At 35.8% G+C, this 72,089-nt stretch overlaps 6 protein-coding genes and 1 long non-coding RNA gene across 9 annotated transcripts; 3 read left to right on the top strand and 4 right to left on the bottom strand.

The window, feature by feature from the left end:
* Positions 1–13,720: 13,720 nt before the first annotated feature.
* LOC109182746 (disease resistance protein RPP13-like) lies at positions 13,721–16,841 on the bottom strand. 2 transcript variants are annotated; one of them, XM_019332922.1, is made up of 2 exons: positions 13,888–16,841; positions 13,721–13,809 (listed from the first exon to the last, which is right to left on the bottom strand). In XM_019332922.1, the coding sequence occupies exons 1-2, from the start codon at positions 16,736–16,738 to the stop codon at positions 13,796–13,798; spliced, it is 2,865 nt and encodes a 954-aa protein (XP_019188467.1). In that variant the 5' UTR covers positions 16,739–16,841; the 3' UTR covers positions 13,721–13,795. The 2 variants fall into 2 exon arrangements, with proteins under 2 accessions (XP_019188467.1, XP_019188466.1); XM_019332921.1 differs by having other exon boundaries at positions 13,892–16,841.
* Positions 16,842–31,544: 14,703 nt separating this feature from the next.
* Positions 31,545–35,196, top strand: LOC109182748 (oleoyl-acyl carrier protein thioesterase, chloroplastic-like). The gene is made up of 7 exons (XM_019332926.1): positions 31,545–32,026; positions 32,661–32,794; positions 32,867–32,980; positions 33,305–33,400; positions 33,656–33,743; positions 33,821–33,889; positions 34,670–35,196. The coding sequence occupies exons 1-7, from the start codon at positions 31,694–31,696 to the stop codon at positions 34,898–34,900; spliced, it is 1,065 nt and encodes a 354-aa protein (XP_019188471.1). The 5' UTR covers positions 31,545–31,693; the 3' UTR covers positions 34,901–35,196.
* A 391-nt stretch (positions 35,197–35,587) lies between these two features.
* On the bottom strand, positions 35,588–37,882 carry LOC109182749. Its single transcript, XM_019332927.1, has 2 exons — positions 37,289–37,882; positions 35,588–36,165 (listed from the first exon to the last, which is right to left on the bottom strand). Exons 1-2 carry the CDS (start codon positions 37,566–37,568, stop codon positions 35,792–35,794), a joined length of 654 nt encoding a protein of 217 aa, XP_019188472.1. The 5' UTR covers positions 37,569–37,882; the 3' UTR covers positions 35,588–35,791.
* A 5,707-nt stretch (positions 37,883–43,589) lies between these two features.
* LOC109182747 (GPI transamidase component PIG-S-like) lies at positions 43,590–49,415 on the top strand. 2 transcript variants are annotated; one of them, XM_019332923.1, is made up of 14 exons: positions 43,590–43,873; positions 44,504–44,707; positions 44,836–45,505; positions 45,887–45,971; positions 46,084–46,173; positions 46,245–46,318; positions 46,824–46,908; positions 46,994–47,080; positions 47,201–47,331; positions 47,955–48,036; positions 48,107–48,154; positions 48,819–48,891; positions 48,981–49,084; positions 49,179–49,415. In XM_019332923.1, the coding sequence occupies exons 2-14, from the start codon at positions 44,551–44,553 to the stop codon at positions 49,287–49,289; spliced, it is 1,797 nt and encodes a 598-aa protein (XP_019188468.1). In that variant the 5' UTR covers positions 43,590–43,873; positions 44,504–44,550; the 3' UTR covers positions 49,290–49,415. The 2 variants fall into 2 exon arrangements, with proteins under 2 accessions (XP_019188468.1, XP_019188470.1); XM_019332925.1 differs by having other exon boundaries at positions 43,590–43,917; positions 44,506–44,707.
* A 3,367-nt stretch (positions 49,416–52,782) lies between these two features.
* On the bottom strand, positions 52,783–57,768 carry LOC109182750 (ankyrin repeat and SAM domain-containing protein 6-like). Its single transcript, XM_019332928.1, has 6 exons — positions 57,380–57,768; positions 56,832–56,896; positions 56,424–56,710; positions 54,136–54,207; positions 53,989–54,051; positions 52,783–53,072 (listed from the first exon to the last, which is right to left on the bottom strand). The coding sequence occupies exons 1-6, from the start codon at positions 57,484–57,486 to the stop codon at positions 53,028–53,030; spliced, it is 639 nt and encodes a 212-aa protein (XP_019188473.1). The 5' UTR covers positions 57,487–57,768; the 3' UTR covers positions 52,783–53,027.
* On the top strand, positions 53,079–53,622 carry LOC109182751. Its single transcript, XR_002054404.1, has 2 exons — positions 53,079–53,225; positions 53,539–53,622. It is a non-coding gene; the product is annotated as an uncharacterized LOC109182751 (long non-coding RNA).
* Positions 57,769–65,274: 7,506 nt separating the features above from the next.
* LOC109182682 (xyloglucan endotransglucosylase/hydrolase protein 2-like) lies at positions 65,275–67,582 on the bottom strand. Its single transcript, XM_019332833.1, has 4 exons — positions 67,353–67,582; positions 66,347–66,447; positions 65,886–66,082; positions 65,275–65,801 (listed from the first exon to the last, which is right to left on the bottom strand). Exons 1-4 carry the CDS (start codon positions 67,522–67,524, stop codon positions 65,402–65,404), a joined length of 870 nt encoding a protein of 289 aa, XP_019188378.1. The 5' UTR covers positions 67,525–67,582; the 3' UTR covers positions 65,275–65,401.
* Between the last annotated feature and the right edge of the window lie 4,507 nt (positions 67,583–72,089).

Below are 72,089 nucleotides of genomic sequence, written 5' to 3'. Positions count from 1 at the left end.
GAGGAAAATCCATGAGGTAGCCGTAGTTGAGCCGATTCAGTTCTGAGCGCGCTGTTTGTTGTATTTCATGCATAAATTCCCCGGTCTCTCCCCGCTCCTCCGCCATTTCACCACAAATGTGGATGTGCCACAAAGCTTCAACCTACAAATATTATCAATAACTTGGTAATAAAGTGAAAAACATGAACTTCGAAAATTATAAAATATTATGGGAGGATAATTCGGGTGTCACCGTCGCCGCGTATGACGGTGATGTGTGTATGTATCCTTCCGTATGGTGATGTTCAGGATTTCCAATCAAACGCCTCCCGACCCGGTAGAACCATTGCTCGTAGGCCAAACTACAGTATGGACCTAACGGGGCATGTGGGGCAATTGCAGTCACGTGGTTGTAACGATCCTCCCAAACTGCAACATGTAGTTGGTGGTGAGTTTGCCAATCACTAATCTTGGACCGCCCATCCAATTTGTGCAAATTGGGATCGTACACAACATGGTCCGGGATGTCTTGGTACCCGCCAAACTGCCTGATAACTCTATCTAGATAGTGCCACTCGACGGCAAAAAAAAATATTAACGGCACACGCGCTGTCCAAATGTGCTGTCCGGCGCGAGAACAGAGTGACAACGTGTCTACATTGTACGGCATCCAAACAAACTACAAAATTCGAAAAAATTTAAATAAATAATACGTAGGGTGAATTGTATATATATATATATATATATATATATATATATATATATATATATATATATATATATATATATATATATATATAGACGTATATATTCCATTGCCATACGTTATCAGTTTGACATCTGTCAAATAAATCTCGGTATATCCTGAAAGTGTATGTTGATGTAAAGGTCCACGTGTGTCGACAATGCCACCTACAGTCCAAAATTGTAGTTAGTATATCTTTTTGTTTTTTTTTTTAAATCGATAAAATGCATACCGTGCACCATAAGGTCCGTCGTTTAGGTTGATGGCTGGAATAACGTTACATGGCCGTGTACATGGCAAACGCTCCCATGCCCACAACTGCAACAACGTAAGGCAACCCCCAGCAATAGAATTCCCAAAATTAGCCGCCCGGCACAGTGATCTGTATAGGAATGCAAGCACTGCGGATCCCCAACTATATTGCCCGGCAGTAGAAATGTCTTCTAACATATCTAGTAGATATAATTTAATTTTATTTCTAGTAGTTTCCGGAAATAACACTCCACCCATAAATAACAAAATAACGCCGCGCACATATTGGTGTAACTCTTCATCAGTTGCCTGATCTATGTTTATGGCAGCGACGTGTTCTTCTAAAATGACCTTATTTATAAGGGTACCAGAGAAAGCATCCTCGTTCAGTGGAGTGAAGCCTAAAAACTGTTGAATTTGGAAAAAACGCTCAGGTATAGTTCGTTCAGTATTACCAACTACTGCCCTACCATCAACTTTTAGTCCCAATAGGACCTCCACATCCTGTAGGGTAATTGATACCTCCCCAAATGGCATATGGAAAGCATGTACCTAGGGCCGCCACCTCTCGATTAATGCACTTATGAGGTGGTGGTCGAGTTTCAAGTTACCAAAACGTGTCATTATTGGGAAAAAACCAGCTTCCCGTAGCAAATTCTCAACGCGATTATTGAGCCGAATGTTCCTAAAAACAGCACCCGCATTGCGCACACATGACAATAGCGCTGGGTACGCCGGATTTTGCCATACCGACTCTGACCGATGCAATTCTTGGTAGGTTAACAACGCGGGATCAATTGGACCCGGATGTAGATAATTTCGCCTCATTGTTTTACTAAGGTGTTTAAATTTCAGGCTTTAGGGTTTACAGTGCGTAGAAGAAGAGACTTCTGGTTAAAGTTTGCTACATGTAAAATGGAACTATATTTATATATGCACCAAAAATTCATATTTTAATTGCTAACTGACGTGACCATTAAAAATGTCACGTCAGTAAGCAACTTCATATTGGGCTCGGCAAAGCTGGGCATGCCGCCCAATGGACACGGCAGAGAGTGCCGTGTTGACTGACACGCTGCGTCAGTCAACACGGCAGTCTATGCCGTTGACTGACGCAGCGAATGACGTGCTGCGTCAGTCGATGTGACCAGACGCTGACAACAGCGCTGGTCACAGTCACGTCGAATAGCGTGACTTAGGTCACGCTATTCCACTAATTTTTTTTTCCAACTCAACAACAATTAATTTTTTTTTTTCACGCATTTAGTTACGAATAAAAAATTGTACAATCAAGTCATACAATACATTAACGCATTAAACATCATAAAAGTTGATTTATTAATCGATTATAAATTTACATAGCATGACGTAGGTACAGTATATGATACAACTCGACAGACATATGTTTTTTTCCCAATTACATTTTTCCACTAATCTAATTTACCGATTACGAACTCGTACTCCATATGCTTCGTTGACAGCTGTCATATGATATATGTTATTAGCAAACAACAAGCAAGCAATTGACCCCCTGCTTATTTGCTAATAACTTTAATTTCTCGCGACTTATTGACTACACAGTAAAATATGTCGCGAGAATTAAATGGGACCCATTCTTCATTCGCGAGAGTTAAATGAGACTCAAATCACGTATTGTGTACCTACAAAGAATACCAAACACATGACCACTAAGAAATGCTAACAAACTTTTATGCACACAAAAGACTTTGAATTTGTCTACTAACCATGTAAAAGTTTTGTTTTGCGTTGAGGGGGTTGGAGTATGAAGAAGCTGAAGTGCTTGCTACCAATGTGATTTGAATTTCGAAAAAGTGCCATCAACAACTGGAAACCCTACGGCAATGCTATTCAACTTATGTTGGATGATGGAGTGTTTGCTCTCACTAACTTATAGGGGTGTCATGCAAAACGCAAGTGGGGGCTGCGTTTTGTATTCTTCCTCGGGCAACTCAAATAAAACTAAAATCACATTCGCGTTTTGGTAGTAATCTTTTAGCTGGTTTATATCTTTTCCTTTAATTTTTAACTGTCACACCGGGAACATTTTAAAATGTGGAAAATTGGATGTATAATAACAAATATTACATAATTTATATATATACTGACGTAGAAGTGGGATCCTTTTATACAAGTCAATCAGTGTTTGGGTTTAGTTGCGACTATCAAGAAATTAAAGAAAAAATATTACATAAAACATGACATCTCATCAACACACCCGTACTTTGTCGGACTTATACAACTACTGACATTACACAGTACGGCGAACAATATAATATAATGGAAAAAATGTCTACATAAATATGTAATGGGTTCAGTTGTGACTACAATTGACACCCATTTCCAAATTTTATAAATATGAATACTGGCTAGGATAATTGGTGCAAAAGAAGACCGAACAATCTAACCAGCATCATTTACAATTAAATTTATTTAATATTAATTTCGCGACAATTTTCCAATTTAACAATTGAATTATGTCGCGAAATTTAGTTGAAATTCGTCAACACATCGCGAGAATTAATTGAGGCCCATTGAAACGCAGCTCCGGCATGGAATTATCGCTACAAAATATAACAAAAACATTTTGGACATTAACTAAAAATAATAGAGAATATACGTTTATATATATATATATATATATATATATATATATATATATATATATATATATATATATATATATATATACATAAACAACATTCTTACCGTAAATTTGTTTCTTTTTTCCTTGTACATAGTAGATACAACCCATAACACTAACTTTAACATCTTTTCGTCTTCTTTTTTGTGGGTGTTTGGCATATTGTACGTACATTTCAACCTCAGTGTTAAAAAAATATAGTCAACCACGCATTAGGAAACCATATTTATAGGAAAAAGGGTAAAATGCATGGCTGAGTTGCGTTTTCATGTAAAACGCAAGTCAAAATTGCGTTTTACTCTGACCAAAAACCTATTGCGCACATCGAAGATACCCAGCGTGATTTGGCAAACAATGTATAGCTCTATGGGTTAGCATTATATATTTGGTCTGACGCGGGGGGCACCATTTTACTGCTTACAGTTCCGTCGTCTACTACACATTTGAACTCGCCTACATTATTCTGTTTCGATCAGTAATGGATCTTTTTGATGATTTTGAAATACTACAGGACATCACTTCCAACTTTGGTCATCGCCTTCTCTACCATGCAATTAGCATACACGGAAGGAAGCTACGGTATGCGCATGTTGATCGCAGGACATGCAATACTTTTGTATGTTATCCAACACGTGGATGGGCAACATATCTATTGATGTTGGGTATATCAGTGCCCGAAACACGGATCTTCGCAAATCAAAATCAAGCCCAAGGATATGCGATCTAAATTTTTGAAAGTCTACGTCAACTCTACTTCCCTCCGCGTAAGATTTACATTGCGTTGGTAATTAATAAACACCGATTTTGCCTTGCTTTATGTAAATATGAATGTAATTTATTTTTCATAGCTTGCAACGATATAATGCATATGCCAGATGTCAGTGAGTGCGCAACTGCTTGGTTTACAATCCAAGTCTCATTTGAACTGCCCATGGTAATACGTTAACAAAAGACTATTAAAGTTTATTATCTACGTAGTATAACTACTGTATTTCTAACAAGGTGCGTTTGATTTTATTTTAGAGAATTTCAAATTGTATGCATCGCCATCTAATGCAACATCTGACCACAAAAGCAATACTATGGCATCATAGCGCATGGATAGAAGTTTGGGTAGACGATATGCAATTTACAACGGGAATTAGCGATTTTAAGGTAGAAAATGATTTATACCCGGGAGACATTGTCTTATTTCGACATACAGGTTACTTCATTTTCGAATGCTACTTGTTTAGCGTCGACTCTTACAGTCCAAAGAGAGAGTTCAATCAATTTGGCCCCAGAAGAAATACTAGACGGTTCGATACCGGTAAGATTACAATTGCATCCCTAAAAGTCAAAGTCATATTTGAGTTTTACTACCTAAAACTTAGGTCCAAATTACAGTGTCCATCAACGTGCCAGCGCGGTCTGCAATACCGCCAACATTTGACTTTGAACAATTGGAGCGTTGTAGATCCTTGTATCACAATTTCGGCACGCTATTCGCGGTAAGAATCGCTATCGCAGTATAAACCGTAACTAAGATCAGTACTAACAATTATATTCTTTCAAAAATGTAGCGTGAGCAGTTGAGTGAATTTCTCCGAGATTCCATCGAAGTCGATGGGCCCCTAATATTCGTCCTAGGAGATAGAAAACTAGAACTCTACTACGACTACAGTTTAGTATTCCATGACGAACAATGGGAGCAAATATATGATCATTTTCAGTTAGATGGCTGTGACCGTGTTGTGTTCTTCAATGTCAACCAACATGTCATACTCATGCTACCAATTGATATCGCCTGTAACGTAGAGAAGATTTATCCATGATCAATCAACTACCAAATTATCGATAATGAATTTGGTGAAATCCATCAATTATCGATGTCAATGTAATGATTTTTAGTAATAAAACAATCCGGTTACATCAACAACGTTATGATACATGTTCTATACTTCTTTTACTCACAACCTTTATTCTCATCTAACATTAACCCACCATATGACTAACCCCCTTATATAACATTATTCATTTACAGTATTTATATTGTAGTGTAAAAAATAATTAATCGGACGCCCATTTTTTCCGAACAATTCACTAAACAAAAAAAGAAACAAAAAAAGCAAATGGTGCATAAGGCCTGGGGGTATAAAACGCAACACGTAGTTGCGTTTTTAACCCAGGGCCTATCCTCTGGTCGGCCAGGGCTAAGGCTTGATAGGATGGCCTGTCAGGTATAAAACGCAACAAGTTGTTGCGTTTTCAACCATGGGCCTGTCAGCAGTATAAAACGCAACAACGCATTGCGTTTTCAAGCTGTCAGCCCATCTTCTCATCTTATCATCTGTCAGCCCATCTTCTCATCCATCTTCTCATCCGTCAGCCCATAGCTTACATGATGGCTATAAAACGCAACACGTTCTTGCGTTTTCAACCATCACATGGTACTATCATCACATGGGCCTATACTATCATATCAGCACATGGTGGCCCATACTATCATATCATCGTACAACATACGAAAAACGCAACTTGGACTTGCATATTAAGGCAAAAGGACTAAACGCATGTCGCACTTGCGTTTTCACACTATTTGGTCCCGAAATATCTTCCCTATATATATTCACCTCCTAGATTTCGCGGATTCACAATGAAAACCCCATATTTTTTTCCAACTAAACTTTACTTCTATTATCTATTGCATACGAGATGGGAAGTTTGTTTTCTTCATACCAACTATCTCATGCCCAATACTACATACCAACATTTTATTCCAGGGTGTCTCCATTGCCAAAAGAATTTCAACTAAATTTGGCGATTTCGATTTCCGTTTAAGGGGCCTGCCCATAATTGCCGCCGTAGAGCTCTACTCCAAGGATGATTAATGTCATCCACACACTCCGTATTTCCTAGACGAGCCATCTACACTCCGGCTTGCCCAGTCAGCAAGGAAGGTTGATCGTGTACTACCTAAAGAGGAAGTACACCAGAGCAACTTAGACTTGCAACTGGCCAATTGGACCTATTGGGGACCTCCCCCCAAAACTCCAAAGAGGCAGCCCCCCCCCCCCCCCCCCCCCAACCGTTTTGACGACAATATTTGTTTGCAGTAGAGAAATTAGAATTCACTAGATGCAAATGTAAATGTATGAATTTATGATATCAATTATATTTCTTTCCAGTTCAAACGCAATGCTTTTGACAGATTTCCGTTCAAAAAACAATTTTCGTTACACACATTCAATATCCTTACCCTCGTGTTTAGGGCTACGAAATTATGTCAACAATCCAATTCTAATAAAACTACATTCCACTAATAATCAACATGTTAAACTATTTGGGTAAAAAAATGTACAAAAAATATAAATTGTCGCATAGCCGGATATAGTCAAATTACTTTTGGAAATTAGATTTCACAATACACAACATGCCTTCACCGAAATTTCAGATGAAATACTATACTAAATCGTTTCACTTTTCTCAACATCAACATCATTACATTTCATCAACCACATTAAAAATTTTAAACTTTTTACATATTGCCATATTTCTCCGCATGTGCGAGGAATCAATCTTTCGCCAAACACTATTTCAAACCAATGCTAACCCAACTCACCTAATACTTCTTCTATTACTATTTGCGCATTGTTATATATTTACACTACACCAACATAAATGAGGAATCGATCTTTCGCCAAACACTATTTCAGACCAATGCTAACCCAACTCACCTAATACTTCTTCTATTACTATTTGCGCATTGTTATATATTTACACTACACCAACATAAATCCAAAAATCAAACACTAACATATACATGGGATTGTTATATATTTACACTACACCAACATAAATCCAAAAATCAAACACTAACATATACATGGGATTCGAACCCTGGACAACAACATATTCAAACACATACTCACCCAACTAAGCTATACATCTTTCATTGTTATCACCGCATTTATTAATACTTATAGTCAAACTCGAATAACGTCAAATAAAAAATGTACACACAATTAAGAGGATTTAAACCCTAACAAACCACATAATGAACCAAAGGTTCTACCAACTACACTAACCCATCTATTGTTAACACATGCTCCATTTTAAATACTACTTACTTCAACAATACACAACGCAACTGACAGTTGCGTTTGACGTTACTTTCTCCTCCCCGGAAAGTGGCCGGAAAATTTATAACAATTACAAACGCAATTACAGTTTGCATTTTATCCAAATTATAAAAATGCATGTGGTAATTGCGTTTTGTGCTTCGCCGGAAATTTGCCGGTAAAAAAACACAACAAAACGCAACTGGCTCTTGCGTTTTGCGTATTATACACAAAACGCAAGACTAACTTGCGTTTTCTGCCAATACCGCATCATCCTGAAAACGCAATTGCTAAATGCGTTTTACGTATACAAATACGTAAACGCAACCATGTCTTGCGTTTTACGTAAATAACGAAAAAAAAATACGGCGGGCCACAACAAAAAACGCAAGTGGTAAGTGAGTTTTGCATATTTTTGTCAAAAAAAAAAAGGCAACACACTTTGGGAAATTTCCTAGTTTGACTACACATTCTTGTCATTTATCCGATTGTTGTTGTTTGGTTGATAGGTTTTTAGAACACTACTATGGGTTTCGAATACCCCATCAATTGAAAAACTCATACCCAAATACAATAAGGGTTTCATTCCCTTATTCATTTTCAAGCACTCCTATTAGTAACCATTCTCATTCCACCCTACTACCAAACATGTTAAATACTTTCACCAAAACTCATTACCATTACCAAGTATTTGATACCCATTCCGATTCCGATTCCTATGTGCGAACCAAACACACCCTTAATTTGGTAGAAAGTTATGGAAAATAAGTTTGCTGGAAGGCTTTGTCTATATATTTCCAACAATATATATATATATATATATATATATATATATATATATATATATATATATATATATATATCATGGAGGTAGTATATATAAATTGTAAAATGTGTCAAAAAAGTGAAATATTTGAGGTGCACTGAGTAATTGACACAATGTTAATAATTGCACGAAGATGTAAATTAAATTCGAGATAAGGATTAATGTTCACATTATGTAGAAAGAGTAAACAGTAGATTTTATTATTGATCATTCTTCCAAAAGATTGAACCTCAACCCTAAGAGCCCCCACACTCCGACGCGATAGAGCATTTGGGGGGATGTAAATCATGGTAACTCAACTGAACATGAACAACAGAGGCTAGACCTTTGCTTACTGCACACAAAGAGATTTTATTATTGATCATGGCACATAAGCACGCTGAGACTTGAATACTTATAAATAAGATCAAAATATCGAGCCTAGGAGGTTGGGTGGCTCTATTAGGTAGATAGGTGTGGATTGGCTTTGATTAATTATTATTATTATTTTTTTTTTGAATGCTACTAGCTCTATTACAATGTAGTATCTGTTCATATACTTTCTCAACCTACTGAAACACAAAAAGTCAATAACGCCTCCACTGAGGCTCGAAATCACAATCTTCCAAATGGAAGTCCAACCCGGATACCATTAGACCACATAGTCCTGGTGGCTTTGATTAATTAAGTTGTGCGGGAGTTTAATTCTTACTAAAACATAAATCGAAAAATGATTCAGGATAACGAAAGGTGTGAATTATTCCTCGTTAGAAATTTTGATTAATTCAATTCGATTAATTGACTGATTAATTGAATGCACACGTACCCCTACTTAAAATTTATTTAAATATATATTTATTGATAGATAAAAATTATAATTAATTAAATATATACATTTATATAATACATTATTACATATTGTTAGATATATTAGGTATGCATGTAACTGGTTTTAATACTTTCCTAGTCAATAGCCTACCGTATATGATATCTATTTATTTCTATTATTGTAATCTCTCAATTATTGTTATCAATTCAAAACAGACTCCTTCATTTGGTATCAGATTAGCGTCAGGTTTCTTTTTTTTTTTTTTTTTTTTTTTTTTTTTTGTCCCAAATCACCGATGGCAACGAACTCATCAGAATGCACCGACGCCGGCAACCACCCAGAACCACTTCTCTTCCGCGCACCATTTCGTGTCGATCAAATTGACGACACGAAACTATCTCTTCTGGCGTACCTAGCTCATCCCGCTCCTCCGAGGCCAAGGACTTCTGGGCGCCGTGTTCGCCGGCAGTGATCGAGTCCACCGCCACCGCCGCCGGCAGCACGTCCGATGAGGCCACCTCCACCACTCCGAACCCCTTATTCACCGTCTAGATTCAACATGATCAGTCGATCCTGTCCTTAGTGATGACATATATTGTACACCTGCAAATATAATTTTGGAGTATTTTATTGTTTCTCAATTGTTCCTTTAGTCAATGCTCAACCATTACAAATAAATTAATCTAAGCTAAGCTAAGCTAGGTTTAGTTTCAAGAATGCCCACAACGTGGGACGTGGCCTGGGCAACTATATCTTCACATTATACGAAACCATATTTAAGATTAACTTGATTTGTTTATGATTTTGAACTAATACCTGGCTGAATATATAAATGTTTCATGATTAATCATGCTAACATCTAACTACCTGTGATAATGCATACATTTGACTCCACTTAAATCTTTACACGTTTACCTCTAGCAACTTTTTTTTTTTTTTTTAAATAATGCTTAGGTCATACCCGCTTTGTTGGGCTAATTCTAAATTCATAGGACCTGCTTCTAGAGCCACTACAAAGATAAATCGCGAGTCGCACAATAAGCTTACCGGTCGAATCCTAGTCTTCATGCACAAACAAGGGATCCAATCTACACCTTCCATCATCTTGGACCTTTCCATTCATGTTTTTGATCGAATTCGAATCCCCACATTACTGTCTTCAGTCGTGACTACGCTAAGTGATATGAACCTAGTTCTAGGTTCAAATAAAATAGGGTATTGTCTCAAGATAGCTCTCACTGCAAGGATAGAAATGGATCAAAGTACCTTAGATCTCACGTGAAACCCTTAGTGTCAAATCCTCAAAGACTTAGAAGAATCCCGTTGTAACTTCAAGTATCTCGATGATGTAATCTTCAATCAATTAGAGTCGAATCTAGTTTCTTTCGATTCAAGAACGAGTCCACGAACCTAAATCTAAGGTTGAAGAGAGGAAGAATGATTCAAGTCCACGAATCAATTTGCTAGTCGAGTCGACGAACTAGTCCATAATTGAGTCCACAATTTGCAATAAGGTTTTGTACACAAGTGTAAAGAAAAACTTAGGGGTTTTAATTTATTGAATGAAAGCGTAATTAAAGCTACTATGGTTGTGACCTATTTATAGGTATGAGTGCATCATTGTAGTCCTAAATACAATGGGGAAAAAATATCATAAACCTAATCTAAAAAGTAAGTAAAGATAGTTTTATTTGGAAAGGAATTTAAGGAATCTTTCTAAATACAAACTAGTGTTTTTTCTTTCATGCCAAACATTTTAAATTAATGATGTGCAAAAATAATAGGGCTAATTTGAGCCTAATTTAATCCCCAAAATAAACACGTAAACAATTATAAAAATAAATAAATAAATAAATAAAAGCATTGAGTTCTTCTACAATGAAGAGTTTGTCTTAATTGTTTAGACTTGAACCTTATGATTGGCCCCAATTAGTACTCTTAATGGATCTTCAATAGGCTGGGTCACATCATCTTCCCATTCTTGAAAATGATTTAACCTCGAATCTGTACAATCATACGGGGACAAGTCTGAAACATTGAAAGTAGAAGAGACATTGTATTAAGCATTGTCTTTGATTCGTGATATCACTTGAAACGGACCACTATAATACTTTTCTCAATCAAATGGAGTTCTTATTGGACTTTCTTGTTTCTTCCACCAATATGCTTTAAGGATGTAGTGATGGGCCTTGTGATGAGCCCACTATGGACTCTTACAAACATTATTACATGGACCATGATCCATACAACTGTGTGGACTACAAATAAAAAGTACGTTTTTAATATATTAAAAGTATATTATTTGTGTACATAACGTACAATATTTGAAAGTACATTATTTGTATACTGAAAGTATATTATTTTATATATTATTAAATAATGTACATTCAGTATAAAATAATATACTTTTAGTATATTAAAAATGTACTTGGTCCACACAATAATTTGTCGGACTCAATCATTATTCTGTGGACCATGGTCCACACAAGTTGTATGGACCATATTTTGTATCTTGTAAAATAATGTACATTCAGTACAAAAGTAATGTACACTGTATTTAGGGGATGTACATTATTTTTGTACTGAGTGTACATTATATTGTATAATGTACATTCAGTACATAAATAATGTACATTTAGTATATTAAAAATGTACTTTTTGTTATGATCCACATAACACTGTGTGGACCATGGTCCACACAATAATTTGCCTAATTTGTAAGGATCGGTTGCAGAGTTTTTCAATTTGTTGCTAAACTTTTGGATTAATATGAATGGATTACAATTGACATGAGGATGCAATGAATTATAGAGTTTGTTAGTCCAAGTAGTATAGATAGATGATGGCAGTAGCATTAAGGGGGAACCATTCTTCCTCTTGAATATCTAAATTTTTTGAAGCTGTTATGCATGACTAATTTTCTTTAGCTTGGTTTAGTAAATTGAAGTCCTGGAATTGATTCTACTATGAGATTATTAAATTCATTTATTTTTGTTATATAATTTTTATGCATTTGCGTACTGAATATTTTTCTGAATTATTTTAATAGTTGTATCATTTAATTGCTAGGGAGACTTACTAATTATTTATTTGATATAATTATTTGCTATATTAGATAATGATTTTCGCTACAAGTTATTCTAATTTCAGTTGTAGCGACTGAAATTAATTATTAACGGCGTTAGTGATAATTGGTCTCATGTAGAATATTTTCTTAAATTAAATGCAACCGCTTGTGCTTGTGTTATTTAGTTTGTCGGTTTTCCTAATTTCTATTATTGCTACTATATCAAATCTATAGCACTTGTCTTAGATTATTTAGTAGTTAAGAGTAATTAAACCACATGTGCTAATTTCGATAGTGAATATTGACTAACCAAGGTTTTCTATTCTAAATGCTTTCAATATTTTGTTCTTCATGATTTTTCTTTTATTTAATTCTTATTTTCGTTATATTCCAAATCTCCACCATTTCCTTAAGCACAAAAATTAAACTAGTTACTACTTGTGGGAACAATCCTTACTCTGGTTATTACGTTTGTAAGGGTTTAATTTGGGGGCCTACGACAGCTAGCCAGTTAGCAGACAAGATGCATACAACCTCGGGGCCTATCTTAGCTTTTTGAGTTTTTGCAAAAATAACTTGACATTATCTTTAATTTGTTGTGATGTCTGTCCTGCACTAGATCGCAATATAATGATGCACAATTTCATATGTCTCTATAGATGGATAACATACAGATATCAACACTGATAATGCACAAACAGCTTGTGTTTAACCATAAGATCATAAGAGAGACAGAAGATATAGGCAAATTAAATACACATACATGGACTGGTTTATTTTAGATAATGAGTCAATTAGAGATAGAGACTAAAAAGTAGATCACATACTTCTCCTGTCGCCACAGTGATAGTGTGTGGAATGAAGCCACTTCCAGCAGAATGAGGCATCCATCCGTCTAAAAAATGCAATAATAGTTTTTAATAAGCCTTAACCACTTCAGAATCATAAAAACACATAGAAATTAAAGCTCCCCGACATTACCTAAAGTCATTTAGGAATGTGCTTGAATATAATGATGGATTTCGTTTAGGCAAAATTTGCAGACTATGAAAACTAGCATTATTATTACATATTGGCTCCCTCTATGCAGACCAACACTGAAAATTATCTATGTAATTAAAACATCTTCTTATTGTAAAATAATGTTGTTGCATGTCTCTTCTTATTGTAAAATAATGTTGTTGCATGTCCTGTGACAAATGCATGAATCAAACTGCAAATACAGTCCTGTAAGTATGTATGTAATTACAATTCTGTGTTCTTGAAAACATACCATTGTTGTCTTTTGCCTAAGAGTGAATACAAGGTATCAATTATCAGCTATCCACTTCTGGTTCTTCTTCACTCAGGCTTTTCTCAGATTTCGAAACCTGTCATGAGTCACTGAATTTAATTAAATCTGCTTGGCACAAGTTGAAAAAATACAATTCAGAAAGAGAAAGGGTGACATACTTGCAATGTATATTCCTCAATAACAACCATATCGGTGTTTCCATAGTCACGTTGCTCATCCTGAATTTTCTTGGCTAATTCCACAGCAGAAGGAAGACACTTCCTTAAATTGATTGACTTCAATGTTGAAATTTCAGCAAAGTCAATTGGGATCTCTCTCAATCTATGGCACTGCCAAAGATATAGGTGCTCAAGTTTTGGGAAATTATGACTACTGGCTTTCCAATGCTTGAGATCACAATCAATGAAAAGTAAAGCAATTAATTGGCAAAATATCACTTCCTCTTGTATTTTCCATTCTTCGCCTAGGCATGACTTCCCTAGTAACTGGAGCACCTCTAGCCTAGGCAACTTGCTAAGAGTATTAATTTTCTCCCACTCAAATCCCATACCAATTAATGCCAACACTCTAAGGTTTTTCAAGAGAACAATATCATTAGTAATTGGAATATGTGTTTCACATCTACCTGTAATCCAAAGTCCTTCGAGCTGCTCTAAATATGCTAAGTTCGCAATGTAAGTATTACTCTCGTTGCCTTCGCATACAATATGTACCGTCTTCAAGCATGGAATATTGGTAAGGTATTCTTCTAAGCAATCTTCAGCTCTGATCTGATAAAAGGTTTGCACAAATTTGGGAGGATTTCCACGAAAATCGTCCTTGCAACAAATATAGTGTAGTTCTGGAAAGTCCGAATAATTTCCTCCATCAAATCCATATAATACACTTCCCCAACAATAAAGTGTTTGAAGATTCCAAGACCTTGACAATTCTAAACTTCCTCTACATCTTGACTTTCGGAATCCCTGAGCCCTGGACAGTTCTATATCATTTCTAACTCTTACGAATCTCAAATGGACAATATCCACAATATTTATTATCCTGACACTCATATCAACACAGAATAGTACTCTTACTAGATTGCGCTTTTTAAAATTTGAAAATGGTATCCTCTGCAAAAAACTGAAGATGGATCTATAGCTTTTCAAAGTATAATGTTGTATTGTAGACATGTTAAAATCTACAGATTGGATGCTTACCCAGCGAAAACCCTTTTGAGGAAAATAAGAACTATTTTCACTCTTGACAACATGCAAAAGGTTCTCCTTTTGAGCTTCTCTCACACAAAAAGCATGCAATAAATCATGCATCCTAAAGCTATTAATTTTTCTTCCACAATAGCTTTTCTCGTTTAAAATTATTAGGTTTCTATCCATAAGTTCTTGTATGTACTCGTTAGCCACTGCATCAAAGCTTCCATTCTCAAGTGTCTTTATGAGTCCTTCAGCAAGCCATAACTTTGCAAGAATATTAGCTTGGATCTTGTGATCTTCTGGAAAAACTCCCAAGTATAAGAAACAAGCTTTCAAGTTGTGGGGCAAATGATTGTAACTCAATAAGAATATTCTCGAACATTCTTCATCATCTAGAGTAGTTGCAGAAGAAGAACTTAGAGCATTCACAGCATTCTTCCACTCATCTAGAGTGTTGAGTTTGGAAAAAAAGCTTGCAACCACAATAATTGTCAAAGGCAGTCCTTTGCACTTTTCAACTACCGGTCTCCCAATCGTTTCAAATTCAGCACCGCGAAATTTACATGCCTTTTCATTAAATAGTTTCCAACTCTCACTTTGTTCTAACAATTGCATTTGATGAGAAAAGTCATTTTGGGTGCAGATATGATTAGCCACCTCAGCAAGGCGAGTAGTCAACAATACTCGACTACCATTTCCATCATCGGGTAAGCAAGTTTTGAGAGCATCCCATGCCTCTACACTCCATACGTCATCTATCACAACCAAGTACCTTCGACACTTGAAACTTTGGTAGAGTTGTAATGCTAGGTCATCAACCCTCCATTTGCTCTTGTTGTGTCGTAATGCTGGGTCGTCATCACTGCTTTTGTCTGCATCGTCTTTGTAACCAAGAAGATCTAAAAGCATTTGCGTCTTACTCTGATGTTGTGATGCGACAGTCCATGCTCGCCTATCAAAGTGGTCAGTGATTGATGGATCTTCATAAATTTTCTTTGCTAATGTTGTCTTACCAATACCTCCCATACCTTTAATTGAGACAACTTCTCGCTGCTTAGAAGGATGTTGGATTAGCTTCTCCTTTATAATCTCGAATTCAACCTGTTTTCCAACCATTATTTCCTTGATGTGTGAAGCAGTGTGGGAAGAATCAGGCATGGCGATACCTTGATGAGTAGGTATTGGTAAAACATGAAGGGAGGCAGGCTGCTTCGTTCCTGCTTGTAGATGATGTTTGAAAAGCTGGTACTCCTCCTTTGCTTTCGCCAACTCTTTAGTGATGGCATCAATGTCTTGTACAGCTCGATGCAAAATACGATGAAATTTGAAACAAGGATGTGATTTTCCCCTTAGCGGATGCAAAATTTGATGAAGCCTCTGGCAATGATGAGTACTGCTTTTCTCACCGGCATTCCCTTGTGGCATTTCCACGTAAATGTGATTTTCCGGTGGCCGAAATGACTGATCCACAAATCTGTCAAAAATATCAAAAATTCCTGCAAAAATTCTGAATTCCTCTTCTTCTTCCTCTCTTTCTTCCTCATAAAGATGTAGTACTTGGAGTTCAATTTCATCCTCAATCATGTTCACTACATCTCTGAGCTTTGTTTCCAAGTCTTTTATTGCTTCAACACCATCCATTCTATTCTCATCGAATAGTTCCATAAGAATTCCAAGCTTCTTGTGGAGAGATAGGACCAAGTCTTTGTTGCAGGGGATAAGTTGGTTTTGTTGTAGAATTGGACGAGGCAGAGATTGCAAGAACTCAAGCTCTAGCGTCCTCATAAGAGAAAGTACAACCACACAAGCCATTCTTCTCTCTGTCTCTAGCTAGCTTAGGTCTTTGTAGGTGTAATGGAAAGGAGAGTTGTTTTCTGAGTTTGTTAGAGTGAAGGTTAGCATAAGGAAGATGAAGATGAATGATATCAACTGGAATTAGAAATATAGGTGGTCGGTAAATCTAAAATAGGGAACACCAAAATCACAGCTTAAGCTAAGCTATTTAGGAAGGTGTATTCAATCAAGGTTTTTAAAGACTTTTAAAATGATGGATTTTAAATAATTTTTGTAGAATTTTTGTAAATTTTCCTAGAATTTTTTAAAAATTCATCAACTTTGTAAGAGCCTATAAAAATTCGTAGAACATTTATAAACTTTTAAAAACTTTTTTATATTAAAAAATCTACAAAAGTAACTCTAAATTGAATACACCCTTACAAATATTCCATAACTTCTATTAATACATTATTTATAATTTTCTTACAAAAATATAATTTTATAAATTATAAATAAATTATTGCATTACAAACAAATAAAAAGTAAATATTGAATGCGAACAGCAGCGGCCTAATTACAAAGTTTTTAATCATAAATACAATTGCACATGGACTCTAAAATGGTAAGATCATTTTTCAAATAATTGACAATGTTAACATCCTACCAGCTCCAATTTAACAAGTTTACACATCAAAATTTTATCAATGCATGAAAACTTCTAAAGAAATTTGTAAGTTAATTTTTACTATATCATTATATTAATATCTATTGTAACCATATATTTTGAATTATTTATTATCATCCTCTATTAACAACAATTGTAGCAATCGTCATGGACACATTCTCAAAACAATTTGTCTCAACAAGGAATGAAATTTTTAAAAAAAATATATATATTTATTTCATTATTGTTGATGAAAAGTATGTACGACACTTTATTACTCTTATTAAATTAAACAAATTAGTAACAACAAAAAATAATACATATACATTTAATTAATTTAGAATTAGATGTCTATAATGTTTTATTTTAAAAAAATTATTCATTATAAAAAAAATTAAAAGAAATATAATTTCATTAGTTATATTATCTTTATTTTCTACAATTCAAAGATTCCTTACCTTCAAATTTATTAATTTATTATATTCACTACATTGTTCATTATCTTCTATTTACATTATCTTGTAATTAAATATCAAAGTTATAATACAAAACATGTTATGTATATTTATTTACCAAGTATTTTATACAAATATAATAAAGAGTTCATATTACAACTAAAATCCCAGTCATATACACAGCAAGGCAAATCTAAAGCTTCCTACACCATAATCTCATTGCATGATAAATCCCTCTATGCTGCCACCAATAATCTAATTGCACATGACACTACCAATAAATTAAAAAAAAAAAAAAAAAAAAAAAAAAAAAAAAAAAAAAGATGACATGTACTGAAGATGAAAATAATGACAATGCTACCCAAAAGAGAATTAAGTATTTATTTAGACTATCGCTTTAAGACTAAGTATTTAGACTAGCGTTATTACAAAGTTACAAACATTTATTTTAGAGAAATAGAGAAATTTAAATCAAAAGTAGTATTTATTTAGACTATCGCTTTAAGACTAAGTATTTAGACTAGCGTTATTACAAAGTTACAAACATTTATTTTAGTGACAATTATAATCAATCTCTCATATATTATCTTGCATTTATATGCTTTAAATTACCTATGCATGAACATCTCCTATATAATATTGCATTGATATACTTTGAAATACTTATTATAAAATAATTATTGGGCATTATCACATTCGCGCAAAACGCGTAAAAAAACTAGTATAATTTAATAAGAGTAAAATAGAGTATTGATTATGCCAACTTTGATTGCGATGTGGTTCGAACCTAAGACCTTTCTTATTGAAATCAATGAGTAAGTTAACATTGCACTAACATAAATTAATGGAAAAGATAATATTTAACGAAAAAGTTAACGGATAATCATATTCATTAAGGATAAATTAGGAAATCTTAAGAAAAAATTAAAATCTGATCAATCTGAGCCATTCATTTGATTAAAAAAATTGACCATCATTTTTTCTACCCATTATAGGGCGAATTATTGTGTGGACCATGGTCTATACATAGTGTTATGTGGACCATAATAAAATGTACATTTTTAATATACTAAATTATATTCTTTTTGACCAAGACTATGTGGTCTAATGGTACTCGGGTTGGACTTCCATTTGGAAGGTTGTGATTTTGAGTCTTAGTGGAGACGTTATTGGTTCTTTGTGTTTCAATAGGTTGAGAAAGTATATGAACAGATACTACAATGTAATAGAACCAGTAGCATTCAAAAAAAAAATTATATTCTTTTTGTACTGTATATACTAAATTATGAATGTAATATTCAAAATCTAAAAACATAATAAGTGTGAATGAAGGTTATACCCTTCATTTATGTCCGTTTTTCCGTTAAGTTTTTTTTATACATTATGCTATAAAGGTTGTACTTTACAATATTTTGGACAAACATACCCCTACCGTTATAACTAATATAAAATACTAATATTGGACACTTATTATTTACTCATCGCTCATAAAAAATACTAGTTATAAATATAAAGTTCAAACATTGTGAATATAGATCCGATCATGGCTATCCCTATGGGACTCATGAACCTCACGGGTCACCACCATGCCCTGTTAACATCTCAGGGTGGTATGGCGAGCTTCACCAGCCCATCACCCACTGACCTTCTCACAGGATTGGTCACGGGTCTCGCAGACCCGTGGCCAGCCTCGTGAAGACTAGTCAAAGTTCCAGAACCAAAGTTTTTAGACGATTTTGCAGAACATAACACTTTCCAAAAATCTCCAAACTCAACACCAAAACACATTTTCTCAGTAAATAGCTTATATATACACAGAAGTAGATTTTATAAACCAATATTGACACAAGTTGTGCTATCCAGGCCACCATGGTTTCGAAACAAAACAGACTTCATGAATAATGGATAGCATACAATGGCAAAACAAGGAGATTTCAACACCAAAATAATATAAATCACATGAATCTTTTCAAAATAGTTTGGAGAAAAGTAGATTTAGGTGGACATAGGTTTTACCTCAAATATCAAAATCGCAAAGCAAGGTCTTCCTAAAGTAGGCTCATCCTAGCTCCTCATCAGCTTCAATACCATTTTCAACAAAACCCAAAATAAAGAGATGAAATGAAAAACTTAAAGAACCCTTCAATACCCAGGCATCTTAATGGAATGAGAATGGAAGAAGTCTTACCAAAAATGAGGTTTGTGGAACTTTCTTTTAAAAAAAATGAGGTTTGTGGATGAAATGTTAATGGGCAGAGGTTGAGGCTTTAAGTAATAGTTTCTGCTTAGAATTTGTGTTTTTGGTAAAGATTGTTTCTTTTACTAGAAAATTAATGGGAGTAAAAGAGCTCAATTAAAGGATGGTACATGAAAAGATAACATGAAATGTATGTTATTCTACACATTTGAGCAACTTAGACTCAGATTTGAGAACATTCACTTGTGGCGGAGACGAGGGAAGGGGAAGGGGAAGGTGTCGCCGGCAGTTTCTTTTTCTTTTTTTTTTTTTTTTTTGTTTAAAAATTATTAAAATAATTTTTTAAAATAAAAATTAATTTGGTAACCGTCACGTCATCTAATTACCTGGTCAACATGTCACTTTAGGTTCAATTGCTTGAATTTGCATTGTTCAGGGATCTGATTGTAGCTTTTTAGAGTTAGATGGCTTAATTGAAATTATGTAAAATGTCTAACCATTAATCGAACCAAATTATATCGATTAAAGAACGGTTAACTGAAATTTCTTTGATTCGGCCATTCAACAAATTTTCTACTAAAATTTTCACACATATACATTTGGTTGAAGGGAATAAAAATATAGTTGATTTAAGAGTATTGTATTTTTTTTTCACTTTATTACTGGTCATTTCTTAACTTCCCTTAATCATTTTCAAAATATTTAGTTATAAGATTATTTTTATTCGTTAATGAGTATTTAAATGAATTTATAGAGAAAAAAAAAAAAAAAAAGGTTACTACTTGATGCATAAAATTGTTTTTACTTATTTGATGTGTGTTTTGAAAGGAATCTGATGAGTTTACATATTTACTCTTCCATCATCATTAATTTGAACAACTATTTGAGGTGAGCGAGTAAAATAGTCTCCAAGTAAACAATTTAAGGACTAAATGGAGTTATTGCATATATATATATATATATATATATATATATATATATATATATATATATATATATATATATATATATATATATATATATAATTAAGAGACTTTGACTATATTCTAATATAATTGAGTGATTAAAATGATCATTTTCTTTATATATAATAATTTAATTATTTGAAGATAGGTGTGATCTACACCTGCAAATATAATTTTGGAGTACGTATTTTATTTTGTTTCTCGATTGTTCCTTTAGTCAATGCTCAAACATTAAAAATAAATTAATCAAAGCTAAGCTAGGTTTAGTTTCAAGAATGCCCACAACGTGGGACGTGGGACGTGGGCAACTATATCTTCATATTATCTTCGGATTTTCTTTCTGACTTCTATTTATACGAAACCATATTTAAGATTAACTTGATTTGTTTATGATTTTGAACTAATACCTGGCTGGATATATAAAATTTTCATGATTATATTAATCATGCTAACAGCTAACTACCTGTGATAATGCATACATTTGACTCCACTTGAATATTTACACGTTTACCTATAGCAACTTTTTTTTTTTTAAATGCTTAGGTGATACCCGCTTCGTTGGACTAATTCTAAATTCATAGGACCTGCTCCTAGAGCCATTACAGAGATAAATCGCGAGTCGCACAATAAGCTTACCGATCGAACCCCAGTCTTCATGCGCGCATGTACAAGGGATCCAATTTACACCTTTCATCATCTTGGACCTTTCCATTCATGTTTTTGATCAAATTCGAATCCCCACATTACTGTCTTCAGTCGTGACTATGCTAAGTGATATGAACCTAGTTCTAGGTTCAAATAAAATAGGCTATTGTCTCAAGATAGCTCTCACTACAAGGATAGAGATGGATCAAAGTACCTTAGATCTCACGTGAAACCCTTACAGCACGTTTGGTTCACGGAATGAATTTTGAGGTAATAGGAATTCTATTCCATAAGGAATGGAATAGGCAAGGAATAGAATAGGAATTGTATTCTATTGTTTGGTTCGCGGAAAGAATAGACTTTAAGAATTATATTACAGTGTTTGGTTGATTTAAGAAATAGAAATGAAATATGTTTTAAAAGACATAAATACCCTTATAAAAATATGTAATGGTGACGGTGGTGGTGGCGGTGGTAGTGGTGGTGGTGGCGATGGTGGTGGCGGTGCTGGTGATGGTGCTGGTGGCGGTGGTAGTGGTGGTGGTGGCGATGGTGGTGGTGGTGCTGATGGCGGTGCTGGTGGTGGTGCTGGGGTAGTAGTGGTGGTGGTGGCGGTGGCAGTGGTGACGGTGACGGTTGTGGCAGTGGTGGTGGGGACGGCGACGGTTGTAGCGATGGTGGTGGTGGTGGTGACGGTGGTGCTGCTGGGTGGTGGTTCTGGTGGCGGTGGTGGTGGTGCTGGGGTGGTAGTGGTGGTGGTGGCGGTGGCAATGGTGGGGGCGACGGTGGTGGTGGCGGTGACGGTGACGGTTGTGGCAGTGGTGGTGGTGGCGGCGACGGTTGTGGTGGTGGTGGCGGTGGTGCTGCTGGGTGGTGGTTCTGGTGGCGGTGGTGGTGGCGGCGATGGTGGTGGTGGTGGTGGTGATGGTGGTGGTGGTGGTGGTGATGGTGGTGGTGGCGGTAGTGGTGCTGGGGTAGTAGTGGTGGTGGGGCGGCGACGGTTGTGGTGATGGTGGTGGTGGTGGTAGTGGCAGCGATGATGGTGGTGGTGGTGGCGACGGTGGTGAAATAGGATAAATTTATATATAGGATAAAAAAATTAGGTTAAAGAAAGGGGTAAAAAAGAAAATATATTCTAAAATCTATTCCTTAGCATTCAGTAATAGGTTAATACCAAGGGGGGCCCTAGTAATAGCTATTACCTTATTTGAGGTAATAGGCTATTACCAGGAATATTATTCCTGGTAATAGAAATGGTTACCAAACAAAGGAATAGGCCTATTACTGGGAATGCTATGTCTTTCCCGGTCTATTCCGTGAACCAAACGGGTCATTAGTCTCGAATCCTCAAAGACTTAGAAGAATCTCGTTGTAACTTCAAGTACCTCAATGATGTAATCTTCAATCAACTAGAGTCGAATCTAGTTTCTTTCATTCGATTCAAGAACGAGTCCACGAACCTAAATCTAAGGTTGAAGAGAGAAAGAATGATTCAAGTCCACGAATCAATTTGCTAGTCGAGTCCACGAACTAGTCCTAATTGAGTCCACAATTTGCAATAAGGTTTCGTATACAAGTGTAAAGAAAAACTTATTAGGGGTTTTAATTTATTGAATGAAAGCGTAATTAAAGCTACTATGGTTGTGCCCTATTTATAGGTATGGGTGCATCATTGTAGTCCTAAATACAATGGGGGAAAAAAATCATAAACCTAATCTTGAAAGTAAGTAAAGAAAGTCTTATTTGGAAAGGAATTTAAGGAATCTTTTCTAAATACAAACTAGTGTTTTCTCTTTCATGCCAAATTAAATTAATGATGTGCAAAAATAATAGGGTTGATTTGAGCCTAATTTAATCCCCAAAATAAACACTTAACAATTATAAAAAATAATTTTTTTAAAAAAAAAAAAAAAAAAAAAAAGCCTTGAGTTCTTCTACATCTTTTGCAATTGGGCTTGACTTGGATTTTCACCATCTTTGAACATAACCAATGAAGAGTTTGCCTTAATTGTTTAGACTTGAACCTTGTGATTGGCCCCAATTAGTACTCTTAATGGATCTTCAACAGGCTGGGCAGCATCATCCTCCCCTTCTTGAAAATGATTTAACCTCGAATCTGTACAACCATACGGGGACAAGTCTGAAACATTGAAAGTAGAAGAGACATTGTATTCTCCCATGAGATCAACCTTATAAGCATTGTCTATGATTCGTGATATCACTTAAAACGGGCCACTATAATACTTTTCTCAATCAAATGGAGTTCTTATTGGACTTTCTTGTTTCTTCCACCAATATGCTTTAAGGATGTAGTGATGGGCATTGTGATGAGCCCACTATGGACTCTTACAAACATTATTACATGGACCATGGTCCATACAACTGTGTGGACTATAAATAAAAAGTACATTTTAATATATTAAAAGTATATTATTTGTGTACATAACGTACAATATTTGAAAGTACATTATTTGAGTACTGAAGAGTATATTATTTTATATATTATTAAATAATGTACATTCAGTACAAAAATAATGTACTTTTAGTATATTAAAAATGTACTTGGTCCGCACAATAATTTGCCGGACTCTTATTGGATCCCACGTGTGCCGGTTATTATTACTAAGAGCATCCACACTAAGGGGAGAATAGGGAGATATTTCAGAAATAAATCACTCAAGCCAAAAATAATATTGATGTGGGAGTGAGTTATTTGAGAAAGAATCACTCTGCAAATGAAGAGTTAATGTCAGAAATTTAAAAAAAAAAAAAAAAAAAAAAAAAAGAGGTATGCCTGTGCAAAAGCCGGGCGCGTGCACTGCACGCGCCTGGTGGTGCGTCAGGCGCGCCAGTCGGCGCGCCTGACAGCATTATTTTTTTATTTTTTTTTGAAAAAAAATCAATTTTCTCTTTTTTTTTTCTTTTTTTTTTTCTCTCCCCTCCCCCATTCTCTTTCTTAATCACTCTTACATTATCCCCATATTCTTCCCAACGAAGACAATTTTAACAAGAGAAAAGGATAAAAAATACAAATAATATAATATATGACAAACTCAAAGACGTACTTTAAATAATATTCAAAAGCTAACTTCCTTCTCAACAAAGTTTGGTTTAAATATAAATTTGAACGAAATATATAGGAAATTATATAATTTTTTAAAAGCATATAATAAAAAAAATTAATTTAAAGAAATCACAAATATTGAGAATAATTAATTAAAGAGTATCCAATTTTCAAACTACCTAGCTAGTAGCTACATTGGTTAGGTTTTCTTTCATGTTAACACTCTTATAGTTTAGCATCCCTTCATGTACCACATCTACCTCATATTTCTCTATATACATGACAAATCTCATCTTAGAGACTTCAAGTATTTTCTTGTAAATATTATGTATCACTTTTGATTTGTCAAAGAGTTTCTAGTGTTAGGCATCGAATCAAATTTACATTTGAATAAGTACTAATAAATAAATAAAAAATTAAGAAGGTGTTAATTGTAAATCATGATGCAATATAATTATATACCATGGAGGTAGTATAAATTGCAAAATTTGTTTCACAAAAGTGAAATAATATTTGAGGTGCACCAAGTAATTGACACAAATATGTTTCCAAGGTCCTATAAAGAAACAGATTTACAGTACAACACTTCAAGTGATCTTTTCCATACAAAACATCTCATTCGTAAGTTTATCAACATAAGCTTGCTGCCCCCGGAGCTTAGAGCATCCACATTGGTTGGGAAGAATTGGGGGATAATGTAAGAGTGATTAGGAAAGAGAAGATGGGGGAAAGAAAAAAGAAAGAAAAAAAAAATAAATTAAATTTTTTTTTAAACATAAATAAATAAAAAAAGGACGCGTCAGGCGCGCTGTCAACGCGCCTGACGCGTCACACGGGCGTGTGCACTGCACGCGCCCGTGTTTCCACACCAGCCTGTGTTGCTTCTTCTTTTTCTCTTTTTTTTTTTTTTGTATTTCTGACATTCTCCCCACATTTGCAGTAATATTATTTCTCAAATAACCTACACCCACATTAGCTATTAACTTGGATGGAGAGAATTAATACTGAAATAACTTCAAATAAACCACAAGTGTGGATGCTCTAAGGACTCGTCCTTGAGTTTTTCTTTTTTCTTTTTTTAATGTAGCGTTTTCTTGCTCATAATATTGTCTACTAATTTATCTATTACATTTTTCACTTTTAAAAGACTTATCAAGAAATTCAATAAATGACTTTAACACTGGGTTTGCTAACCTCATGAAATTATTTAGGGCATTTGATAAGTCAAATGACATAACTAACAATTCACAAAGTTGTCTTGTATTTTGAACATAATCTTTCATATGCCTTTGGATCTTTCACATAGTCAAGAGTAACTACTCCTTAAATCAAATTGATAAAAGAAAAGAAAACTTTGTAGTGGATTAGCATACCTTCAAGCCAAGCGGTTTTGCCACAAAAAAAAAAAAAAAAAAAAAAAAAAAAAAATAATAATAATAATAATAATAATAATAATAATAATAATAATAATAATAAATATGTTACTATTATCTTGTTTGAGTCCTTTAGCCTCTTCCTTGAATAGTTCATTTTTTGTGAAGGTGTTCTTCCGATCACCCCAAGATGGGGACGGAATTACAGTTCTCTTTTCATTCCATAAATAAATAAATAAATAAATAAATAAATAAATAAATAAGGAGTAAATGGTTTGCCCTTCTTAGTAAATGTTGCCTACATCAATTTGACAAGATTTTCTAACGATATATGATAAGCATCCGCATCAATATTACATATATGTCATAATATTTTTGTAACTCTTTCCCATGGATATTGGAACATGACAAATCTTATCTATAATAAAGCCAGATGTATTGGCCACAAAAAATGGCTCCAATTCCCGCCCAAGCAATACGACACCGTTTGGTAAATGTGATATTTGAGAATCTATAATAAAGCCAGATGTATTGGCCACAAAAAATGGCTCCAATTCCCGCCCAAGCAATACGACACCGTTTGGTAAATGTGATATTTGAGCAAAATCTCAGATATTTTACAATTCTTGAAATATTTAATTATTCCGTATAAAAGATGTATTTAATGGTGTATGTTCCTGGATTAGATTTCCTAGGCAAACAACTCATTTATCCATATGTCTTTTCCTATTTCTAGAAAACATTTATTGATAAAGAGTAATGATCTATTGTTATGCTCAAGGTACCTGTTCAATTCTCGATATCATCTTTGCATTAATATATATATATATATATATATATATATATATATATATATATATATATATATATATATATATATATATATATAGGCATAGTGGTTGCAAGATTGGGTCCATGGATTTCACGTAGGTCTCAGATTGCGGGAAGGAAATGGATCAAGTTTGGATTCCGATCCCATTCCGGCGAAAAAGAAAAGAAGAAGTAGCAGATTAGGTACTGTTTGACAACTCAGATAATAAATTTATCACTTGATATTTTTAATGAGGTGTGTTCTTTGACAGGAAAATGCAAGGGATTCGAAGTAAGTTCTGGGGAACTCCACGTTCTGTATGGATTAGTGAGGATGGCGAGGAGATTGTTGTTATGGATCCATTGATAAACTGGAAAAGCTTTATGGTGAAAAGGTTTGCATTGTTCATGTGGCTATTTTTGTTCTATCTTGAATGATGGCTATTTTTGTAGTAGTAGTAGTAGTAGTATATATATATATATATATATATATATATATATATATAGCAGAGGCATAGTGGTCGCAGGATTGGGTTCTTGGATTTCGCGTAGGTGTTAAATGCGTTGCAGTCGCGGTCGATCAATGACCACACAAGGAAAACTGCGGCTGGCCATGGTGGAGAAACCGTACATGGCGGAGGCGAGGCAACATGCGAAGAAGAGGCAAGGATTTGGATGTTTCAATTACTTGCACAGGGTAGAGGTCGAAGATGGTGACGACTCAATGAGCGTTTGGGTAGCTGCAGTGCCTCTGCTGGTTGGAAGTGGTATAGATAATGCCTACATTATGCAGGTTTTTTTTTTTTTTTTTTTTTTTTTTTTTTTTTTGAAGAGAATGTTTATTCAGGGTTGTTCTTATGCAGGGTTTTGTATTTTCTTATTTCCTTTATTTTGCAAAGAGTTTAAGTTTTTTTTTTTTTTTATTTGCTTCCTCAATGGTTATATGATGATCCTTAACAAATCTGGTGGAAGTGGACCAATGTGCATATCTAAACGAAAGATTTGTGAATGACCGAATATGATGATAGATTTGACAAAACCTCATTGTAGAAGGGTTCTTCAATGTGTGTAGAAATTGCAAAAAAAAACAAGAATTGAGTTTATTTTGTATATTTCTTTTTCTAAAGGAATTTCTTTTTCATTTGATCTTCTATTATAAATGTGTTGTTTATAATTTTAATATTCCAAATATTTAATCCGTGCATTATCATACTAACTACACACCTTGATATAAATATATATATATATATATATATATATATATATATATATATATATATATATATATATACTTGAAAATTTACTTCGTCGTATGAGATTAATTATATTCTTTTCATGTAATTCTTCTAATATTTTATTAACATAATATAACATTTATTTTACAAATTATTCCACGTGCATCGCACGGGTATCATACTAGTTTTCATATATAACCGATAGGAATTGCCTTTCCTCAGCTAATTTCATCTTGACTTGTAAGGATTAGGATGTTGTTGTATGGGTAGGGATATCAATCCAGCCAGCCCGTTTGGTTTTGTACTAGCCTTATCAAGTTGTCGGTCTTATCAATTCAAGCTTATATTATAAATTTTTTTTTTGTTAAGTTTAAAATTTTTGGCCACAACCCTAAAACCTAGGGTTATCGGCTTCATTGAACATGCTCAACTAAAACTTTTGACATTTTCAAATTGGCATTCAAACTTTCAATTTTAATAAACTTATTCAATCAATCTAAACCGCCATTTCTAAATTACAACTAAAAATAATTAATATATCTACACTATAATAAAATAATTATAATAAGTTTTTTTTTATCTTTCATTATTTATTTTCATAAAAATATTTATTTTGTAATATATTGGCAAATTATTGTGTGGACCATAACAAAAAGTACAATTTTAATATACTAAAAGTACATTATTTATGTACTGAATGCACGTTATACAAAATAATGTACTTTCAGTATTCAAATAATGTACTTTCTTTGAATACAATGTACATTTTTAATATATTAAAAATACATTCATTGATAGTATAGTCCACACAGCTACATGGACCATGGTCCACACAATAATGATTGGGGCTAGCTCGTTTGGATCACCGAATTTATTGGTTTCGTGCCTATCAGTCTGCTATTTTATTGGGCTAGCTTGTTCGGGCCACCAGGCTTATTGATTTCGTACTTATCGGTATGATTTTTTACTAAGTCAAAATCTTTCAGTCTTAACCCTAAAAAATTCCAATCTTATTAGGCTCAATAGTTATGTTGTGCAACCGTGTGCACCATGCATGGTGCACATGGTTGCAAAAACAACGTCGTTTTGATTAAAAACGCGCGTCCCATTTAAAAAAAAAAAATCAGTTTCGATTCCCCTCAACATCATTATGTTGTTCATTTATTGTGGATATTTAGTTCATTCATTCTGGACTTTTAGTTATTCATTCACTGTGGATATTTAGTTCATTCATTGTGGATATTAGTTCATTCATTGTGGATATATAATTCAAATTATGCATACAAAAATGCTATTGTTAGGAATCGAACTTGATTTTTTTTTTTTTTAAGTGGGACGCGTGTTTTTAATCAAAACGACGCCGTTTTTGTAATCGTGTACACCATATATGCACAACATAATTTGCGTATTAGGCTAGTTTATCAGTTTTGGGCTAACATCCGTATCTATGGGAAGTCCAAAATGTTTATGACTACACTTTCAATGATAAGTTTGCATGACTACACTTTCAATGATAAGTTTGCACACTTTTCTGAACATATATGCTAAATTATGTCTAAAAAAATGATGTTTCGTATTATCTACGTCTACATTATACCCATCAACTTTTTCCTTAAAATTATCATTAACTCCATTGCTCTCAGTGGAGGATTTTTCTAAAGCAAATATCTCACAAGTTATCTTAATGGTAGCTAGTTCTTCCCAAGGTTGATACTTTATGTCACTTCACTATCATCAAGTTAATTTTTTTTTTTTTTTTTTTTTTTGAGTACTATCAAGTTAAACTTATGCTGGAAAGAATGAAAATAATTTTTTAAAACTCAATTAACATTCTATCCACATGCTTGAAAAGGTGTCCAAAGATCATTCATTTTGTAATCACCTCCTATGATTGGTTGTTATTTTTATATTTGTTTCCTTTTCGTGTCATTTTGGGACATAATGAATACAACAGGATCAAATCACCTCGTTTTTTACTTTTAGGAACTTAACAAGTACGTCATAATACCAAACTAATTGTGCATCCACACTAGTCTAGGACTTTTTGTGATTTGTTATGTGCCACATAGGAGAGATAATCAAGAGAAAACAAAAGGAGAAAAATTAAAAAGGGAAAACAAAATAAAAAATCTGACAAAGTAAAAAATTGTGCAGTTTAACTTTTACAAAATTATAAACAATCGTTATGCTAAGGACCCGTGTCCAGCATGCATGCTGGACACGGTAATGGTGTCGTTCGTGGCACTGTTCTCTTTCACTTTAAAAAAAAAATTCAGACCACTTTGTTATAGGAGTATATGTTCATAATTTTATCACTATATGTTCATAATTGTAAGTTTATAATGTCAAAGCTCTTTGTTCATAATTGCATAACTGTACATTCATAATTGCATAACTATACATTCATAATTCCGTAACTGTACATTCATAATTCCGTAACTGTACATTCATAATTCAATAACTGTAAATTCATAATTTTCGAAACTCTATGTTCACAACTTTAGAGCTCTATGTTCATAATTTTATCACTATATGTTCATAATTGTAAGTTCATAATGTCAGAGCTCTGTGTCCATAATTCCATAACTTACATTCATAATTTCATAACTATACATTCATAATTCCATAACTATACATTCATAATGCCACAAACGAATAACGCCGTTAACGGCGAGACAAAATCAATTTTTTTAAACTAGAATGCCGCGTTTTCCCTTAAAACGACATCGTTTTGGACTCATTGTGAACACGAGTCCACAACGTAATTTGCGAATTATAAACATTCAGTATATAAATTGTGTATTTTGGACTCGGGTCCACATAATAATTTGCCCTTGTGATGAGGCTCGGGTCAAGGCCCAAGGTGGTTGAGAGGGGTTTGGAATTTTAGATTAGGGATTCTTGCCCTTTCTAGGTATCAACTTCTTCAACCAATTATCTATACCTAATTTGGTGTTTAGTCTTTGTGGATAGACCTAAGTTTTGAGCCCTGTAAACATATTATATAGTATATACTCCGTAATATATTATAGGATCTAATTTATTTTTTTTAAAGAGTTAAAAAAAAAAAAAAAAAAAAAAAAAAAAAAAAAACAGAAAGGTACTTCGTCGTTATTTTTTAACTTTTTTTTTTGTTTGAAAGCCTTTTTTTTTTTTTTTTGAAAGTTACTGGCTCTATTACAATGTAGTATCTGTTCATATACTTTCTCAACCTACTGAAACACAAAGAATATACTTTCTCAACCTACTGAAACACAAAGAACCAATAACGCCTCCACTGAGGCTTGAACTCATAATCTTTAAAATGGAAATCCAACCCGAATACCATTAGACCACATAGTCCTGGTCTATTCAAGCCTACAATTATTTTTTAACTTAAAAGAGTACAATTATATCATTTTCTATGTAATCATAGATGCATAGTGAATCAGTGGCATTTTAGTCTATTCACACGCTCGCAGTCCCTCCGCCTCTGGATCTCCGCTTCGAGCTCATCGCCGTTGCCCTCTAAAGTCTAAAGCCCCACCACAAAAACCACTGATTACTGCCCATCAGCTCGCCGGTATTTCTGTAAATACGTACAATGTTGTCCACATGCAACGCCATTGTCGGCGCCTCCGATCTAGCCCGCGGCACCCGCCTCCGCTTCTTCAATCCCAAGAATCCGGTATTCACTACACGCCGGAATGCCGTCGTTTCCGGCGCCTCTCTTCGCACTAGTCCGATTATGGCTGTGTCAACTCAGGAGCCGAAGATTAGTGAGCCGGGCGCCCTCGAGTCGAGCCTTGCAAATCAGCTCCGGCTTGGGAGCTTGGCGGCGGACGGATTCTCGTTTAAGGAGAAGTTTATTATCCGGTGCTCTGAGGTCGGCGTTAACAAAACCGCCACCATTGAAGCCATTGCCAATCTCTTGCAGGTTAAGATTGCTCTTTCTTCTTTTTTTTTTTTTTTAAGATTTAGGATAATTGAATTACACTGGGAGTTTCAGTTCTAAATTTCTCAATCCTCTTCCTTTATTAAATTATTTGATGTTTCTGAAGTTCTATAGTTGTTCAGTGTGGCATTTATTGTTGGGCAAGTTAAATGTTAGAATTTGCCATATTCACAATAAGAACTATAAGATATTGATGAAAGGCAAAAACTTGTGTGAGAACTTGATGGATTCTTGTTGTAAGACGGGTCAGGTCGATATGAAAATGTAATATTAATTATATTTTTCAGCATAAGTATTATATTTTTCACGGATAAAGTTCCGTGTGACCGTCTCACAAGAGAGCCACTCTCAAAGGCAAAAACTTGTGTGAGACTAGCTCACTCATCTTTGTCAATGAGACAGGTCGGATCAAAATGAAAATGAAGTATTTATTATACTGAAAAATGTAATACTAATTCTTATATTTCTATATTGACCCGACCCGTTGCACCGATAAGGATCAGTGAAACGGTCTCACAGGAGAGTCACTGATGATGAAATAAGGTTTGAAGTTGATGTAGACCCATATATCTTTGACTGAACTTTTGTATTGATTTTTTAAGATTTCCCTGTGTAGGAGGTCTCTTGCAACCATGCTCAGAGTGTTGGGTTTTCAGCAGATGGATTTGCAACTACTCATACCATGAGGAAATTGCATCTTATATGGGTTGCTGCACGAATGCACATTGAGATTTATAAATACCCGGCATGGTAGTACTAATTCCCTTCCTCTTGGTACAAATGTGCTGCAACCATGAATTGTATTAACTGTTATATGTGCAGGAGTGATGTCATTGAGATAGAGACTTGGATTGCTAGCGAGGGAAGGATTGGGACGAGACGTGATTGGGTCATTAAGGATTATGCATCTGGTGAAGTAATTGGAAGATCTACCAGGTGTACTAGAATGTTTGTATGTTGTTGAATTGCTGATACAGTTTTGAACTTATTTTCAGAGTGGCATTTTGTATGCTTTAATTTTCTTGATCTTTTACTATGTTGTTGTTCTCTAAGCAGCTTTTCTAGTAACACATTTAGTTGAATTTGCTCAACAAATTTGAGTGATGGTCAAATTTATGATCTCTATCAATTTTGTCACCTATGCTGTCTGATTATTAAGAAATCTTGCACATTTATTTTTTGTTACTTTGGCTTGTCCGTTTGAATGACTTTTCTATCAGTTATTCCATTTCTAACGGAAGATTAATGTATAAATTGCAGCATGTGGTTGATGATGAACCATGACACCAGACGACTTCAGAAAGTTATTGATGATGTTCGTAACGAGTTAATGCCTTATTGCCCCAAAACGCCAAGGTAAATGCGATGTTCCTTATCCTATCTCTTCTACTACTACATTTTTTCAATGCCAGGAGTCCATTGAATTGTAGTGGAATGATACAGAGGATATAATTTGTTTTCTCCCTTTTTATGTGCTTAGTTTTTTGTTGTTTGTTCTCAAGTGCCATATTGAAGTTAACAGCACCCATTCTCCATCTCTTAAATCTATCATATTATATTTATTATAGTCTTATGTACGGTACTGATGTTAATGGCCTAATTTATTGCTAGGTTTTCTTTTCCCGAGGATAACAATTCGAGCTCTAAGAAAATACCCAAGTTGGGAGATCCTGCTCAGTATTCGGTACTTCGGCTGGTGGTGAGTAATCATTTTGAAAGTATGAGTAGCCTAGCAGAATTCTGTTTGCCGTACTCACATATTCTGTAACTTCACAGCCACGAAGAGCTGATTTGGATATGAACCACCATTTAAATTTTGTCACCTACATTGGATGGGTACTGGAGGTTAGTGAACTTTGATTGGTATTATATTATCTTGTTTACTGTCATGAAATCTGAAATCTGTTAGGATCAAGCGCTTACCACTACGCCAAAAGCTATAACTCGTAGCGAAGGCGCAACTTTATTTCCTTATACTGCCACATTTTCGAGAGGCAAGGTGCTGGACTTTGCCCTTCACCGGCCTCCGCCCAACAATCCCTCTAACCACCAATTGCTGGACTTGGCCCTTCACCGGCCCCCACCCAACAATTCCCCCTCCCCCTCCTAGCACCTGTCAGCCTTAACTGCACAGTTTTTACTCTCAAACCCGTGACATGGCTCTGATGTCACTTGTTAGATCAAACGCTTACCATTACGTCAAAAGCTATAGCTCGTAGCGAAGGCGCAACTTTATTTCCTTATACTGCCACATTTTCGAGAGGTAAGGTGCTGGACTTTGCCCTTCACCGGCCTCCGCCCATCAATCCCTCTAACCACCAATTGCTGGACTTGGCCTTTCACCGGCCTCCACCCAACAATTCCCCCTCCCCCTCCCCCTCCTAGCACCTGTCAGCCTTAACTGCACAGTTTTTACTCTCAAACCCGTGACATGGCTCTGATGCCACTTGTTAGATCAAACGCTTACCACTACACCAAAAGCTATAGCTCACAGCGTAGGCGCAACTTTATTTTCTTATATTGTCACATTTTCAAGAGGCAGGGTGCTGGACTTGGCCCTTTACCGACAAAATCTTTTGCCAATAAGGTGCGATATTCCTAACATGGTGTTTGTCTTCACAACAGAGTATGCCTCAAGAAATCATTGATACGTGTGAACTGCAAACCATTACACTGGATTACAAGCGGGAATGCCAGCATGATGATGTGGTTGATTCTCTCACGAGCCTCGAACCAGTCGATGAATCTGCCACTGCTATAAACAACGACAACGAGTGCTTCTTGCATTTGCTTAGACTATCTAGCAATGGAGTCGAGATAAATAGGGGTCGCACCGAGTGGAGAAAGAAATTATGAGGCCATATTTCCAGCCAGAATAGCATTTGTACTGATGAGTGAGTGAAGCCCTGAGAGGCTGTTGCAGACAGATTGCAGCTTAGATTTTGTTTTGTTTTCATGAAATAAAGCTTTGATTCAAGTGACTGTAAATGACTAATTTCAACTATCTGCTCTGGTGGCTGTATGTTGTGAAGTGTCTGTCAAATATGTTTTATTCCAACTGAATTTCTTTAGTCACTGTTGTTGTAACTTGTAAGCTCAATTAAAGGTGCCAATTTGGGTGGTTAATGGTTATACTTCAATCATGCTTATATTGCCCCCTCTAAGCTAAATGATTTGGGTTTTTTTTTTATTTTTGGGATAAAAGTACAAATAAGCCACTGAACTATTTGAGATTCAATGGCTTATTTGGAAGTTATTTGAGTTCAGTGACTTAATTGCTGTTTCCCAAATAGTTCAGTAACTTATTTATACTTTATCCTTTTATTTTTCAATTCCTCTTGAGCTAAAAATTTCTCTAACTCAATGTGCATGTATATAGCACATAAATAGCAAAAACATAACACAAATTATGAAATGTAAGAGAAACCACAAAATAATCCCCAACACATAGATGATAGATCATCTTTTGGATTGTACATTTATGTTTATATATATGCAAGGGACTAATTTGGAATCCATATAGTATAACAAGCTTGGCAAAGCAAAACCACAAAGCTATCCAAATATTTTGATTGAATTTCGAAATCGTTTTAAAATCACAACAGCAACAGCAGGAGATCAAGATTTAGATTAGCCTGAATAAAATTTTACAGGATTTCCTCCAAACTCCAATCCTCAAAATTCATTCTCTACCCAAGAAGGCGTAGCCCGGCCTGCTCATCCGCATGGCGGGTGACCAAAAAAGTCTCAACTCCGATGACCACCGAGTGCTTGGGCCTGAAGGTTTTGGTTGTCTTCTAATAGCCGGTCGTATTCCAGAAGTAAATCTGCAGCTTGTTTTTGAAGCGCAGCAACGTGTCCTTCTGCCGTTTCAACCTCTTTGCCTTTCTCCTCGCATTCCACTTTAGCCTTCTTCAAACTATCCTTTAAACTCGAGATTTCTTTCTGCAGCCGTTTTATTTCCCCTTCAGCTTTCTCAGCCTTCTCCTTGAAGGACAGCTTATCTTTCTCAAGCTTCTCGACTTCATTCTTTGACGTCCCCACACTACTTCGTAACCCAACCAATTTCCGAAGATAATGGTGCATGCGGTCAATTAAGAATCCAAGGAATAGCGAGAACCCTGTAAGTGTAAGGTCAAGAATAAGAATTAAGCACAAAGGAATCCTTCAAAACGAAATTTGTTCATATTAAAATGATAATGCAAATTTTAACCAGCATGCTTCACATTTCTCAATGTTAGCCCACTTATATTCGAACCCATGACCTTTGGCATGGGATTAATTGAAGCATATATTCCATCTCAACTAAAAGTCTAAGTTGATAGTTGGATTGCACATTTATGTTTATATATTATGCTCTACATAAAAAAACCCCATAAATGAAAGAACTGTTACACAAAAGCTTACAATTTCATCCTTTCATTTGTATAATTAAACAGGACTTGATATGTACTAAATTACTAGGCTTTTTTACTTGCTGTATTTTACTCGGACCCATTATAAGACAAATAATTCACAGCTTCCACCAAGAATCAGGAAATAAACTCGAGTGAAATTGGAAGATTAATATTGGAATGCAGAACTAATCCTTGCAAATCATGGCAAAATTTAGGTACACTACATAATACCAGAACTAATCCCGACCATTTTCATTACTACCCTCCTCCCAACTACTCCCCAACTCCAAGATTACTACTAACTTCTTCAGCATCAAGCTCATTGTAGCTGTGATAAATAATGTAGAGCAGAAATGCAGAGCGTTCACTCACAGAAGAGCAAGTATATGCAATATATGAAGCTTGTTAAGAGAGCACACTATATTCACAAGATAGACCAAACTTCTAGCAAGTATTCTAGTAAATGAAGTAACAATGCACAACAAAACTAGATATAAGCAACCACAATGCAATGCAATGCAATCCAATCCAATCTTCAAACAAAACAATTGAAAAGACCAAGGTTTAGTAGGCAGAATTTGGGACAAGAGACTAAGGTTCAAAACACGGCAACAGCATTGTAGGGATTATGCCCAAAGTGGGCAAATCCCTATTTGTTGAGCCACTGAGTTATCGTGATTTACATCGGGAATTCAAACTTTTGGGGCAAGAACAATTGAAAAGACACCAACTTTCCATTTGTTAACAACACAAGAGCCACATAGAACAGGACTACTATAGCATAAAGTGGCAATTTCCACAAAGAAATGTATTGAAAACACAAAAAACAAAGGTTAGGACTTGATACCCATGAGAGTAGCTTCCAACAAGTTGGTCCTCCAAAGAACTTGATCCATGGGTGTCATAGTACCAAGCTTAGCACCCTTGTTCTGGATCTTCACAATGCTAATAAAGTTGGAAAAGAGGATAGCAGAAAAAGTACCAGCAATAGTCAAAACAGTCCCCTTCCTCATTTTCACCTGATCCAACCCCTTCATCACCAACTCCCTTAGAGGCCCAATCTTCACCATTAGAAGGAATGCCACAGCACCCTCCGCGAACAGAACTAAGAACAGCAGCTGAATCATCTTTTTACACCTTAAAGCTTCCACCTTTCTTCACCCGCTAACCAGATTATTAACTCCCCTTTACTGAGCATCAAATTTCAAGAAACCCCAACTTCACAAAACAATGCTTTCTTCAAGAAAGTAGAAACTACCACATCAAACCCTAAAACCCTAGCTATATCCACTAACAGTGAGAAAGAAACCCTTTGGTGGAATTAACGATTCATATAACTATTTGAATCACGGTAAGAATCGAATCGTCAGAGAAAAAATGTTCAAGATAAAAAGTTTTGTGTTTTTTTTTTTCCTTTTGTTTTTCAAAGTCTAGTAAACCCCCACTTTGAAAAGGCAGGACTTTAAGCAGAATGTGAATGTCAGAACTCTGAAGGACTCAGATCTAATCTATGTAATTAAGGGAAAATTACTTTACAATGTGATAATATAAAAAAAAGAATATATTTCACTTTCCTCCTTACTATTATATATGAATCACATTTGGTGCATTAAAATTTTCTAATTATGTATATGATTATGTAATTTATATTACATTTGGCATTGTCATTTAATTATTTCATCTAAAAGTTGTGCTCTTCCAGAAGCATGGTTGAAAAAATCGTTAGACACTCGGAGAACAACTAATGCCTAGGGCACACCCGTGTATTTTTTATGTGATTTTTTAAAATTTTTTAAGACTTGATAATTATAAATTATTTAATACTTTAATAGTTAATGCCGAAATATTAAATATTAACCTAAAAACATCTAGAGTTTCAACAATTTAGGATTATTTCGCTTAAAATGATTTCGCTTTGAGTGAAATAACCCATTTAAAAAAGAATAGAACAATATCTAATCGACCGACTATGCGACCTAGTCGGTACCTAGGAGGCTGCTTAGCTAGCCAGCTGCCTAGACCACCAATTATGGTAATACACTAGGCAGCCGATCAGCGCCTAACACCTAGGCACCGATCTCGGGATATTTGCAACACTGCCCAGAAGTGCTCATAGTACTTCCAATAGGAGCATTATGCTGTGCATCCGTGTGCACCATGCATGGTGCACACTGATGCAAAAAACGACGTCGTTTTGACGTCAACTTAAAAAAATAAATCCATAATTTCATAACTATACATCTAGAATTGCATAACTACACATCCATAACTTCATAACTATACATCTAGAATTGCAAGCATAACTACACATCTATAACTTCATAACTATACATCTAGAATTGCATGCATAACTACACATCTATAACTTCATAACTATACATCCAGAATTGCATGCATAACTACACATCTATAACTTCATAACTATACATCCAGAATTGCATAACTACACATCCATAACTTCATAACTATAAATCCAGAATTGCATAACTACACGTCCATAACTTCATAACTATACATCCAGAATTACATAACTATACATCCATAACTTCATAACTATAAACCCAGAATTGCATAACTACACCATGCATAATTACACATCCATAACTTCATAACTATAAATCCAAAATTGCATAACTACACATCCATAATTTCATAACTAAAAACCCAGAATGAATGAACTAAAAATCTAGAATGAATGAACAACATAATGTTGTTGCTGGGAATCAAAATTTGAATTTTTTTTTAAGTAGGACGCACATTTTTAATCAAAACGACGTCGTTTTTGCATCCGTGTGCACAAAAATGCACAGCATAATTTGCCCTTCCAATAATAGTTGGCCAAAAAATTGAAAATTACTACATGTACTCCCAACTTGTACTCCTTCTCACAAATTTTGGATGTAGACACTTTTCCTGGGACCCAAATGATGAAAATGGAAAATGCTACATGTACTCTCATTTTGTACTCCCAACTTGTATTCCCACACACAAAATCTTTGATGTAGACATTTGTATTGGGACCCACATGAAAAAAAAAACTTATCAGAATCCGTCACATCAGGGAGTAAAATTAGAGAGTACATGTAGTAGAACTCGATGAAAATAGTATATCCTTGTTTGCCACATCATGAAGTAAGAGTGAATGAGTAGAATTTGAGAGTACATGTAGTAGAACTTTAAAAAATTGGATTACATGACCAAATGTAATACAAATTACGTATTCATGCATCTAATTAAAAAATTTTAATAGTCAAAAATAAAATTTGATTCATTTATTATAGTTGGGACCAAAAGTGAAATTTTATCTATAAAAAATAAAATCTCTAATGTTATTTTACTGAGGTAAATTGATTTTCTAAGTAAGCAAAAGATTAGCACAGAGAAATGATGGAAAATGGAGTATCACCTTCAACTTGAAAAGTAGACAAAGATTACGTATAAGGCAAAGCAGTGTTGTCCTTCGCTTCTGTAATAAGTTATAAGTGTGCAGTGGTTTCCATTATTGGCGTTTGTTGCAACAATTATGAAAAACAATTTAGTGCATTAATTGTGAAATATAAATTATATTCTTAAAAAAAATGGGATATATTAGAAATAGAATAAACATTCTATTTTATTATTTGGACTGCGAAAACAATAGACTTCGTGAATTATATTATGCTTTTTGGTTAATTTTATATATAGAAATAGAATAAATATTTAAAAGACAAAAAATACATTCTATATTGAATGATATATACAAAGAAATAAAAATAATAAGATATATATATATATATATATATATATATATATATATATATATATATATATATATATATATAGATAGAGAGAGAGGGGGGGGGGGGGGGGGGGTTAAGGTTAAGGTTCAGATGCATTTAAGTGTTTCCCATGCGGTTGTGCGGGTGATTAATGTGCGCGAGTTTTGTACTGTGCGTGAGTTTTGTGCTTAATGTGCGCGTGATTTGTGTTTAATGTGCGTGAGTGTGTAATGTTTAATGTGCGTGAGTTTTGTACTTAATGTGCGTGAGTCTTGTGCGTAATGCGCGTAAGTTTTGTGCTTAATATGCGTGAGTGTGTACTTAATATGAGTTGTTGTGTGAGTTGTTGTTGAAACTTTAAAGTGCATGAGTTTTATGCTTAATGTGCGTGAGTTTTGTGCTTAATGTGCGTGAGTCGTGTATTTAAGGTGCGTGAGTTTTGTACTTAATGTGCGTGAGTGTGTACTTAATGTGGGTTGTTTTTAAAACTTAAGGTGCGTGTGCTTTTTGTGTTTAACATGCGTGAGGCATGTGCTTAACATAAGTGAGACTTGTACTTAACATGCGTGAGGCTTGTGCTTAACATGCGTGATGTTGTGTTATGAAGGTGTTTTGTTTGTGTGCGTAATGTGCGCGATTGAGATAATGCCCAATGTTTTTTTTTAAATAAGTACTTTAAAATATATCAAGGTAAGATTATATTGGAATTGTTCATGCATAGATAATTGAATGTTGAATTTGCGTATTTAAATAGGCAATTCTAAGTTTACAAATGCAAGATAATATAGTCAAGATTGATTATAATTGTCAATAAAATAATTGTATATGTATGGTTGAAACCAAATACGGGACATAAGGGAGAGAAAATAAAAATTAGGGCATAAACTATTAAATATATACTAATATTGAAGAGCTAAATTAGGGCAAGATAATATAGTCGAGATTGATTATAATTGTTAATAAATTTCCAAGGAGTTAATATGATTGACTTAATTATATATATATATAAACAATTATTATTATTAAATATATAAACATTATTTATGATAAATGTTATAGTTGTCGACAACACAATTGCCTTATAAATTGCTCTCAATATATGAGAATCTGGATCCAGAGTTAGGCACCAGTAGTGCCCTGATTTTTTTTAATGTATAAAAGAGCAATTAAGGCATGTACAGCTCAACTCGCTAAAACTGTATTCTCTTTATAACACGTACACCATTTAATGTTAACCCTGTAGGTTACAAATGAGTGTTTGTACGAAAGAGAAATAACAACAATATGGTGGTATGATATAAAGCGAGACTGGTAGCTTAAGGGTTTACGCAGAGACCCTGAATTGATTTTGATCAAATATTATCTCCCACAACATATGACATTACGTTCCGTAAATTAACATTATTTGAAGTGAATTATGAATTTAGATATGCAGTTGATGAACGTCATGACCGTAATTTACTGGTCATTATACGCTAATATTTATTTGTAAATCCCCGATGGATTCAACACTTTTGGAATGTGAAAAGTGAAAATCACAACGTGTATCATTAAATTACAAAAGTCTTTGTATGAATTGAATATTATTGACTGAGTGTTTTTCCTCCTGAAGAAGGAATGCATATTGAATGATTTAGTTGACTGTGTATTTTTCCTCCCGAAGAAGGAATATGCAAATATGTACCATTATGTGTTCGTTAAAGAATTACTAATGGAGTTATTTGTTTATTATCTCAGTCGATATTGCTGGTTTAAATATCATTGAAACACATAGAGAGCTTGGTGATATCAGCTCATACCGAAAGACGGAGTTTTGAAATAAAGACTTGGAAACCCAAGTATTGTCTCGACCTGAAGATCAAGCTTCTCCTTGAAGAAGCTTTATACACCAGTTAGCCTATTTGAAAAATGTCTTGAAGATGTTTTATATGGACAAGTATCACTTACTTATCACACATACGATTGTCCAATAATCTCTTGAAGTAGATAAAGGACTATTTAGACTCGAATATGATAATGATGATATTTTGGGACTGGAAGTCCATTACTTCATTGTTATTGGAGCACTATTATTGAACTAGAAGTTTCATAATCGCATCAGGCCTGATATTGAATTTGCGATGAAATTGCTAGCAACATTTAGTGCTTCCCCCTACAATGAAAATTGGAATGATGTTTAACATATCCTCCATCATTTTCGAGGTACAAAGATTTTGACGTTTATGTGAGAAACCAATATGTGGTTTTGATGGCCTACTTGGACACTAGCTCTTTTATTTGACCCCTATAATGCAAAGTCCAAAACTGGTTATGTTATATGTTTTACCCCAAATGGCCCATATGAGGACGAATAAAGATTGTGTTGCCCAAGCAACTAACAGGTTTGTTAAGAGAAACTTTACAAAACATATTGCACCTAAGTCCTTCTACACACATGAACTCAAGAAGAGTGGTAAAATTCTTGTTGAGAAAGTTCGCCCTAGTGAATAACCTTGCAGATATGTTCACTAATTCTCTGCCTACATCCACTTTTGAGTAATATGTTTATGAAATTGGGATGCGTTGGCTTAGAAGATTGTTATTTTCAGGGGGAGCGACAACCCCTAGCTGCACTGAAATGAACAATCTAGAAGGCTTTTGAAATAATCCTGAAGATTACGCTCCGAAAGCATATGGTTGTACTCTTTTTCCCTTAGCTAAGTTTTTCCCCACGGGATTTTCTTAGGCTAAGGTTTTTAATGAGGCAACCGATGTTGGTGCACTTGAGTGGTTAGTCCTGAAGACCCTTGAAATCTTGAAAATTATGCCCGGAAGGCTTATGGTTGTACTCTTTTCCTTAGCTAAGCTTTTTCCCCACTGGATTTTCTTATGGTAAGGTTTTTAATGATGCAATCGGTGCAACACATGGTTTGACATACTTCGTGTACTCTTTTCCTCATCTAGGTTTTTCCCACTGGGTTTTTCTAGCGAGGTTTTTAACGAGGCATGAGTGTTGTTAAATAATGACCAAGGGAGAGTATTATAAATATTAACATAATGGCCTTTATTTCTTCAATCCCTTCATCTTCCCTATTAATATTATATGTTAGTTATATAAAGTGAAGGGTTATATGGATTGTATATATATTCATGTTGAAGGATGAATAAAGTGAATTTGAAGTTTCTAGATTTTGAGTTCTCATTTTTCTCTCTACTTATCTCTTCCATTTCATATTGCAATATTGTTTATACATACAATCGACGCGTTATCGTATAACAATCTCAATAGAGTAAGCTAATTAGTAGATCAAATTACATCAAGATATATTATATATTATATACAATTATATACTGTATAACCCGTCTTTCAAAAAAAAAAAAAAAACTGTATAACCCGTGAATTAGGGATTTGTAAAATTTAGTTGGCTAAATTAAATCCCTAATTCACTCCTCAACTCTGGTTCTAGTCGACGACCTCAACAGACAACAGCTCAAGTGCTCAACTCCTCACCTCAATTCTCAACCTACTGGGAGACGACGACTATGACCGACGGGTGACGGCGGCAAATCGGCAATACATCGAGGACGACGGTGGCTGCTCCAGTATCCACGACTAACGACGCCACTGCAGCACCGCCAGCGAGAAGCCGAGAACCACTGCTCCGCGACGGCTGCCCGGCTGCCCCCTTCCAGCTCTCTGCTCCTCGCCTCCACTGCTACTGGCCTACTGCTCTACTAAGTAATTTTTTTTTTTTTGTTAGTAATTTATATTTTCTTTAATCTTTATGTATTTATAGTTATTCTTAAATCTTGTTGATTTGTTGAGTTGCTATTAGCACTTAACTGTCTGCCTGTCTGGGTGTGATCTGAGGGTTTTTAAAGGATTTATAATAATTAAATAAATCATTTAAAAACACATTTAAATATTTTTTTTTATAAATAAATCATTTAAAAACACATTTAAATATTTTTTTTTAACTTAATACGGGCTGACCTATTTAGCCTGTTAGCTCGAAAACGGTAAATTATTGTGTAGACCATAGTCCACACAGTCGTATGTGGATCATAACAAAAAGTACATTTTTAATATATTAAATATATATTATTTTTGTACTGAATGTATTATAAAATATGATATACACAACTTGTATGGTCGTGGACCATGGTACACACAATACTGAAAACTACAAATTAGGTTGGGATTGTCCCAATCCATATGAAAACGGTCTGACCCGACCCGTTTTGCCAACCCGTGATGGGCTTGGTTGGCCTGTATTGACCGCATCGTTTAAATGACATAACAGAAATTGTGCTTTGAATTATTCAGAAAGAAACAAAGTGAAGGAACAACTCCTAACTCGAGGTTCCAGCCATGGCGGAAATCTCCGAAGCGCCGAGTGCAGAAGATAATAACCAGAAATCTGAGCAGTCGTTTGTCAACGATTTCGACCCGAACACCATGCGGAAGACCAAACCCGGAAGGAAGCGGCTGTTTCTTACCCTCACCATCTTCATCTCTTTCCTCATTGGTAACTCACCAGCTATTACTTACTATGCATCTGCACATTTGTTTAATTAATGCACGAAAAACTCAAATTCGTAACTGCCACGACTTCAAGTTGTATCTTCCTTCTTATTTTTTGAAAATTGATTATAGGTTTGCCATTTCTGTTGAAATCAATCGAGATCCATAGAGCGCCATTGCCATTTAAAGACATCGATTCGCTAGCTTTATCCATCGAAAGGAGTCCCTTGCTATTCCCTTGTAAATTCCAAGTTGTATTTGTGAATTTAGATCATAGCACTACTTCCACTGCCAGTGAGCTAAGTTTTCTCATAACTAGTCAAATGCAAAAGCTCACTTCAGCCAAATCTCCGGTTTGCGGTACTTGTTTAAGCAATTTTACAGTTGCAATAACACTTGAAAGCTCAAGTTCCAATTGCATTTACAGTGAAAACCAGGATATTGTTTGGAAATGTGGAGCATTAAGTGGACTTGATTTTGAGAAGAGTTTGGATAACACGGATGACTTTTTAGAGTCTCTGTTGGATAGTAGGAGCAGTAGGGTTTATACAGTAGTGGTGGTGAACAGGGATGAAGAGGTGAGAGCTGTGGTTGGGAAATATCGTCATGCTTGGATTGTAGGTAAGCTCTCTGAGCAGGAATCTGTGGAGAAAGTGGTGGAAATTTTTGTGGAAGTGTTTGTGAATGGTGGGAAAGAGGAAGGATCAATTCATGGGGAATTTATGCCAGTTGGTGCAGATGGTAGGGTTGTGCTTTCATTCAATCTCTTGAATGCTGATCCCCATGATTGGATTTATGATTGGTATATAATTTATCCTTTCCTTTTTGTAAATTCAGATGATTTTGATCTTTTTTATGCCACCATTTATACTGGAACATATGGTGTTTTATTTCTTTTGAATTTGAGCCACTATCTTCTTAATATTCTGTTTAGTTTTTCTATGAGCTGATCGTTTTGATTCTGATACAAGGGCCTTGTATTTCCTCCCTGTTTTGCAACCCTGGGACAATCATAGTACTTGTTACCTTGTAGCTAAAGTTTATAAAGATGCTCTAAAGTCATTTCTTTGACAGTTTATTTACTTCTAATTGCAGATATGCAATCAGATGGCATCAGTGTTCTTCAAACATATTTTATCTAGCTCTTTGCACATATTCATCTAAAATGCTTTTGCATAAGCAGGGACTTTCAAGAGTTAGATGATATGTTGTTGGCTCCTATTGTCCAAGCTTTGAGACCAATAGCTGACGTTAGTGTGGAGAGTCAGGTTGCATTCACACTACATTGTTGCCTTTGTAGAGACTCATTGAGATTTCAATCTTTCTTTCTGTCCCATGTAGTGTTTATAAAAAGATATAATTTTCATTTTTGCCATGCAGGTTCTCTACCATACTCCAAAGTCCTCATTTTCTGGATGGGATGAAAAACAGGGGAGCTATATTTTCAGTATTAAGGATCTTCCCTTCTTCGTAAGTCATTTTACTTTTATTGTTACTGAGGATGTTGTAGAATTCCTTATTTATACTAATGAGCTTTATAGGTGAATTCAAATGAGTGGCATTTGGATACTTCAACAGCAGCTGGCGGCCGGTCAAAAGTCCTGCACTTTGTGGTGTATGTTATTTAACTGAATACCACTGTTAATCAACACTCATAAATTAATTGGGGAACAAACAAAGGGAATAGATTGCCACATATATTTTAGGCAACCTTGGAACTCAAATCAAACTGATATACTGGTATTAGGCACAGTTTAGATAACCAGCTTATTAATTGCTTTTACAATAAGAAACTTTTTAATAAGCTCAGGTGTTTCATTTCAATTGGCATTCAAAAAGTTGTTTTCAGCTTATTATGATAGACTCCTTGAAATAGCTGATGAAAATAAGCTAAGAACAGCTTTTCAGAAGCCATAAGCTATTTTCATAACAATATCCATTGTAAAATAATCAGCTTAAGGGCTTACCTGAAAATAAGCTCTTCCAAACTAGGCCATTATCCTTTGCATTATCCCCATAAAAATATGATTCTGCAGAGAATGCTTTTACCATAGCTGCCTCTAACTTTATATCAGTAAAATCTGAAACACTAGCGTTTCTGTTGGATTGCTTAATTCCAGGTATGTGCCATCAGAAGAAGAGTGTCCTCTTCAGTTGCTGCTTCCAAATGGAGAGCTTTCCAAAACAAATGGGTTTATATCTCCTGTGAGTATAGGATTCATCCCCAGTATGCCCTTCTATCTTGCATCTCTCTTTCACAACCTCATAACATGAATATGACTCTTTTCAGATGTGGGGAGGAGTTGTTGTTTGGAATCCTCCCTCATGTTCAAAGAATTCAGAGATGCAACCTCTCAGACATAAGATTTCCTCTGAGGTCAGCATTCAGATTCAATATTGTATAAGATTGGTATTTTTTCATTATCGAATATGTTTGCTGGTTATTAAGTAGCTCTAACATGGGTTCTTGAATTGATTAATGCACATTCTGAAACAGGAATTGAAGAAGGTTTTTGAAGTTTTCATGGGGCAGCTGCGGCAACTCTTTGGTTTGAATTCTGATAGCCTATATGTTGGTGCAACTGCCACGTCTAGACTATTAACCAGTGAAAAAGGCTTTACACAATGGTTAGACTATGTTTAAAAACAATGAATATAATTGGGAGGGAGTAGGTCTAAAAACTGTCTTGCATGCTTGATGATAAATATGCATCATCTGCTTATACAAAATTGAATATAATAACTATAGTTATTGTTATTCAGAATATGAAGGTCAACATATTGCTTCTACTGCCATGCAATACTTCATTTCATATTCTGTTGCAGAAAATTTTATTCCTCTCTATATTCTCCCTTCTGTTTATTTACATATGAATGTTGGAGGGCTTATGTTGGTCTTGAAAAACCAGACCTCTAATAACTACTACTCCTACTCTGTATGTGGTTTATGCCACTATGGTGTTTACAACCATAAATCCATAATTTTAGTGCAATCATCTGTTGTATTATTCATGATGATGACCCCTTAAAATTTAATTCTAAATGATATTTTCTTTTCACCTTTCCTTTTGATTTAGGTTTTTTATGTTTACCCAGAATAGCATAACTAACTACTTCCCTTGTCTTCTTAAGTAACATCTTGGCACACTTGTGAGGAAAAAGGGGATAACTTCTTGTTGTGTTACATTGTTGCAAGCTATTTGCTAATGATAATTCAAAGACTTTTGTTTTTTTTTTTGTTTTTTTTTAAGGGAATTGGATTTCATATCACGACAACATACATGCTTCAATCTTCTTCAATGTGGTACCACTCTTGGATCACTTAGTCGGTTGGTACGTCATTAGCTGCCCCATCCTTTGTCCTTTACTTATATGTCTAGATCCTGAAAAATTTCTCATTCAGGTTCAATCACTTCCTAGGATGATAATTATGGATGAGATAGGGAAGCAGGTTAGTGATTCCATTATATTTTTGTCTCCTTTATATTCCTGCTGGTGAGCCATCATATTTGAACCCTTTGCACCTGCTCTGTGTTGGTAGAGATTTGTTAACTTCAGTTACCTACAATTGGCTTTTGGCAATGTTATATGAACCTCTTCTATATCTAATTTATATGACATCATTTCTATATAAATATCCCAATTAACAAATCGAAACATGCCACATCATGACTTCATGAGGTGGTCATGAAGGATTTGTGCCGGGGATCATGACATATTGATCATGATATATGTTTGACCTCATTTGCACCTTACCTTCTGTCACATAAAAAGAAGCCTTTTTTTTTTTTTTTGGGTTAGACCACGAGGTGTCTTGAGTAGGCCCTAACTATAGGAGGCACCATTAAGCTCGTACCATATTTACTAATTCCTGTTTGCACCGGGCTGGCCCAATTAAGGATCAAAGTGCTGGCCATATTGGTTTTTCCATACGAGAGGGGGTTTTGAACTCCCGAACTCTCTTAAGGGATGAGAGTACAGAACCACTCACGCCAACCAAGCTGGTTAAAAGAAACTTTCTTTTATGAGAAAGGGGATACTATTTTAGATATTGCAGAACTGGTTGAAATGTATGCTTTTATTATTTATATAGTATTAATATTAATTATGTGCAGGTGAAGTTCTCTCTTGACGCTGCAAAGTCATCTCTAAGCAATGCATCAATTGGCAATTATGATGGTTCAGCTGGTATGTTTATTTTGCCTTTTAGCTTTCACTAATCTCCTCCTCTGGCACTTTGATTTGCAAATTTCTTAGTTTACTCTGTTTGCGATCAGTGTCGTCAAGACAAGCAAGATCCTTGGCAGAAGATGCCTTTTATCATCCATCTATGATGTCAGTGAGTTACTACTCATTCGAGCACTGCTTTGCTGTCTATTCGGTAAGTTGCTGACATATGACTGACTTATTCTCCCAAACACCCAAAATCTAGAGCACTTGTCTTACTCTCTCCTTCTCCTATTCAATTTCTGCAGCCCTTCTTTCTCCCAGTTGCTCTGCACGTGATTCTTGCTGTTCTAAGAGAATGGAAAAGATGCAAACAAGAAAACAAAAAGTACCTGGCATGGAAAGCCAAAGTTAACTAGCATGTCAAAAATCATAGGCTAATTTTCAGCTGCTGATGTATGTTATGTGCTCACGTCACGGGCAAGACAACATAAAAGAACAGGTAATTGGAAAAGGAAAAGAAGAAAACGCTGAGTTTGCCTAGACCCAAAACTCCCATAGACTCCTTTTTTAGCTTAAATTTTGGCTTGTCTATTGTTCCTAAACTAAGAATGGTTAATTATTTGATAGTTTCTAACTAATTAAACTATCTAAACTAATTTGAAGATAAATAACTTATAGTTGCGTGTCAAATGAACAGTTTGTCTCTTGATACACTCAAGTTCTTTGGTTGAGTTTAGTAGGTTTGGATTTGGAAGCATGGTTTTGATGTGCACAGATAGTCATGAATTTGGAAGCATTTTAGGAATTTCTTTTTGTGTACAAGAGAAGAGCAATCATTATACCATGTTCCACCTTGTAAGGTGGATCATTGACATAAAGTTCAATTTTAGTATGATTAAAGTTTCATTTTTGTGCTTGCATGTAGTGACTTCTTCCATATGGGAGGTCATGGGATCAAGCCTCAGTGGAGGCGGCGTTGACTCTTTGTGCTTCATTAAGTTGAGAAAGTATGTTTGAACAGATACTACAATCTAATAGAGTCAATAGCATTCAAAAAAAAATGTTTCATTTTTAGTATATTGAATATTTATTTTTAATATACTGAATATTCATTTTTTGGTATACTTTCTTTTTAAGGTTTTGGTATATTATTTAAATATGAACTTTTAGTATAAGCAGTTTAGAACATGACCGGATGCAGGATGATGCCAAATGTGAATTTAAGTGTCTATAGTTTAATATTATGTTAAAACTAGTAGGATGGATCTCAAGACTATTAATTACCCAATACTTCAGTGAAATTGATTTGGTTGTTGCTAAAATATATTTTTACCTGTCAATTAAATTTTGTAATATGTTCAATTATCCACTTTTGTTCATAAGTATTACAATTTTCTTCATAAATAATTTTTCCACTCCTAATATTTTATTTTGATTTAAAAGTATTACATTTTTCTTAAAAGTATCACATTTTTCGTCATAAATCTTACACTTTTTCTCATAAGTAACAATTAAATAATTATCAATGATTTGATTCAGTTAACAAGGCTTGACTAAAGTTATTTTTAAATTTATTTTTTATAATATTAAGTTTACTATTAATATATAAAATTTTTATACTCCATATTTAGAAATTATATTAAAAGAATTATTAAACATTTAAAAATAATTAAAAATTACTAAAGAAAAAAGAAAGAGTTGATTTAACTAATGAATAGTAAACAACCTGGAGGGTGTGGTTGAGTGGAAGAGATTCATCCATCTTTAATCAAAGGTAGCCCAGCTGTCCCACCCAAAAGAGGTGCCTACAATTCAGCGAGGGGATTAGTCCCTGTGTTCGACTGGAAACTTTGGGTATACCCAAAAAAACTAATGGAATAGTAAACAGTATTACAATTTTTCTTATAAGTAATAAATAATTTATTCATGATTAATGTTACATTTTTCAACATATTTTTATCATGACCCAATCCGCCTGTCTCAGATAAAAAGCTACTCCGTATAAAAGAGTCTCAATTAAATTTTGTAATATGTTCGATGCAAAAAAAATAAAAAAATTGTAATATGTTCAATTATCCACTTTTGTTCATGTTCAACTCTATTACTCTGTATAAGTTTATCCAAGTCAAGAATCTTGTCTTGAATGGGAACGGAAAGAATACCCCAATTTTTGTTTACAAAATCAAGGTGCAGAACAACCAATCGTTATGCCTTGGACCCGTGTCCAGCATGCTTGCTGGACACGGGTAACAGTGCCGTTAGGCACTGTTATCTCTTTTTTTTTTTTTTTTTTTTTTTTTTTTTTTTTTTTTTTTTTTTTTAAATTTCAGATCACTTTGTTATAGAAGTATATGTTCATAATTTTATTACTATATGTTAATAACTATACATTCATAACTCCATAACTGTACGTTCATAACTCTATAACTGTACATTCATAACTCTATAACTGTACATTCATAACTTCATAATTGTACATTCATAACTCCATAATTGTACATTCATAATTTTCGAAGCTCTATGTTCACAATTTTAGAGCTCTATGTTCATAATTTTATCACTATATGTTCATAATTATAAGTTCATAATGTTAGAGCTCTTTGTTCATAATTCGATCAATAACTGTACATTCATAATTCCATAACTGTAGATTCATAATCTCATAATTGTAGATTCATAACTCCATAACTGTAGATTCATAACTCTATAACTGTACATTCATAATCTTCGAAGCTCTATATTCACAATTTTAAAGCTCCATGGTCATAATTTTGTCACTATATATGTTCATAATTGTAAGTTCATAATGTTAGAGCTCTGTGTTCATAATTTCATAATTGCATAACTGTACATTCATAACGGCATAACTGTACATTCATAATCAAAAAAAAAAAAATAACGCCGTTAACGGCAAAACACGCGCGATTTTTTTTTTTTTTTTTTTTTTTTTTAACTAAATGACGCGTTTTTTTTAAAAAACGACGTCGTTTTGGGCCAGTGTCCACAATTCAATGTGGATACGGGTCCAGAGCATAATTTGCCCAGAACAACATAGGGCGTCCTTATTAGAGCCTTAGGTGGGCAATTCGGTTCGATATTCTCAACTGAACCGAATCGAACTAATTCGGTAAAAAAGAAAGAATCAAACCAAACAGTTCGGTAAAAAATCAAACCGAAATACATTTTTTTAAATAATAATAATAATAATAATAATAATAATAATAAAAGAAGTAAATCCAAATTCTTTGTTGCCTGCTTTTCAGTCTATTTTCACTGGTATCTCTTTTAAATATGATTTCTTTATGCTTGTTTTTTAATTGGCATTCTTATTGTTTGCCACAATTGTTCTTTGCCTCACAATTGACTCTAATTTGAGTTATTCAATATTTTTTCTTTGTTTCATGTTTATATGAAATTAATGTGCTTCAACATCATTCTAATTTTAATTTTCAATACACTGGAAGATAATATTTCAGTGCACTGAAAATATATTTTGCTTGACAGATTGTGTCCAAAAATTAACTACACTCATTTTCCAAATATTAACTATACAAATAGATGATTATTCATCTTGTCAATAAAACATTTCATGTGAGCTAACTGAAGTGTGTTAAATTTTGAATTGCTATTTTGTTATATAATGTTTAAGAAATGTTAAAAACTTGGGTTCTTAAACCAAACCAAACTAATTCCGAACCGAAACTAAACTTTTTCAAACCGAACCAAACCAAACCAAACTATAATGTTAAATAGAATGATATCATTTTTTTTTAATACTGAAATACCAAACCAAAAGCGAAAAAAAAAAAAAAAAAAAAAAAAAAAAAAAAAAAAAAAAAAAAAAAAAACTGAACCAAATCCAAAACCCCTCACCCGGTACTTACTATATAGCCAAAATGGAGCCTATTGTACACAGTAAGCGAATAACATTTAACATCCTGCTGCTTACACAATAAAGCTATAAAAGTGACAAAATGCTAAAAAAATAGACTAAATAAATAAAAATTTCCCAGTTGATGAGGTTATCCTTGCTAAAATGGTTGTTCATGGAGACCACTTCCAATGATCCCAGAAAAGGTACTTGTACAGTTACAGAAAACAAAACTGGTGCACCATACAACCCGGTAAACCTAGTTACTTACTAACTGCAACTCTCAGCGTTTAGACTCCAATGCCAGAAGTATCTTCTTCCTTGGACCCTGAAACAACGGAATTATCAAATTTTGCAGCAGTTCATTGGAGCACATAGAAAGTTCAATTTTTACAGTGAGGAATGCTGATGCCTGCCACTAGAATGTCTTACAAGTGAACTTGAATGTTGTGCACCTTATTGATGTAGTGTGTTTTGGAGGGTGCTTGGTAAATAGTTGTTAGCTGATTGTGTTAGTGGGTTTGACTAGTTGATAGCATTAACTGATTGTAGAAAGATGTTTGGTAAATTGGTTGTTAGCTTATAGCTGATAACATGCAAAATGACTTTCTCAAAAAACTGATCGAAAAAGCTACTTTGAGTAGCTTTTTGAATTTAAACGAGCAATAAGCTGTTACAAAAAGCTAATTAATCAAACACTTGTATTGGTTGTTTAACCAAGTCAAACAGTTAATAGTGGTCAAATAAGCTAAAATTAACTGATACGCTAACTATATTACCAAACAAGGCCAAAGTCAAATAATATCCTTCCATGTGGTCAAGATTTGACTGAAAAACATGCTTAAAGAAACATTTGGGCAGTATGAATAATTCTGAAAAAAAAGATTTTCACATTTTGAATTTTGCAAAGGAAATAGTTAGGTAAAATTTTACCAGTATTAGCAAATCTATCAAGTTCTCACTTCTTACCCTACCAACTCCACACTGATTCTCAAAATTTATAAAATTCTAACCACTATAGCAAGATGGTATAACCAAGTACTCCCATATTTTGTCAGACATCTAAATATAAATGTGGTGGTTCAAAATTTCCAGTTCTTTTTTATGGAACCATTGGCTGATCATCATTCAATAGTCTAGCTTAGATTACTTTTACACAGGTGTCCTTGTTAAGAATATTCATTAAAAATAGAAAAAACTCTGGTGCAAGCAAAATATTCACAAAATATCGAGTCTAATTTTACCATTGGTATTCCCATTGCCTTGAGATCTTCATCTGTCATGTGTACAAGGGCAGCCATATCAACCTGCAAGAAGCAAATGTTTTGGTTAATTTTCTACAGCTAACTGCTTGATACTACATTGGAAATGAGAGTGAGAAAATTACATACTTCTTCAGCTTGAAATGTAATTTCATATTTTTCAAGACCTAGGGACTGCAGAAAACTACCCACTGATTCACCCTGCATAAGATTCAGGTTCACAGAAATTATATGAAAGAAAATAAACGGAATTTCAGCAATAGTACCACATAACACATTATTTGTTGGAAGACATACATTCAGCCTAGACCAGATTTTTATCAATTATATGAATGAAAGAATAAACATAATTTCAGCAATAGCACTACATGGCATATACATTCTGCCTGGGTCAGATTTTTATAAATTATATGAGAGAGAGAAAGGTGATATAGCACCTTTAATCTCTGAGTTGTACACGTGGTGATGATTTAGTCCTTAAGTTTTGGGCGTATCTACATTTGGCCCCTTAGTTTTGACCCAAGTGGCACCTTTGGTCCCTAACTTAAGTACTTTTGTTACCAAACTCAAAACACAACATCGCTGATCCTAAACTTCAATGTCTTCCTGATGCGTTCTCTTTGGAAAGTCATACCAGCGCCGTCGTCGAGATCACATGGGATACGCAATCAGCAAACTAAGGAAACAAATCAAGATAATTTATTTACTTCCTTTGTTAGTAGATTTATTTTAAGAAGACAATATTTTCCTTCCTTTTGAACTTTGCTTAATATGTAATTCTTTACTATTAGTAAAGGACTTCTGATAGAGGAATAAAGACAAGCACTAAAGTTTTAAACAAAACCAGGGAGCCGGGGACTCCAGAAAACTCCTCGCACTCATTACACTCTATCTCAACTTCCTACTTTACAATCTACATTCACCATAGACAATCCCGCTTCAACCATGACCCTCACTTCTCGCCCATTGACGAAAACATTCTGCAAAGAACATAACACTTCCCAACACAATTCCACCATGAATGCTTACAGATATGCTATTGCCCCCACACATCCCCCGCACAGGATGGCTCTGTGATTTTCATTTAACCCACACGACGACATTTTGACGATAGCCAACACCAAATTTGGTATGAAAACTCATTCGCCATCCTCTTCGTGCTTTTCGCCACCGTCGTTCTATCAATGATTTGCCTCCTCATCTTTGTTCTTGGTGCTCAATAGAATGTAAAAATTACTACAACACTTATAGTATGGAGGTCTGTTTGTGCCCAACAATGTTCTTGAAGTCATCTTTATCTTCTCCAAACAAGCCGATGACCAGGAGGAATTCGCCTAAATACACACTCACATAAGTGTTTTGAGGGTTAGGGTTTTAGCGCTCTTCAATTTTGGGAAAGAGTTATTGTAATCAATGATGTAGAAGGTGCTAGGCACTAGTTGGGCGAGTAGTAATAATAAGAAAAACACAGAAGGTGTACACATTGCACACCAAAAAAAATAAAACACTTGGTCGAGTTGGACGACTCGGGAGCCAAGTTTGGCTGACTTAGGCGCCTAGACCGCCTAGTCAGCCGGCCGACTAATGTCTACCTAAGGGTAAAATCCCCTAGACCTAGGGGCTCCTAGTGATTGTAATTGTGTAATTGGACAAGGAAAACATTTCCAGTACACAATAAGCGTTGACCATGGTAAGGAATTTGCTTATTAGCCCCTTAAATTTAACACTGTATGGATCCCTAACGTTAGGGACCAAAAGCACCATTTCCGTAAAAATTAAGGGGCCAAACTTAGATACGCCCAAAACTTAGGGATTGAGTTGTCACCATAGGTATAATTCTCAAGAAAAAAAAAAGTTCAGCAATAGCACTATACAACAAGTTTTTCATTGGATAATATACATTTAGCTTTTGTTAGTATTACTAGAACACAACACTGCAGGTCACAACATACAGTTAACATGTAGTTTTCCATAAAAAGATACTCCATATCTAAAATTTTAAAAGTCTAAGAGGAGCATTAAACACTTAGTTAGCCTTTTCTGGAGAAAAACTCGTAAATTATGTGGTAGATAAAGAAATAGGACACAAAAGTTAAAGAAAATCTATGAAAATTCAATAATGCTGAAAGGTACATGGCAGTACAACCAATCAGTAGTGATGGGACACTGCTCCAGGCAACATTGACATGTAAACAGTTTATCCTAAAATTCAGACCATTTCACAAACAGGTGAAGTGGTGAACAGCACATTAAAATTTAAGTAATTAAGTTCATAAAATTTGACAGTGAATTTCAGGAGAAAACATAAGCATTATATTATTATGTTATTAAAAAATCATATCATTAAACAACATTCATTGGAGGACAAATATTCACATTAATAATATTAAAAAATTATAACAAAAGAATATTCTTGCCTTCTGCTGACTCTTCTTCTTAGAAATTGTGCTGGCAACTTTCTTTGTTTCCAATACAGGAGCTTCAGCAATGACACTTTTCCTAACAGGTTTACTGACCTCAGGTGCTGGATTTGTCTTTGGTTTAGATGGATTGACCTCTCCTGCTTCAGAATACATTGTACCAGAGAGCTTTTCCCGTAGATCCCTCATACCTCTTGACACGGATCTGTTCAGACTTTGTGAAGTTTCTTGATTACTTCTTTTCTGCAGCTTAAGACGAAGGTCCTTTACACCAAGTTTGCGACCTGTGCAATGATAATAGCAAAAGCTTATCCACGGCAGGAAAAGCAAAAACAAAAATCATTCCTAATACATTCAATAGGAGAATCTTCTAATAGAACAAAACAGTTTCTCATCAGCACATACTTGATATTTGAGGTTCATCAGGCTCATATAGGTCATGCTCCCATTTGTCATCGTCTTCCCTGAGTCTGCACCAACAACTTTCTTAAGCTGTCTGCTGAAAGAAAGAATAAAACCATTGCACTTTTTTTGTTTTTTTTTTTGTTTTTTCTCTCTCTCTTTCTCTAAAATAGATTATAAAAAGAAGTTACACTAACAGAAAAGAAAATCTCAGAGTATCCATTTACGAAATCCATTTTAAGGTAACCACTCCCTCACATCATAGACCCCAGGCTAAATGCTAATACAATGGATTATAACTCAAATTAATATCAGAAGCAGCAAAAGAGAACTTTCTAATAAATAAAAACCATTTAAACATTCAAATTTCGAAACTTTCAACTGGAGAAAAGAGCTGGATTGTAAGGCAACTATTTCTACATGCAGAATTTCTCCAGTCATGCATCCTTAAACGCCACATACATACATACATACATACATACATACATACATACAGGGGGTGAGGGAGATAAGCGTCTTGGAGGGAGAGAAAGAGAGAGAGAGAGAGGAACCTCTTGCCAGTGATCTGTCGCCTGCGAGCAGAACCACCGACTGCGTTGCCGTTGAGCCTGTCCCTTACTGAGACCCTCGCTCCAGCCTCCACTCGATCAGCGTACATTGTACAGATTATTTATGAAGCGACCCGAATAGTAGTTAGAAGAACACTCAATTCCTAGCTTGAAACCCTAACCCTATATCTGAAGGTAGCGAATATATTATAAATAATATAATAATACAGATAGATGCAAGCGATGATCGCAGAAATGGTGATTCCGGTGAGAGGGTGACCGCAGGGTTGGGGACGAGAGAGCTCGATGTGGTTTTGCAGAGATTTTATTCTGCTTGTTCCATATGAGCATCTCACTAACAATTTACAAACGGGTCGGTTATTCCTCACGCCCAAAATTGATTGCTCTTTATGCGTAATAGCCTAGTAGGCATGGTAACAGATACAATATCCATCCGTTTAGTTATTTTCAAATTCGACTCATTGTCACACGTACTTAGCTCACTGATTCAATAGACAATATTTGTGAGAAGAGACTAAGGTTTGAATCATCTCGACAACGGCACTGTGAATTATTATTTATGTCTAAAATGTATAGATTCTTTGTGCCGGGGTGTTAATAAAGTGTATAGATTCTTTATGTCGGGGTGTTAATATACTAAAAGTACTCCGTAGATTATATTGTCTACTCAATGTACAATATTGATGGGGTTATTGAGAATTATGCAGTGCAAGGCAAGGCCTAGGAAGGAAGGGTGCAAGGTGGAAGACAAGGCATGTACAATATTGATGGGGTTATTGGGAATTATGCGGTGCAAAGCAAGGCCCAAGAAAGAAGGGTGCAAGGTAGAAGAAAAGACCCCTCGGCGCCCTGGTGGCGTGTCCAGTCGCTCGGGGTGGCTGGTGGACTTGCCACCACTCGAGGCGACTGGGCATGCGAAGGGCGTGACAGCCGCCCTCCGATAGTGCGTGCCCTTTGCGGATGGTCCGCAAGGGGTTTGGCTGAGATGTCGCGCGGCCTTTAGTGGCTGGATAGGGCGGTTGAAGTAGTTGATAGATAGGACTGCATGGGACGCGTGTCTGGCTATGGTTGACGTACAGGCCTGGGATGGCTACTGACAGTATAAAAGGAGGGTGTCTGGTCCATATAAGACATAGTTACTCTTCTGGTACAGTGTTCTAGTCTCCTCCCTCTTGTTGGTATACCTAGGTTAAAGTTCTGATGGTAACATAGTTAGTTTATTTTATTTATTTATTAGTCCTTTAATTAGTTTATTTATTTATTTATTTATTCACTGGGCCGCCATTCTTGGGCTTTTGTATACATTTTATTGGGCCTCAAGCCCCGATAATAAGATTATTATTTTCCTACCCCCATTTTATATTTTTTTACCCGATTTATAATGGACCCCGGTACTGATAAAACCATCATTGGCACTATATGTGGGGATCGTTACGAATAGCGTACGTTCCTAGTCTCTATCTATTCTCGTGTAAGCCCAAGTCACCAAAATGGCCGGATCACAGAGCAGATCTTCACCCCGCGGGGCCGGTGGGCAGGTGTAGAATCTAGAGAGGCGAGTCCCACTCCCCTCAGAACTGGGGGTGCTCTAGCCCGTATCGCAAGGGCCAATAGAGGAACCAAGAGGGTCTACTCTACCCCGCCGATGGTAGAGGTCGCCCCTACATATCACGGGGTCGCCAACGTTATAGGTGGGCCCCTAAAGCGAAATCCCGCGTCCCTGTTCCTTGGCAACTCTGGCGTGAGGCAAGGCTCGCCCCAAGTCGTGCTTAGCATGGAGGCAAGATGGCTCCCCCAGCCCCCCTGGATCGAGGATCTGAATGGGGAAATAGAATTCTTGAGAAGGTTCCCCGACCTGCCAATGAATCCGAAAGCGAAATCACATACCGCACCCTGATGGCAGAAGGATCTCGTAGTAGGTGCGCGTGCCGCTCTCAAACGAAGGTTGCCCCTTCCGATGGCTGGGCGAAAAAGATAGATGCTAAAATCACTAAGTTATTCCAATGGAAAGAGCATGACGATCTTGCGAAAACGCCTAAGAGGCTAAGATAACGGTAACCCCACCTTTCACTCGGAGAATCGTGAGAGAGCCCCTCCCTTACAATTTCAAGCCCCCAAGTGTCAAATAATTTGACGGCTTGGGTGACTCACAAGAACATATCATGGTCTATCAGGGCATCATGATGCTAATGGGGTCCTTAGAGGTCGTGATGTACAGAGCCTTCTTTTCAACCTTGTTTGGGCAAGCCTAACGGTGGTTCACACTCTTGAAGGGTAACACCGTTGACTCTTTCAACGACCTGGCTGTGAAATTTATTACCCACTTCATGAGAGGTAAGCAGGGTTGAAAACACTTTATATATCTCACCACCGTGAAACAAGGCGTAGGGGAATCTTTAATAGGATTCTTAGTCCGTTGGCGAGCAGAAGAGGCGGAAGTAGAGGACATAGATGATAAATCAACCATCGTTATGTTCGTAGATGCTCTAAGGGCTAGGGAGCCCTATAAAAGTCTAAGACGTAAACCCTCGAGCACTTATGCCGCTCTTATGGCGAAGGCGAACAAATACACAGATGTAGAGGAAGCAAACCGGCTTAAGGGGAACGGGGAAGAAACCCTGAGCCGAGGAACCAATTAAGAAAGAGGGGGCGAGCCCATAGGTAGATAACAATTCCGTATGGAGAGGAAAAGCCGTGCCAGATACCGGCCTCCAGAACCTGATCGGAATTCACATGGTACCTCCTCCATGAGCACCCTATCTTGCCATGAGAGCCCCATTCGTAGTCCCCCTCACCCCCTCAAAGCACGTCCTAGCGAAATCCTTGCGTACGCTAAGGAATGTCAGGTAGTCAAGGTCTTTAACTAGCACAGTCGAGACGTTTCGACCTCTAATCGGAAAAATATTGTCGGTTTCACTGTCGATACGGACACAGTACATATGAGTGCTAAGCCTAGAGGAAGGAGATAGAAGCCCTCATCCAATCGGGGCAACTAGGGAGTTTAATCAACTGGAACAGGATGTACCTTGGGAATGTGTAGAAGAGAGAAACAACTTGACGTCCTAATCTCCCAAATCCCCTAGGGATAGACTTGTGAATGAAGCCGGGGACAAAGGAAAAATAAATGTGATTTTTGGAGGATGGTCTTCTTCGGGAGTCGAGAAAGAGTATGTGGGGTCGATAGAGGAGAGACACTTATCCCAAAAAGGCAACGACGGGAAAACATCACCTTTTCGGATAGCAACCTTCCAAGCAGGGAGGTTTCGTCCCAAGACGCCATGGTTATATCAATGAGGGTAAGCGGAACACTAATGAAGTGAGTCCTAGTGTACCATGGTTATATCAATGAGGGTAAGCGGAACACTAATGAAGCGAGTCCTAGTAGACACATGGAGCAGTGTTAATGTGTTGTACCACGATGTATTCGTGAAACTGAGATTAGCCTAAGACCAACTCCAGCCAGTTAAGACTCCACTCATTGGATTCACCGGGGACACTGTTGAAATTGAAGGGACCATATGATTACCCGTGGAACTAGTTGTCCCCCCCAAACGTGAGAGAAATATAAATGGACTTTGTGGTTGCCAGGATAGCTTGCGCTCACAATATCATCCTAGGAAGGCCAGGGTTAGTAGACGTGGGGGGAATCTTGTCGATGGAACACCTATGTCTGAAATTCCACACTTCTACGGGGGTTAGTACAGTTCGCGAAGACCAACAATTAGCTCGTGAATGTTATCGGAAAGCCTGCCGGAGAATGGGGGATGAATAGTTACCCATAAATGGCGTGGAAAAGGGAATGGAAAAGGAACAATTGTGAAAGGGCCTAGAGCCAACTCTGTAATGGGAAGAAATAGCGTTGGACCCCTCCTACCTGGACCGGAAGGTAAAGATAGGAAGGGGTCTCACAGAAGATCTTCGTGAGGAGATTATTCAGGTATTAAGAAAATACGCGATAGTGCTTGCTTGGGGACCTAAGGATAATATGCCAGGAGTGGATCGGTCAATAATCACACACCGATTGGTGGTGGATCCCACATATAGGCCCGTTAAGCAGAAACGCCGATATCTGTCTACCGAGCGAAGGGCATTCATAAAGAAGGAGGTTGAGACGTTGTCCATCGGCCATATAAGGGATGCAATGTACCCATAATGGTTGGCTAATGTAGTTTTGGCCCCAAAACCCCCCAGCGTGGCGAATGTGCGTCGATTATACAGACCTAAACAAAGCATGCCCCAAGGATCCGTTCCCGCTGCCACGCACTGATTAGCTAGTAGACGAAACAGCTGGGTGTGAACTCTTGAGTTTTATGGACGCCTTCAAGGGCTACCACCAGTTTTTTATGGCAGAGGAGGATAAGGAAAAAACAGCCTTTATGACCCTGGATGGAGTCTATTGCTATCGGGTGATGGCTTTTGGGTTGAAAAATTCAGGAGCTACCTTCACCTGAATGGTAGTGAGTTATTAAGGGATTTGCTGGGCAATATAATGAACGTGTATGTCGATGACATGCTCATCAAAAGCAGAGAAGCAAAAACCCATCCAAAATACTTGGCGCGATGTTTCGAAATCATGAAATGACACAACCTACGTCTGAACCCAAAGAAGTGCACCTTTGCAATAAAAGAAGGAAAGTTCTTGGGCTTCATGGTAACTCATAGGGGGATAGAACTTAACCCCGAGAAAGCCCATAACATCCTGAACATGCAACACCCTACATAAGTCAAAGACATACAAAGATTGAACTGAAGGTTAGCGGCTCTAAGTCATTTTATATCTAAATTGGTGGAGAAGTCCCTAAATTTTCCAGGTTATGAAAAGGAGGGAGGGCTTCACATGGACTGCTGAATGCCAGGAAGCGTTCGACCATTTCAAATATTATCTATCCTCGGCTCCCGTATTATCAAAACTAGAGAAGGGGAAATTCTGTATGTCTATCTGGGGTAACTTCGGCGATTGTTAGCTCGGTTCTCTTGAGAGAGGAGGCCGGCATCCAGAAGCCCATTTATTACGTCAATTAGGCCCTGCACGATGTATAATTGAGGTACACCCCTCTGGAGAAAATAGTATACACGTTAATACTGACAGTCAAGAAATTGGTGTATTATTTCCAAGCCCACCACATGGTGGTGCTGATGGATCAGCCTCTCGGCTTGGTCATGAGGAATCCAGTATCATCTGGGCGAATGGTAAAATGGGTCATCGAGCTCACCTAGTACAGCCTCGAGTATAGACCCCGAACGGCCATCAAATGGCAGGTCCTAGCTGACTTCATAGTGGAATGCACGACTCAAGAAGGTTCGGGGGAAATAATGGAAGGACAGAGGATACCCCTGCGGGAATGGGAAATGTTCACCGATGGGGCCTTTAGTGGAAAAGGCTGCGAAGGAGATATAGTCTTGGTATCACCCGAAGGGTTCAAAATTTATTGGACGTTCCGTTTCAATTTCCAATTGTCCAATAATGAGGCGGAATATGAGGCCTTAATTTGCAGATTAAAACTCGCGAAAGCATTATCAGCGTGCCGCCTGAGGTTCAGATCCGACTCCCGGTTGGTAGTAGGGCAAGTCAACGATCTATTCAAAACCAGGGAAAGTAGAATGAGACAATACAAAGAGATAGTAAAATAATTGCTCGCAGAGTTGGAACAGTGGGAACTACAGCAGATTCCGAGAACGGAGAATGCAGAAGCAGACCTCCTATCTCGCCTAACGCAGCAGATAGATGAACATTTAGAGTACATTTTGAGAATCGCCTAGATAATAGAAGTCGATATAGCCCCAGTATCAAGAAGGACGAGGTGCTAGCCATCCTTCCAACACAAGACGAATAGATGTATGAAATGATCCTGTATAAAACTAGAGGGGTTACTCCGAATGATCCAGCCCGGATACGAAGGTGGTAACAATGGCCCCCTCCTATCGGATGATAGAGGGCAAGTTGTTTAAATTGTCTTTTGGGGGGCCGTTGTTGAGGTGTCTCACAAGGTGGAAGCTGAGCACGTGATGTCAAAAATGCTTGAGGGTACTTGCGCTGCTCACCAGGGTGAAAAAACACTCGTCACGAAAGTAATCTTGCAAGGATACTACTGACACTGCATCAAGGCTGACTGCTTGGAGTACGTGAAGAAATGTCAAATCTGTCAACCGTTTGCAATCTTACCCGGTAGGCCCCATCCTATTACACCCCAGTCACTTTGGCAATTCCATTCGTAAGAAATTCATGTAATATATGAAAAAATAATAATTAAATTTCACATACTTAAAATATCAATCAAAGTAATTTTGCCGTTTATTTGGTAAGTTGCTGATGTAGGACTTATTCTCCCAAAGAGAAAAAATCTAGCACTGCTTTGGAGAACTCAAAGGAAAAAGAGAGTTATGAAGAAAACAAAAGAGATGAGTAAGCAAGAAAGGCATATTAAAAAAAAAAAAAAGAGCAAATGATATGATAAAAAAAAAATCGAGAACATGGAAAAATTGAAGAGTGCAAAGGAATTGGAGAGAGATCATGAAAGGATCGGACAACCTATCTCTCTACTTCTTTTAGGAGAGACTTGCACTAGACTTGATCTCATTAATCGAGAACTTCCTAGTTCAATTATTTACTTGTTGCAAAAGTTTGATGTTGTTTATCTCAAGAAGTTGCCACAAGGGGAATTGAACTAGAGACATGCTAATAGAGCTATCAAAACAGGTCAACTGGGTGGCATGCTCCTTGGCAGGCTTGGGATATGCTGGCCTCGACCCAGGTTTGCAGGCTAACCTGCCAACTCGCCCCCGCCTCTTTTGTTTGTTTGTTTATTATATTTTTGTTCTTAAGTTGTTAGGTTGTACTACTTATACACTATAAAAATAATTAAATACATAAATACTAATTTACATTTTAAAATATTCAATAATAATTTTAATGTCCAAAGTCTAAAACTTTTAGGGAGTGTTTGGTTCGTGGAAAATAATTGAAGGAGAATGGAATTGAAATTTCTTGGAAAAGCAATTACTAGAAAAATGATTTCATTGTTTGGTTGGTGGAAAAGAAATTACGGGAATATTGATTCAATTGTTTGGTTGGATTTGAAATATAATTGTAAGGAATAATAAGTGTAAAGACCTAAGTGCCCCTACACAATAATAATGATAATAAATGTATTAAGAATTTATAAAATACATTATTATAATTACATATTTTATTATATTATAATAATGTTATAATATTATTACAAATATTTGGTGTTAAATATGGTTTTGGAACTCAAAAAAATTCATAAAACTCATCACAATTGCCCAATAGCTATTCATCACAATTTTCCTAAAGCTGCAAGCCTGCAAATTAAAAAAAAAAAAAATACACAATTGTGCAAATACCATAATAATATTACACCAAACAAGTTTCATAATATTACAAAATATACATAATGATCAAGTTTACAAGTTCATCCCTTTTACTTCAAAAAAAACAAGCTAAGATAGCATCATATTTTTACAAGAACCAACTCAATGCTTTGAGTGCAAAAACAACAATCAACTTCATACTTGTTGGTCCCGATAAGGGTTAGGAGCGAGTCTAGAGGGGTGAATAGACTCGCTGAGATTTTGTAAAAATTTTTGCCAACGCTAAGTCTACCCATGGGGCAAGTTTAACAATACGTTCAGAGTTTTAATGCACAATGGAAATGATTGTTTTAACTCTTTTAGATGTTGTTTGCACGTTAAGTTTGGTTGTTCAAAACGTTAGGTTGATCTTGATGGTATTCAAAAATATAATAGAAGAGAAAGAAAATTTTTATAGTGGTTCGTCTCTTAACGAAGCCTACCCTAGTATATATGTGATACAAGAATGGATGGGAAGAAAGATGTAATAGGAATGTGAATAAATATAAGTAGGGGAGTACTTGAAATGTTTATTAGATGGATGAGATAGAGATGTTGGCTATTACAAGCTAAGATGATGTTTAATTATATATTAGTGAAGTGAAGCTAATAATAATATTACATTATTATTAATTAATGCCTCTTGCATTCTGGAGGAAGGGTAGGAAACCTAGGCAGATCGGCACAGTAATCGTAGTGCATGAAATTTCTCCTCACTTTCAGGTACTGTACTCGCTCTTCACGATTCAATGACCACAACTTCTTAGAGTTCCACCAATAGGCGCCACGTGAAAAGCAGCGATTAATATCGTTTGATTTTGGATCGGCGGTGCAGCCATCGACGTTGAATCCTTGAAACTCAGCTTTGAATGGCGCTTGTGACCAGTTGATCTTGGCTTTGCCCCCATCGGTTGCCCAGCTTTCGGCGTTCCATAAGCTTCCCTTAATCTGCAATGCGTGAAATGATGGGTACCTAACTCCAATGTTCTCCTTGTTCTTGAACACTCTGATTGGGATGTTGTCCACGTAAAATCTGCATGCATGCATGCATGCAAGTTCTTCAGATCAGATTTAAGACCTACAGAAGCTAGCTAGCTAGCTAATTAAGCTTGCTTACACAATTTGGTGTTGGTTCCAGAGGATTTTGTAGGAATGAAAATCAGCGGCGGGATCAAACCAGAGATAAATCCTTTGCTCTCTATTCCCCACACCCTCAGCCATGATGTTAGTCTGCAACGTAACTGGTTTCCTCTCTCGGTTTCCCAAGAACTCGAAATCCAGCTCGTCGTGCCTATCTTCAGTATTTGAAGTTAGCTGCATGCAAATTGTGCATTCGCGGATAAGTAATTATGCATCCGCAAACTAGCTTACAATTCTATAATTACATTTAGATTGTGCAATTTGTGATGTCTGGTTGTGCATTTTATAATTTCCTAATTGGAACATTTTGTAATGTTTGATTGTAAAGTTAATTAGCAAGCTCACACAACAGTGCTATATATATATATATATATATATATATATATATATATATATATATAGCTTGTATATTAAATTTGAGATAGCTAGCTTACGTACATAAAAACTGGTAACCACTCCAGCAGTGTCATGACCTGGTACCTTCATCCTTATTTCGAAACACCCCGATCCATAACTGGACTTTGATGCAAAGCCAGACCCTATATATATATATATATATATATATATATATATATATATATATATATATATATATATATGCAATCAACAAATTAAATTAATTACTGAATATACATGCATGCATTATACGTCCATATCTAGTAAAAACTTATATGATTCTTAAATTTAATATTAAATTACAAATTCCATTCTCACATGGCATAATATTCAAAGGTGAAACGTCTACCGACTATCGTGGGGCAGCTGCCCCTCCCCACACCCTTTATCACTGTTGGAAATTATGAAATTTCCGACCACCTGAAAGTGATCTTAAATCAAGCTGAAAGCAAAAAATAGTCAGAAATAGCAACAAAGATTTTTTCGGATACCAAAATTAGTCGGAACAAGACTTTCGACTTGATTTAAGATCACATTCAAGTGGTTGAAAATTTCATAATTTCCAGCAGTGTATGTATAGGGTCCATTCTCACATGGCATAACATCCAAGGCCGGATTGTATACCGTGGGGCGGCTGCCCTCTCCCCACCGCACCTCATTCATTCCCACCCTTTATATATATATATATATATATATATATATATATATATATGCTAATGTTTCAGTGAGATAAAATCTTCCCATGAGGCTGTAAGACACATCAATCTATTATGGAAATGCACATGAACTAGATTGTGTGTGCACTCATGTAGGACAAAGGGTAAAATCACACGCACTGTGTGCACTCATGTAGGACAAAGGGTAAAATCACACGCACTGTGTTCACTCATGTAGGACAAAGGGTAAAATCACAGGCACTCTAGTCTATGCGCATTTTTATAGTAGCTTATGTGCATTCATGTTGAGTCTCACAGTCTTTCGATATATATATATATATATATACACACGCACGCTTAGCTAACAGAGAGAAGAAAGGGAATTAATTGACCAGAAGATTTATCCATTAAAAGTTGAATTTCTCTTCCTTGGTCAGAGGATGTGACATGATTGTTCCCCCAGTCAACAAAGTAGTTGGCATCGAACGAGACGTCGGCGGCAGCGGCGCTAATAGCCACCGCCACCGCCACGCTTATCACCACCGCCGCACCCAACAACCTCATTATATATCTATCTTCAATCCCAATTGATTCTCTCTTAGCTTGTAATATGATAGTAATACACACACAGCTTGCTAGGCTTCTACCTTCTATGTTTAATTTATACACCACATTATATGATGAATCTCAAATGGTTAGTGTGTAACTTAATTAGCGCCGTCGTATATGCACGATGCTGAGTATATATGCACAACTTTGGACTGCTATCCATTATTCGTGCATGCCATCAAGCCATTATGCGCATAACTGCTCTAAACCACAATTTCGTGCTACGTAATACCTTCAACAGAAAAATATAATCAAATCACACTAAATGGCAAGAGTAGAGTCACACTTGTGTGATGCCATCTCACAGATATGATCAAATCTAAAATAGTTATTTAATACTTATTCTAACAAATTTAATACCAATTTGAAATAAATAAACTAAGGTTACTTATAATAGATATTGTAATAATTATATGTAAAATTGTAATACTATTTAGGGTAAATAATTGTTACTAATAATAAACATTGCAATAAACTTATAACTAAAATTGTAATACTTAAAAAGTGTAATTCTAATATAAATAATGTAATACTTATATGTAAAATGTTGTTTATTAAAAAATTGTAATACTTATTATAAAAAAATCAGTATTTATGATAGATATTGTAATACTTTTTTTTTTTTTTTTTGCATGCTACTAGCTCTATTACATTATAGTATCTGTTCATACATATACTGTAATACATATTAGGGTATTGTAATACATATATGTGATATTATGATACTATTTAGGGTAAAATTGATTGTTACTAATGATTAGTGTTGTAATATTTATAACTGAAATTGTAATTCTTACAAAGTGTACCAACATTGAGCATCTCACCTAGTTGTCTACAACCCAACCAATATCACGGAGAAGGATCAATGTGACTATCTCACAATTTTTTTTGTCAATGCCGAAATAGCCAGTGTCTTGTGAGACCGTCTCACGGATCTCAATCTGTGAGACAGGTCAGATATAATAAAAATGGCTCATAATAACATAATTGGTGACATAATCAATACTTTATGTTTTATATATAATACTTTATGCATATCATAGATATATTGTAATACTTTATAGCAAAAATCCAATAAAGAATTTGCAAGAAATAAAGTAATAGCATAACAGAGTTGCTGATATAATAAATAACTAGTATTTGTCCCGTGCTATGCACGGGAAATATGTTATAAAAATATACCCTATATGAGGTTTATTCATATATAAAAATTTTGTTATTTAATAATTATGTGTGAATTGCTATGATTAAATTATGAACATAAATATATTTACAATTAAAATAAGAATTGATATTTAAGGTGGGTGATTACTACAAATCTTAAACTATATTAAAAATTTAGTACATAGTATTTAATATTACAAATTTGTAAGAACTTAGTAAACTACAATAGTAATTGAATTACAATTTTCAGAGTTAGCATGGATCAAAATTTTTAGATCTTTGAGATTTCTAACTCTAGATGTAACAACATACAATTGACCTTTAAAGACCAAATAATTATTTATAAATACAAATGACTATTAATCATCATCACCATTTTCTAAATAATAATATACAAGATCTAAAAAATTAAAGAATACAATAATAATAAGAATAGAGATAATAATTGTAACAATAATTGCTCACCAAAATAATAAGTGTAACAATAATTGCTCACCAAACCATATGGCTATATTATAGTGAGTTAATACCCAAAATGGTCCCTCAACTATGCCATAATTACCAATTTGGTCCTCAACTACCATTCTTACCCAATTAAGTCCTCAACTATGTAACTTTTACTCAATTAAGTCCTCAACTATACAATTCTTACCCAATTTAGTCTTCAACTATACAATTCTTACCCAATTTAGTCATCTGTATTAATTTGACTGTTTGTTGACTGTCAAAAGTCGGGATAAAATTATAATTTTACAAGATTTCTCCTTCCTCTCCATTTAGCAGCGCCAAACCATGCAGCAATACACTCCGATCAGATTTCGATCGTCAAAAAATTGTTGAAAATCAAATTCATGGGCTATCCGATGCATAACCACTACTTCGATACTGACAGGTTTAGAACCTAACCGGAGCTTATTGCTACATGGTTTGGCGCTGCTAAATGAGGAGGAAGAAGAAAACTTGTAAAATTACAACTTTATTTCCACTTTTGACAGTCAACAAATAGTCAAATTGACAAAGGACTAAATTGGGTAAAAATCGTATAGTTGAGGACTTAATTGGGTAAGAATGATAGTCGAGGACTAAATTGGTAATTACGACATAGTCGAGGGACTATTTTGGGTATTAACTCTATTATAGTTAAGATTTAAGTCTTATCTATAATAGTTTATAACATAAATATAGTGATTTATAGCAAAATTGTAATAGACAGTTTGTCGGAAATAAAGTAATAACATAACATAATTGCATATATGGTCAATACTTTAAGCCTTATATATACGCCATAATACTTTATAGTATAAATGTAATGCACATTTTGCCTTAAATAAATTAAAGTAATAACATAACAATATTGAAGATATAAAAATACTTTAAGGCTTATATATAATACTTTATAACAAAAAGTAGTACTTTATAGGAAAACTACAATAGACAATTTGCATAAATAAAATGCAATTACATAGTAAAATTGTAAGATATAAATAATATTTTATAGTATATATAAAATATAAATGTAATACTTTATAGCAAATTTGTAATAGGCAGACTTCACTTATGCATGGGAGTGCGCCGGAAGCAAGGTAATGGGGGGACACGTGTGTGGTCCAGAATGATGGCTGTCAGATGCTGTCCATTTGTCAACCATCCGTGACTCCCTCAACAGTATAAATAGGCGTCCTTCCCTCCCTTTTAAAGGCATCCCTTGGCTCACCAAACCCCTTCCAGTCCATTGATCTGAGTCTTCAACCCTCTGCTAGCACACCAGGGTTCGAGCCCTATCGGTAACATATTTAGTTTTATTTCATTTATTAGTTCCCTTAGCTTGTTTAGTTATTATTTTGGGCCCTATTCCATTCCTTGGGCCGCCATTCTGGGTATGTACCTCGGGCTTTGTACGTACTATTTTGGGCCTAGCGTCCCGGGTAATAAAGTTATTCTTTGCCTACCCTCCGTTCTATATTTCTATACCTGGTTTATGGTGGACGCGGTCTCTATAAAACCATCATTGACGCCGTTTGTGGGGACCGCTACGATTAGCCCGTGTTTATAGTCTCTATTTGTCTTAGCAAGATTCTGAGGTACGCCCAAATGACTGATTCGCAAGATGAGCTACCCTACGAGGTAACACACTTAGGATATTGAGACGCTACCCTGGTGAGTACACTTTTACACTTAGTTCAGTAAAGATTATGTTTATTTTCCCAAACTATGTGCTCCTATGTGCTATGTATGCTTGACCTACAGCCACCTCAACTATGTGTTCCTATGTGCTATGCTTAGCCTACGACCACCTCAATTACGTGCTCCTATGTGATATGCATGCTTGGCCTATGGCCACCTCAACTATTTTCCCAAACTATGTGCTCCTATGTGCTATGCATGCTGGCCTTACGACCATTCGGATGATCGAGTACCGGACTTGCAACGCAGGGTAGGCAGTCCGTGTACAATTGGTGGCTGGGGTATGTGGGCTATCGCAGCCCACATGCGCGGATTTTCATGTTAGGGTAAGCAGTCTGCATGCATTTTGGTGGCTGGGGCATGTGGGTTATCGCAACCCACATGTGCGGACTTGACGGGCTAGGCAGTCCGCATGTATTTTGGAGGCTGGGGCGTGTGGGTTATCGCAACCCACATGTGTGGACTTCCCGGACTAGGCAGTCCGCATGCAGTTTGGTGGCTAGGGCATATGGGTATCGCAACCCACATGCACTGACTTGCATGGCAGGGTAGGCAGTCCGCATGCATTTTGGTAGCTGGGGCATGTGGGTTATCGCAACCCACATGCGCGGACTTGCATGGCAGGGTAGGCAGTCTGTGTGCATTCTGGTGGTTAGGGCATGTGGGTTATCGCAACCCACATGCGCGGGCTTGCATGGCAGGGTAGGCAGTCCGCGGGCATTTTTGTGGCATGCAGTATACAAGTTTGAGAGGGCGCTCAGCCCACCAAGCGAAAGGTAATCCCTCCCTCCAAAGGGGGTGAAGGCTATGGCGAAAGCATTAAAAAGTAGCAGGTACAACATGGAGAAATCAATAGCGCATAACAAAGCAGCAAGGGAGAACAATGTGAAGCAGCAAAGACATCCAGTGAATATTCAAATGAAGTCGAGTACTAAGTAGCGAGGAAAATGTCCAATACAAGAAACATTCAAGAAGCACAACATGGAGGGGTCACCTTGACCTCTCGAAACTAGGTGATGAAGCAGGCAATGCGACGTGCGGTGTGCGGCAGAGGCGCGCGGTAATGGCATGACGCGTAGCAGTGGCGAGGATGGCGTGTGGCAGCAGCGTACGATGGTGGGGGAACGACAAGTATCTGGAAAATTTGGGAACGAGAATTTGAGTTTGGAAAA

This window comes from Ipomoea nil, unplaced genomic scaffold (genome assembly GCF_001879475.1).
Source record: "Ipomoea nil cultivar Tokyo-kokei standard unplaced genomic scaffold, Asagao_1.1 scaffold1074, whole genome shotgun sequence".
Classification (NCBI taxonomy): domain Eukaryota; kingdom Viridiplantae; phylum Streptophyta; class Magnoliopsida; order Solanales; family Convolvulaceae; genus Ipomoea; species Ipomoea nil.
The sequence above is the reverse complement of the archived record's forward strand: the minus strand, read 5'-3'. Positions and strand labels throughout refer to the sequence as shown.

Excerpts from the sequence above, each read along its gene's own strand:
- LOC109182682 (XM_019332833.1), bottom strand. The coding sequence starts at position 67,524 with ATGAGGTTGTTGGGTGCGGCGGTGGTGATAAGCGTGGCGGTGGCGGTG. Across the intron at positions 66,083-66,346 it reads GAGTGGTTACCAGTTTTTAT|CTAACTTCAAATACTGAAGA; the intron begins GTACGTAAGCTA and ends ATTTGCATGCAG. Across the intron at positions 65,802-65,885 it reads TGGAACCAACACCAAATTGT|ATTTTACGTGGACAACATCC; the intron begins GTAAGCAAGCTT and ends GCATGCATGCAG.
- LOC109182750 (XM_019332928.1), bottom strand. The coding sequence starts at position 57,486 with ATGTACGCTGATCGAGTGGAGGCTGGAGCGAGGGTCTCAGTAAGGGAC. Across the intron at positions 54,208-56,423 it reads AGAAGAAGAGTCAGCAGAAG|GGTGAATCAGTGGGTAGTTT; the intron begins GCAAGAATATTC and ends AATCTTATGCAG. Across the intron at positions 54,052-54,135 it reads TTACATTTCAAGCTGAAGAA|GTTGATATGGCTGCCCTTGT; the intron begins GTATGTAATTTT and ends TGCTTCTTGCAG.
- LOC109182749 (XM_019332927.1), bottom strand. The coding sequence starts at position 37,568 with ATGATTCAGCTGCTGTTCTTAGTTCTGTTCGCGGAGGGTGCTGTGGCA. Across the intron at positions 36,166-37,288 it reads GTTGGAAGCTACTCTCATGG|GGTTCTCGCTATTCCTTGGA; the intron begins GTATCAAGTCCT and ends TTACACTTACAG.
- LOC109182746 (XM_019332921.1), bottom strand. The coding sequence starts at position 16,738 with ATGGCTTGTGTGGTTGTACTTTCTCTTATGAGGACGCTAGAGCTTGAG. Across the intron at positions 13,810-13,891 it reads TTGAGGAATATACATTGCAA|GTTTCGAAATCTGAGAAAAG; the intron begins GTATGTCACCCT and ends GACTCATGACAG.
- LOC109182748 (XM_019332926.1), top strand. The coding sequence starts at position 31,694 with ATGTTGTCCACATGCAACGCCATTGTCGGCGCCTCCGATCTAGCCCGC. Across the intron at positions 32,027-32,660 it reads CCATTGCCAATCTCTTGCAG|GAGGTCTCTTGCAACCATGC; the intron begins GTTAAGATTGCT and ends TTCCCTGTGTAG. Across the intron at positions 32,795-32,866 it reads ATTTATAAATACCCGGCATG|GAGTGATGTCATTGAGATAG; the intron begins GTAGTACTAATT and ends TTATATGTGCAG.
- LOC109182747 (XM_019332923.1), top strand. The coding sequence starts at position 44,551 with ATGGCGGAAATCTCCGAAGCGCCGAGTGCAGAAGATAATAACCAGAAA. Across the intron at positions 46,909-46,993 it reads CAAATGGGTTTATATCTCCT|ATGTGGGGAGGAGTTGTTGT; the intron begins GTGAGTATAGGA and ends GACTCTTTTCAG. Across the intron at positions 48,892-48,980 it reads CAATTATGATGGTTCAGCTG|TGTCGTCAAGACAAGCAAGA; the intron begins GTATGTTTATTT and ends GTTTGCGATCAG.